This window comes from Spermophilus citellus (assembly GCF_964194105.1).
Source record: "Spermophilus citellus genome assembly, chromosome: 8".
NCBI lineage: Eukaryota > Metazoa > Chordata > Mammalia > Rodentia > Sciuridae > Spermophilus > Spermophilus citellus.
The window spans coordinates 53,811,450-53,883,538 of record NC_138189.1 but is presented as its reverse complement, the minus strand read 5'-3'; positions in this window follow the sequence as shown (position 1 = coordinate 53,883,538).

Here is a 72,089-nt window from a genome sequence, read left to right as displayed (position 1 = left end):
TAAACCAGGTTTGTAAGGACTGAGGGTTCAGTGGTTGCTTAGCATGCATGATGCTGTGGGTTTGCTCCCCAGCACCAACAAACAACCTCCTCCTCAGGGTTTTTATGAGTACAGTGCAGATTACAGGACTGTTTTTCATTCCTATACTTCTTCAGTATGCTTTTAAATGCCTGCTTAATTTTGTAATCAATTGATGTTTTATAAACTAAGGATGATTGAGTTTATTTTTTTAGCTGCACAGATGAAGACACAGAGGAACAGAGAAGATAAGTGTCTTGTCCAAGATTATCCATCTAGTAAAATTAACAGAGGTAAAAATGAGAAGGTCAAAGGTAGTCATATCTCTCAATCCAGATTTGTGTTTTTTTCTTTGCTTTATATGCTTAGAAATACCTCTTCTTCCTAGAGATAAGAGAGATATTTAATCATGGATTCTTCTAATTGTTTCTGGTGCTTATTTGTATATTGACATTTAAGACAATCTGGAATACATTTTGGTGAAAGAATTGAATGAGATGATTTTTTTCCCTCTAAGGGAAATTTTTTTTTCTTTTTTTCAGTACCAGTGATTCAGTCCAGAGCTTGCACATACTAGGCAAATGCTCTATCGCTAAACTACAGGCTCAGCTCTTTTCTATTTTTTTTTTTTAATTTTGAAACAGGGACTCCTTAAGTTGCTTAGAACCTTGCTAAATTGATGAAGCTGGCCTTAAACTTGAGATCCTCCTGCCTCAGCCTCCAAGTCTTGGGGATTCCAGACATGCAGTATTGAGTTGGCCTAGTGGAAGAACCTGATGAAATTATTAAACTACTTATCTGGAAAATCAAATATGATAGCAGGTGAGAAATATTTTAAAAGAAGAAAGGCATAACAACAGGGGCATTGTATTATTAGAAATTTAAAAATGATAATTACATAATAATTACACCAGTAATCACTATTTTAAGGGAAAAAATTCTGTCTAGTAGAAAGGAACCATTAAACTAATGTAGAAATCTTGATGATTCCTCAGAGGCTAAAATAATTGATGATAAAATAGTTAATAATTTAAAAATGAAAACTCGCAAAACAAAAATCTAAGCCAACATTTTTGTGAGAGTGAAATACACTTTTTAACATGGTTTAATTTCTACTACCAACACCTGTGTCATCATAGATCTTGTCTGCAGAAGCTCTTATGCTGACAAACACACTAATGGGCTTGGTTTTCATGGTGAAGCTCTTCATGCTCCACCTGGTCTCCTTTAATGTGCATCCAGAGGACAGATGTTCTCTTCCTTCTCATCCCTCCTATCTACTTTTGAATTGCTAGAGGTCTGGTCATCTAGTTTTTTACCTTCACATTTGAGTAACTAGAAACTTCTTCCTAGAATCAGAAATGTGTAAAAAAATGCTTTCCTCAAGGTGGAAAGCATTTGGTCTTGACATATAGGGGAAAAAATAGGTGGAGATAGTTGGAAAATAATAATTCTAGAACTGAAAAATTGTTAAAAGTGTTCCTTAAGGGATTTTCTTTCAATCTTCTATTATTCAACAAAAAACCATGAACATATGTATGATTTCCAGGATGAGGATGTTAGACATGGAAAAGAAAGACTGGCTATAAGCTCCAAGGTTTAGGAACTTATTTTCCAAACATTTGTTTCTAAATGACATTTACAGAAATAAGAGTAATATCCCCCTCAGGCAGACATTTAAAGTTATTGAAACAGCATCAGGACAAAAAAAAAAAAAAAAAAAAAAGCTTGGCAAAATACCAACTTTTTAAAATAGAAATCAATCAATTTTGGTTTTTTTGTTCTATTTTCCCAAGATTCTTAACATCTGATTTCTAAACTCTGCCAGGTGTAGTTAGGATTGAGCACATTTCATTGTCTCTGTTGAAAACTGAATATTACTTACATGGAGAATCATACCTGATTTGTAGTGCTTACTGGTTTAAGCTAACACTTTTTTTTTTCCCTAGATGAGGGTGTTAATATAGAAAAGTCAGTCTCACTGGTTTTCAAAATTTATAGAAACTTAAACTTTTAAAGAGCTAGTACATGAAGAAAGACATCTGTTTGCATTTTGTCTTTCCATATTCTATGATACCTTTCAACATAGTTTACACATAAAATTTTTCAACAGTAAAAATATAAGCACATATTGAAATAAAGAGTCTAAGAGGAAACCTGAACTAATTTTGAGACTAGGAAGCCAAACAAGATATATATTAATAAAACTTAGTTTATTTTTTTCCTTACTTTGACCACTGATTGTGTTTTATTTGAAGCATATACATTTATTTGTCTTCAGTCTTGTGTTAAAGAAGGCTATAGAAAGATTCCCTCATCAAATGTTTTAGTATTCTCTTCCAAGAAGGGTATATACAAGCTTTATAAAAATCAGACATTCCTTTTTACCTTGTAATAAATGTCCTTTTGCAATGTGATCATAGGCTTACCTAAGAAAAAGCATGATTTAGTATTTCAGTATTTCTGCTGCATAATTTACTGTGATGTACTTCTCTGGCTACAAGTTTCTGTTGCATAATATAAAGCAAACTTTTTTGTTTTTTTTTGGCAGTGGTGGGAATCAAACCCCAAACGTCACATATGCCAGACAAATGCTCTACCACTGAGCTATATCCCCAGACCTTAAAGCAAACTATTTTAAAATAACTTTTCAGGTGGAATAGCAATATGTATATACCTATAGTACAATAGTATTATTGTCATCCACAGTAGGCTTCTGTGAAGGTCAGGCCATTTTCCAGGGCTTTTGCCAAGGTAAGCTTCTATTCATCACTCGGCTTTTGTTATGTCCATAACAAAAGCTTATGTCTTCATAAGAATATGTGTCAAGACCATTTGGCAAATTTTCCATTAAAAATATTGCTATAATGTTTTTTTTTTTTCAAAAAAAGGTCAAGGCACAAATTATTAATTCATATCCCTTTCCAGGAGCAATAAAAATGTATCTTAAATTATTTCAAGATTCAAGTAAGGATATACACCAATAAATAAGTTGCAAGAGGACAAGCAAGAGAGAGTTTTCAGATGAAAAGGACTTGTGTTGCATTCAAGCACAACAGTGCATTCCTACACTCATCAGAACTTGGGAGGCTGAGGCAGGAGGATCATAAGTTTGAGGCAAGCCTTTATAATTTAACAAGACTTTGTCTCAAAAAATAAAGAAGACTGGGCATATAGCTCTGGGTAGAGTATCCCTGGGTTGATCCACAGTACCCTAAAAAGGAAAAAAAAAAACTTGGGTTGTTTGTTTTATTTTTTGGAAAAGAATTAACTACTTGCCTGGCTTCTCACTGTGGAAGATTGAAAAGAAATGGAGCTGAGTATGTAGCACATGCCTATAATCCTAGAGACTTGGGAGACTGAGGTGGATGGCAAATTCAAGGTGTCATCATTTTAGCAAGAGATACCAATTTTGAGACCCTGTCTCGAAATAAAAAATAAAAAATGCTGGGGATGTAACACAGCGGTAGGATGCTCCAGGTTCAATCCCCCCGTATCCAAAAAAAAAAAAAAAAAAGAGGAAATGGATCACATTCCATTTTTAGTAGATGAAAACTCTCCTGGCTCACCTGTTTAGAATCTTACTGTCCTTTTAAAATTTCACCTGGTTTTCTTCCCTTCTAATACTGGTGTCTAAGGCAGCAACTTAGCCCTTAGCTGCCAAGGTGAGCAGAATATAGTTTGCCAAAAGGGGTTGTCCTGACAGACTCATACACTAAGTCTATGTAAAGGCATGATTAGACAATGGTGATAAATAATAACCTAAAATTTTTCTTCTTACTTCTTTCAACTTTCTCATTTTTTGCATATTCTCTAAAATAATACAATTTTCATTGGAAAGATTAGAAAAAAAACTTTAGTCTGTAGAGAAAATAAAAATAGAAAGGAATTATTTCAAAGTATCATTGAATTGATATTTTATCCTTTTCCTTCCACTTTTTCTCCTCACCTCTTTTTCTTCATCATTTTTATTCTTTCTCTTGCTTCAAATAATTTCTAAGATGATTCAGGAACAAATGTATGCTACTCCAAAACACTCTAGTCCTGACTAAGAACATATATTTTCCTTTACAATAGAAAAGTAGATGGATCTGCATTTATACATAATTGCACATAAATGTTCAGAATACGTTCATTCCTTAGATTGTGTCATGGCACAAGATCCTAATGTTAGGCCCCCTACGATGGAAAATACTTACAGATGTTAGAGTAGGTAGCTAATAGACTTTAACAAAGGTGGTGAGAAAAAGCCAGGAGTGCTCAGAATAATATACACCAAGCCCTGAAAGAAAATGGGTGCCAACCAAGATTATTATATCTCAATAAAACTATCTTCAGAATTGAAGTTAAAATTAAAACTTCTACAATAACAGAAACTAAAACAAATAATAACCACTAAGCTTGCACTATAGAACACAGTGAAATATTTCATGTAGAAAAAATGAATACTAAATATCAGAGCACATGGATGAATCTCATTAGAAGAAGACTAGTCAAATAAAGGAGAATCAAGTCTGAATTAAGCATTTAGAAATAAATTAAACTGGAAGGAAAGAAAAATCTTCTCTCTATAATGACACTGAATGTAAATGGTCTAAACTCTCTAATCAAAAGACAGAGATTGGCAAGACCCAAATATATGTTGTTTATAAGCGACTCACCTTACAGGCAAAGATATTCACAGGCTGAAGGTGAAAGAATGGAAAAACATACCATGAAAATGGAGACTCAAAGCACCAGGTTTAGTTTTTCTCATGTCAAAGTAAACTTTAAGCCAAAATTAATCTAGAGACAAAGAATGCAATTGCATAATGGTTAAAGGAATCATCCAACAACAATATACAATAATTGTAAATATTTATGCCCCAAACTTTGATGCACTTACAAACATAAAACAAATCTTTCTTAATATGAAGAACCAAATAGACCACAATACAATCCACTGGGTGATATTAACACACATTTCTCACCATTAAAAACAGGTAATTCAGACATAAACTAAGTAAAGGCTCAACAGTACTAAAAAATACTATTAATCAAATAGCCCTAATAGACATTTATAGAATAGTTCATTCATCAAAAACCAAATTAATTTTTCTTCTCAATAGTACATGGAACTTTCTCTAAAATAAATCATATTTAGCAGGTGGCATCACTATACCAGACCTTAAACTGTTCTACAGAGCAAAAGTAAAAAAAAAAAAAAAAAAAAACAGCATAGTATTGGCACCAAACAGACGGGTAGACCAATGGTACAGAATACAGGACATAGAGACTAACCCACAAAATTACAGTTATCTTATATTAGACAAAGGCACCAAAAATATGCATTGGAGAAAAGATAGCCTCTTCAACAAATGGTGTTGGGAAAACTGGAAATCCATATGCAACAAAATGAAATTAGACCCCTATCCCTCACCATGCACAAAACTCAACTCAAAATGAATCAAGATCCTAGGAATAAAACCAGAGACCCTGCATCTAATAGAAGAAAAAGTAGGCTCTAATCTCCATCATGTGGGATTAGGCCCCAACTTCCTTAATAAGACTTCTGTGATGCAAGAATTAAAATCAAGAATCAATAAATGGGATGGACTCAAACTAAAAAGTTTCTTCTCAGCAAAAGAAATAATCTGTGAGGTGAATAGAGAGCCTACATTTTGGGAGCAAATCTTTACCTCTCACACATCAGATAGAGCACTAATCTCTAGGGTATATAAAGAACTCAAAAAGCTAAGCACCCAAAAAACAAATAACTCAATCAATAAATGGGCCAAGGATCTGAACATACACTTCTCAGAAGATGATATACAACCAATCAACAAATATATGAAAAAATGTTCATCATCACTAGCAATTAGAGAAATGCAAATCAAAACCACTCTAAGATTTCATCTCACCCCAGTCAAAATGGCAGCTACCATGCATACAAACAACAATAAGTATTGGCAAGATGTGGGGAAAAGGCACACTCATACATTGCGGTGGGACTGCATATTGGTGCAGCCAATATGGAAAGCAGAATGGAGATTCCTTTAAAAACTAGGAATGGAACCACCATTTGACCCAGCAATTCCACTCCTCATTCTATACCCAAAGAACTTAAAAACTGCGTAATACAGGGACACAGCCACATCAATGTTTGTAGCAGCATAATTCACAATAGCTAAACTGTGTAACCAACCTATATGACCTTCAGTAGATGAATGGATAAAAAAATGTGGCATATATACTCAATGGAATATTACTCAGCAATAAAAGAGAATAAAATCATGGCATTTGCAGGTAAATGGATGGAGTTAGAGAAGTTAATGCTAAGTGAAGTTAGCCAATCCCCCCAAACCAAATGCCGAATGTTTTCTCTGATATAAGGAGGCTAATTCATAGTGGGGTAGAGAGGGAGCTTGGGAGGAATAGATGAACTCTAGATAGGGCAGAGGGGTGGGAGGGTAAGGGAGAGGGTATGGTGTTAGAAATGATGGTGGAATGGGAATGGACATTATTATCCAAAGTACATGTATGAAGACACGAATTGGTGTGAATATATTTTGTATACAACCAGAGATATGAAAAATTGTGCTCTATATGTGTAATAAGAATTATAATGCATTCCTCTGCCATATATAAATTAAAAATTAATAAAAAATAAGATTGATAAACCCTTAGCAAATGAATCAAAACAATGAAAGAGAAGACCCAAATCAACAAAATTAGAGATGAAAAAGAAGATATAACCACACATACTTCTAAAATCCATAGGATCATTAGAAACTATTTTGATAATTTATGCTCCAATAAACTGTCAATATTTAGAAGATATTGAGAAATTTCTAGACACACAAACCTATCTAAATTGAGTCAAGAGGATATAGAAAACCTAAACAGACCAATATCAAGAAATGAGAATTAAGCAGCAATTAAAAGCCTTCCTTCAAAGAAAAGCCCAGGACAGGATGGATTCTCAGCTGAATCCTACCAGATTTTTAGCAAAGAACCAATGCCAATTCTCTTCAAATTATTATATGAAATATGAAGGGACACTGCTAAATTCATTCTGATACCAAAACCAGACAAAGACATATCAAAGAAAGAAAATTTGAGACCAATCTCCTTAATGAACATAGATGCAAAAGTCCTTGGGCTCAGTGCTTTTCTCTCATGCACAAGGTCCTGGATTCAATCCCCAGCACAATGACATACAAACAAAAAAAGTTCTTAATAAAATGTTGGCAAACCACTTTAAAAAACAGTTAAAGATGTTATTGCTTAATGATTAAGTAGTCATCCCATGGATGCAAGTTTTGTTCAACATATGCAAATCAATAAATGTAATTCACCACATAGAGTTGATCATCTCAATAGATGCAGAGAGAGCATTTGACAAAGTCCCAAACCCATTCATGTTAAAAATGCTGTAGAAACTAGGGATAGAAGGAATTTATCTCAAAACTGTAAAGACTATACATGACAAATCCATTGTCAACACCATATTGAATGGAGAAAAACAAAAGTATTTCTTCTAAAATCAGGAACAAGACAAGGATGTCCACTCTCACTATTCTTTTCAGTATAGTTCTTGAAAGTCTAGCCAGAGCAATCAGGCAAGAGAAGGAAATTAAAGGGATATAAAGAAAAAAATTAAGAAATCAAATTATCTCTGCTTACTGATGACACGATACTATATTTAGAAGACCCCCCAAAACACCTACACCAGAAGACTTCTAGAGCTGATAAACAAATTCAGCAGTATTAGGCTACAAGACCAGCATATATAAATCAATCACTTCCTTATACTCCAATAACAAATCTGCTGAGTAATAAATCAGAATAAGTATCCCATTCATAATAATCTCAGCAAAATAAAATAAAATACTCGGGAATAAATCTAAACAAGGAGGAGAAAGACTTCCACAAAGAAAATTATAGAAAACTGAAGAAAAATATTGGAGACAACCTTAGACGATGGAAAGACTTCCCATGTTCTTGGATAGCAGAATGAATATGGCCATATTACCAAAAGCAATATATAGGTTCAATGTAACCCCCATCAAAATACCGAATGGCATTCTTCGCAGAACTAGAAAAAAAAGGACCGAAAATTAATTTTGAGGAATAAAAGATCCAGAATAGCCAAAGAAGATTAAGAAGAGTGATACTGGAAGCATCACAATACCTGATCTCAAATTATACTACAGAGCTGTATTAACAAAAATAGCATGGTATTGGCATTCTAGACATGAAGACCAATGAAATAGAACAGAAGACTCAGAGACAAACCTAATTAGATATAGTCATCTGGTATTTGACAAAGGTGCGAAAAACATGAGAGAAAAGATGGGCTTTTTAAACAAATGGTGCTGGGAAAACTGGCTATTCAAATATAGAAGAAATAGGCTAGATTTCTATCTTTCACCCTGCATAAAATTCAATTCAAAGTGAATCAAAGACCAGAACCTTTGCAATTGCTAGAAGAAAACATAGGCTGAACACTCCAACATATTGATGTAGGTGCTGACTTCCTTAACAAGACCCTTAAAGCTCAACAAATAAAACCAAAATTCAAAAGTGGAACAGCATTTAATAAAAGCTTATGCATAGCAAAGGAAACAAGAATGTGAAGAGAGAACCTACAGAATGGTAGAAGATCCTTGCCTGTTTAGAGGAGATTAATATCCAGAATATATAAAGAATGCAAAAAAATTAACATCCCCAAATCAAAAACCTCAATCAATAAATGGGCAAAAGAACTAAACAGAAGCTTCTCAAAGGAAGAAATAAAATCACCAACAAATGCATGAAAAAAATGTTTACCATCTCTAGCAATTAGGGAAATGTAAATCAAAATTACATTGAGATTTCATCTCACTCCAGTTAGAATTATAATCATCAAGAATAAAAATTATAATAAATTATGGTGAGGATGTGGGGGGAAAGCTGTATTTAAACATTGTTTGTGAGATTGCAAATTAGTACAACCACTCTGGAAAGTGGAGATTCCCTGAAAGAAATGGAACCACCCCAGCTATCCCACTCTTTCTTTCTGAAAGAACTAAAATTAGCATAATATAGTGATACAGGACCATCAATGTTTACAAAAGTGCAATTCACAATAGCCAAGATATAGAACCAGATCTGGTGCCCATCAACAGACAAATGTATGTAGAAAATGTGATACACACACAATGGAGTTTTACTGAACCATAGAGAAAGAATGGAATTATGATATTTGTTGGTAAATGAATGAAAATGGAAAACATCATGCTAAGTGAAATAAGCCAGCTCAGAAGTTCAAGGACTGAATATTTTCTCTTTAATATGGAAGCTATATCAATATTAGTGGAAGAAGGGGAGATCCCATGAAAATATAAGGGAGATGAGTGGGGTAAAGGAAAGGAGTAGAGGGGGAAGGAGGAAGGATTGAAAAAGGGAAGAACTGAAGATTGAAATTGACTGAACTGCGCCATGTATATATATGAATATGCCACAGTGAATTTTACCTTTTTGTATATCTATAAAAATTTAAAAACTATAAATAAATAGAAGGACAATCAGTAGAGTACAAGAAGGGAAACAGGGGGAGGTAGAAGGGAAGGGAAAGAGGTAGTACTGGGGACTAAAGTAGAGTATATTAATATCATGCTTATGTGATTATATCAAAATGAACCTCAATATTATGTATAATACATATTTTCTACAACATGTAATATATAAATATATCCAATATACATATTATATATAATATTATATATAATATTATATTATGTGTAATGCACTAATAAAAACAGTAAAAATTAAAAATTGTGTTTATATACAGAAGAACAAAAATAAAGAAAGAGAAATGGAAGACTATGGGCCAGACACAGTGGTACAGGCATTTGAGACTGGAGGATTGTGAGTTCAAGCCCAGCCTGGGTAATTTGGAAAGATACCCTACCTCAATTAAAAAATAATAACAATAAAATAGCAACAGAATGGGTTGGGGATGTAGCTCAGTGGTAGAATGCTCCTAGGTTCAATGCCTAGTATTTCAGAAAAATAAAAAGAAGAATGGAAGGAGTATAATGAAAGGCTACTTGTAAAGTGGTATAAGAGTCCGCACCCAATTTTCACATGAGAATGTAGAAAAACTGATTGCCCCCATCTCCTTGGAAGCTTATACTTCAAACTTTAAAGTTTTAACTCCTAGATATTACATTTGATTTCTAAAGAAAACAAATAACCTCTAAGGGCTATTAAGTAAGATACTGAGTAAGCCCATATCAAAGATATCTTAGAGGCAACTCTCAGATTAACAATAGACAGAAGACAAAACAAATTTGAAGTAAGAATACTTCTGTCAGAAAGGCGACTGATCAGACACAAGGCAGAAGCAAGTGGAGTCTCAAAGTCTAAGAAGTGATCTCTAACAAACAAATACCATGCTGGGGAAGACATAGAGGTCAGGTCATCTTTGGTTTCCAGGTAACCTAGCAGGTAGATATCCATTGTGGAGGAAAATGTGTTAGGGACATTAGAATTGCATAACTAACATCTATGATCCCGCATGCTTACTAAGAAATATTCTGATAATTTGATTTTTCTCAGTAGATTTGCCTACCAAGAAAAAATGCTAGTCAACCTGAAAATTATGATCCATTTGGCTATATTGACAATATTTCTCATTATAAATTAACAGATATATTTTCTGGCTATATACCTTAGTAATATAAATATGTTTTGAAACTGCAAAGTATAAACATATTGAGAAAGGTCAACATATATTTTGTGTATTTGGTACAGATTTGGTAATTTGGTTTTAAGTGGGTATTCACAAATGTCAACATAAATAAATTAAAATATCACCTGGTGCAGCCAACTGATTCTTTTTTTTTATTCATGGGCTGAAAATATGCATTTTTATTTTTACTTTTCAAATTATTTTTCAAGACTAAATGATCATATACATATTGCACTGTTATTATGAGGGAGGAAGGAGAGAAAATTCAGTTTTAGTAACAGTATAATTTTTTTGGCCCTTTAGATATATGAATGATAACCCTAAAGAGAAAAAAAATGTCTGTCTGTGTCACAAAAATAGATTTGGTGTTGTGTGGGGAGACACTGGGTTTATAGCTCAGTTGGTTGAATGCTTGCCTAGCATGCACAAGGCCCTGGGTTCAATACCCAGCATCACCCCCTCCCCAAAAGAAAAAAAAGATTTAGATATGTTTAGTAGACCCTGCCTTGAGTCACAAGCTAGTAAATTTCAATGCTAAGATTTAATTCATATTCCTTCTGATTTCTTATGGGCACAATGTAGCCTTAAACTCTAAAAGAATATATAATCTGGTGTGCTACTAAAAATTTTAATCTGTCCTAAGGCATAACTGGCGTAACTGGTATTTGAATGAGCCAGATTAGGAAAGGCCAAGACTCAAGTGTGGCAGATATCCAGGGTTAATAGAAGGATGGGTTTTTGTGACTGGAATCAGGCCAGAGATGTGAGGATTCAAATGAGCTTAAAATATAGGAGATCATTCTTTGTAGGGTATTGGGGATAAAAGGTAACATATCAATTAAAAAGTAAACATTAATAAAAGGAGTGACCTAAGTGTAGTTCCCAAAGAATCTCTTCAGTGGCAGAAAAATCAATGATCACATTCAAACATAGGAGGCAATTTGTAGGAGGCCCAAGGATAGGAGCACCTATGCATCATATCTGAAATATGGCTAAAATTTAATTAAATATTTTAAATTATATTAAGCTCATAAAGAACTAGAAAACAAGACTATCAACTCCTCTGTTATTGTTATCTCTGAAAATGACTTTGCTTACTTGATAATTTGAGTATGTACAGAAATCAAGATTCAAAGAATTTTTTTTTCCTAGCCATTCTGCTTAGTTTTTTCATTGCAAGCAGTTGTGCTGATACAAAGTCAATTGTCAATCTTGTTATTATTTTCCTGTAAGCAATCTGCCTTTTCTCTGTAGTAGTATCAGGATTTTCCCTTTTATACTTGCTATTCTAAGATTGTACCATCTTGAATTTGTGTTTTTAGTAGTGTGTCATTCACTGGCTCTTTTTGATGTTTCATGTTTTTATGCAGTTAGGAAAATTCTAGGCTGTTACCTCCTGAAATATTTCTTCCACTACAGCCTCTCTAAACATTTAAGAATTTTATGCCTCGTGAAGTGATCTGATGACTGACCTTCAGGGTATGAGTGCTCCCCACCTTTCGTAAAATCTCTAGCCCCCTGCTATAAGCCTTATTTCTTGTAATAAGTGCCATATTCATCTTTCCTGTGTGAAGATGCACACTTACACTTGTCTGGCAGAAAGGAAGGAGAGAGAGAGATTCAGAGATGGGCCTACCTGGCTTCTCTCTTTGTGGTAGTCCAACTAATCATCCTGCCAGTGGCTTCTGGGTCCCCTATCTGCTTATGGATCTATCGCCTCAGGCATGGAGCATTTGTGATCTTGACCTTATCTCTTAGGTTGGCATTCCTCAACAGAATGACGGACTCTGACTTCTCATCTGCTCCTCTTGTTCAAAGACTAATAATTTTTTCCCCATAGTTACGTAAGTTGTTGTGCTTCTCCTTTTTGTGGAGTGGTGAGGGTGATGGTGGTGGTTGGTTTCTCATTGTAGATATTGTAGTATTCACGTTTACTCTTACAAACTGACCTCACTCATTCCCCTTGGCTCTGATCATTTTCTTCCAAAGCATATACACATTATTCACTCTGATAAGCATATAGATATACAGGCAGATTTAACTATAGTTTGAGGACATTCATTAAATGATAATGAAGAAACAATAAAAGCAATGTGGGAAGGTATAGTCATGAAATATTGTTAATACAATCAACAATCTGTAACATTTTTGGTCATGTCTATGGAACACTGATGAATGAAGTATCATTTACATTTTAAGTTATTTATGTATAACTTGATAATATTCTTTTGGTTCCTAGTGTTCATATTTTAGGGTTAGAAAAAAAAAATAAATTTCTTCAGCCAAAATAACAGTCCTGAGAGCAAAACCTTTTCTTCTTTTCAAAATATTATTTTTAAAGTTATTTATAGAATGAACTGGTCATTGAAACCATTTTTTTTAAAACTATAGGTACCTGACATGGAGAGTTTAACTGTGTTCACCTCTATTAACTTGCTCTTGCATTTTTGCAATCATATTTCTAAGTTCCCTTCAGTTTTAAAATATTAGTAGCAAATTAGAAATAGAATTTGTATATGTACATATTATGAGCTTTTGTATGTGTGTTTGACTGGGACAGATTTTGAAAAAAATAAGTAGTGTTCATATTGTTGTATAGCACCATTATAGCTAAAGCTCAAAATTCCAGTAAGCACTTTGCTATGGCTCCTTTCTTTCAATCTTTTGAAATAATGAACAATAAAAACTTTTATTATTTGATAAACTATCTTAAGTCTTTAAGTATATCTGAGCTTGAATAAAATGACTACTGATAAAGACAAGAAACATGTTATAGGTAAGACATTAAAAATTGAGAAAAATTTTGGTCATGTCTATGGAACACTGATGAATGAAGTATCATTTACATTTTGTTTTCAAAATGGAATAATAAAGAACATACAAAGAGAGTTCCCTTTGTGGTAGGGAAAGAATTATTGTTAAGTATAGGGATGAGAACTCCAGTGTGACTGTGTGGAGGGAGTGATGGGAAAGTAGTATGTGATAAGTTACGGAAAGGTTGGTAGAAATCAGATTCTCCCTGGACATAGAAGTTATAGTAAAGATGAAAATCTTTTCCTAAGGTCAACAGGAAATTTAAATATAACTCAAAAGGATATCTCTAAATCTGTAGTTTTAAAAAAATCATTCTGGGCATAAAAACAGGACAATGGAACAGAAAGGGAGCCTAGAAATAAACATATCTATGATTTTTGATGAAGGTGCTAGAATATTCATTGGGAAAGAAAAGGCTTTTTAATAAATAGTGCTGGGGAAATTAGATATTTACACCCAGAAGTATGATGTATCTTACAATGTATGTTGTATCTTACAATATGCAAAAATCAAGTCAAGAAGGATTAAAGTATTGAATGTAAGATTTAACACAATGAAACTATTAGAATAAAGTATAAGGGGAAAGGTTTATGACATTAAAATGGGCAAGGATTTTTGGATAAGACCCCAAATGCACAGAAAAAAAAAAGGAAAACTGACAAGTGAGAGTATATAAAACTAAAAACTTCTACACAGCAAAGGAAACAATCATCAGAGAAAGAGACAAACAAGAGAATGGGATAAGAATATCTGAAAACTATTCATCTGATAAGCTGTTAATATTCACAATATGTAAGGAGCTCAAACAATTCAACAGTAAGAAAACAAATAACCCAATTGAAAGACTTGCATGGACATTTCTCCAAAGAAGACACACAAATGGCCAACAGATATATAAAAAATGTTCAACATAGTAATCATTGTGGAATTGCCAACTAAAACCACAATGAGATTTCACCTCACTCCAGTTAAAATGGCTTTTCAAAAAGACAAAAGATAACCAAGGCTGGCCAGGACATAGAGTAAAGGGAAATCTTACACACTGTTGGTAGAAATGTAAATTAGTATTGTTAGGTAGGTGGCGGCGACTTGGTGGCGACTTAGTGGCAACTTAGAACAAAGCAGCCGGAGCCGAAAAAGAACATCAATCAGATGCCAGCGGAAACGCCTGTCAATCAGCCAGATCTCCTGACTAAAGCCTGTCAGTCAACAGGACCCCCCTGGCCAATCCTGGAGTTCAGCCAACTCCCCGACCAACTTCAAGGGGGCAAGGGACCCTAGAAACACCGTTTCCTGTCCCAAGCCCTTCCCTTCCTGCTGTAAGCCCCATAAAAGTCCAGTCCGGTCGAGCTTCCACGAGGTTTCTCCTCAGACCCTTCTCCTGGCCCCTCTGTGGGTCTGATGAGTTCTACCTGGGAGTGATATCTCAATAAAGCCTGTTCAGCGGCCCTTTTAAATCTGCCTCCTTTGGTCGCAGCCTGCCCAGCCTGATCTGACAAGTATAGCCATTATGTAAAATGCTATGACGTTTCCTCAAAAAATTAAAAATAGAGATAATCTGTAATTCAGAAATCCCATTATTAGGTTGATATATTTTGGATAAGTGTCCCCAGAAGGTTCATGTCTTAAAGGCTTGGTCCTCAGCCTATGGAGCTTTGGGAAGAAATGGGTCCTTTGAAAGGTGCCACCTAGTGGGAGAAAATTAGGTCATTGAGAAGTGACCTAATTTTCTAAGTGACCTCATATTTCTAAGTTCCCTTCAGTTTTAAAATATTGGTAGCAAACTAATACTGGAGTTCTACAACCCTCTTTAAGAGGTTTTTACCTAAGTCTTTGCTTCCTGGCTGCTATGAGATAGGCAGCTTCCTCTGTCACAAATTCGCAACATAGCCCACAATCTTCAAAATAAAGTTTCCTCTTTTTAAGGTTATTATCATGGGTATTTTGTTACAGCAATGGTAAGCTGATTAACACATGAGCATATGTTGAAAGGAAATGAAATCTGTATGTTAACATTTTTTTTAAAGAGAGAGAGAGAGAGAGAGAGAGAATTTTTAATATTTATATATATATATATATTTTTAGTTCTTGGCAGACACAACATCTTTGTATGTGGTGCTGAGGATCGAACCCGGGCCGCATGCATGCCAGGTGAGCACGCTACCGCTTGAGCCACATCCCCAGTCCTGAAATCTGTATGTTAAAGAGACATCTGCCAATATATTTCAGTGGCCAAGAAATATGCATGTGTGTGTGTTTGAATTATATGTATATGTATATATGACTGAATACTATTCAGCCATAATAAATGGATTCTTGTCATTTGTGGCAACATGGGTAGAAACGGAAATCATTGTGTTATGTGAAATAAGTCAGGCACAGAATAAAAAATATTGCATGATGTCACTCATGTGGAAAATAAAAAAGTTGGTGTCATATAAGTTAGTAGAATGGTGCTTACTAGAGGCTGGGGCGAGGGGAAAGAAGGAATGGGCAAAAGTTGTTAATGGGTACTAAGTTACAATTAGGTGAAATTAATTTTGGTGTTCCACAGTGGGGTCACTATAGACAACAATAATATACCATATATTTCAAAAGACCTAGAAGAAAATAATTTGAACATTCTTACCACAAAGAAATGATGAGCATTTAAGGATATGTGTTTATCCTGATTCAAACACTATATAATGTATACACATATTAAAACATCACATGGTATTCCAAAAATATTTATAATTATTTTGTGTCAATTAAAAAACTGAAAATAAAACACTTAAAAACAAGATTACTTTGTCTGCATTTGGGGGGATGAATGGGTTGTATGTTCACAAATGCACATAAAAAAGGAGGGGGATGTACAGTAAAATGTGTTCACTGTTGGCATAAAATAAATATCTGTGAAAGATTAGTTAACTTTATTTTGAGACTTTTCCCCTATATTTTTAAAAAATTGTCAACATGGACAAATATAATTTTTAATAAAATCCAATAAAACAGTATTTAAAACTCTAATGTAATAATAATAAGAAGAAAAGTTCAGATTAGGAAGGATACCTAATCTAGACTAAAGGATAATAGCTACCTAGAGAATGTGAAGATGTTTAGGGGCTGATGGATGAGAAGTTTAATCAGACTGAAAGAGAGGGAGTGGAATTTTTGAATCAAAGGAAGTCAATTTACAAAGACAGGTATGTAAAATAGAAGACAGCTCAGGGAACAAAGTATATACCATAACCAGAGGTGTGGTTATTTGGATAGTATGGGAGGGTATTTGGATAGTATGCTAATAAATTTAGAATTTATCTTGAAGTAACAAATAGTAATTGAAATATTTTTAGTAAAATAAAGACTATGAGATTGATATTTCAAAATGAACATTCCAGGAAGAGATGGGATAATGTACTGGATGAGAGCAAGACTTGAAGCAGAAAGACCAGTTGGGTGTTTGATTTATTTATACAGTAATAGTACCAAATGATTAGGATGTAACAACTATTGGGCAAGGTGTTGAAGGCACAGTGATGAACAAGAAAGAGGGCCACTGCTATTTTTTCAAAGTTTAAAATGTAGTACATTAATGAACTCTAACTTATTACTTTTCAATCAAATCTCTCCCCATTCCTCCTTACCCTCCACTCTCCCCAGTCTCTGGTAATCACCATTTTATTCTCAACATCTATGACATCAACTTTTTATATTCCACATGTAATGAGATCATGCAGTATCTGCCTTTCTATGCTTGGTCATTTCATGTAACATAATGATTTCTGGTTCCATTAATATTGACACAAAAAACAGGATTTTTTTTTAAAGATTATTTATTGGTGCAATATAATTATATACAATAATGGGTTTTCCCTATAGTTCAATAGTATTCCATAAAGGTGACTATAGAAAATAATAATGTATTGTAAGTTTGAAAAAAAACTAAAAGAAAATATTTAAAATATTTTTATAATAAAAAAGTTTTAAATGAGGAGAAAAATATGTTTAACTTGATTTAAATATTATATGATGTATACATATATTGAAAAATCACATGATAACTTATAACTATTTATAATTTTAATATTTTTATGTTATCAGTTAAATAATTTTCTAAAATATGTGAAAAAATATACAATGAACATATTTTATACACATGTTATTTATACATGTATACATAATATACATATATATTATACATGTGTTATCTTATTAGAATTTGAAAATATATATGAATAAGAAGACTGTCAACAAAATTAGAGATTATCTCAATCTCTAAGGAAAGTTAATACTTTATATGTATATACTTCTAGATTTTTTTACATGAACATAAATATATTGTACATTCATATAATTATTAAATAAACTATATTCTACTTAATTGTTTTATAATTTGCTTTCCTCTTAACAATGCATGGTAATCATTCCGTGTTCATAAATCAATTTGTTACTGTTATTTTTTTATGAGGGAATGATTTTTTTTTTGTATTTTTGGATTTGGGGGAAGACTATTTAAAACAATGTCAGAACGAATACCCTTATAGGCAAAATTTTGGGAACTCTCTTCTTTACTAGATTGAATTCCTGAAACTGGAAAAGAAAATTCACATTTTAATGCCTTTGATAATCATGATGAGTTCTTTTTTATACTCTTTTCCTCTAGTTTCCACAACTTGCTTCTTGAGGTCCTTTTTATGAGTTGAGAAACTCATACAGTCTTCTTCATTAATTCAGTGTGGTACACTGCAGTCACCTGGATATATTTAAATATCCTGATGCCTGTCTCCCACCGTCAGACATATAAATTTCATTGATATGTGGTACAATCTGGCATCAGGGGCTGGGGATGTGGCTTAAGCGGTAGCGTGCTCACCTGGCGTGCGTGCGGCCCAGGTTCGATCCTCAGCACCACATACAAAAAAAACCCCAAAGATGTTGTGTCCGCCGAAAACTAAAAAATAAATATTAAAAATTCTCTCCCTCTCTTAAAAAGAAAAAATCTGTCATCAGAATTTTTTAAAGTGCCTCAAATTAATCTCATGTGCAGCAAAAGGTGGGGACCATTGTACTTTTTAAAATGTCCTCTGTTTACTCAGGAAATTTAAGTTCCATCCTAGACCTGCATCTTATTTTTATTTCCACATTCTCTTCATATCCTACTTTTACCCTTTCCACTCTCATCTCAATGAATATACTGTAATAATTCCTATCTTGCACTCTGACCTCTTTTTTGTGAGCTCTAGTTCCACTATCTATAGAAAAATTAGCACTAAGACTATGCAGAGAACTAGCTCCCAAACTCAGGGAATCTCAAAATGAAATCAGTTTACCCAAGTGAGACCTATCTGACTTTCTACAAAGAGGTAACTAAATAAGCCCATGAGAAAGGGTGTTTTCCACCTTTCAGCTTGTTGTAATCCTCTTTTGCTTTTTTTTTCCCCGCCTATAAGACACATCTTTAATAATTCTTCCCACCTTTTCTATTGCCATTGTGTTATGGTTTAGATATGAGGCATCCCCCAAAAGTTCCTGTGTTAATGCAGGAATATGTGAAGTGAAATGATTCAATTATGAGAGCTGTAACCTAATCAATGGATTAACCCATTTGCTGGATTAATAATTTGAATGGATAGCTGGATGTTAACTGTAGGCAGGTAGGAAGGAAGAGGGTCACTGGAGGCATGCCTTGGGGATTACACATCTTGTCTCCCTGGCTCCTGCTATCTCTCTTTGTCCTATCGCCATAAAGTGAGAAGCTTTCCTTCACCATGCCCTCCTGCCATGATGCTCCAGCTCATTTTGGGCCTAGATCAACTGAGTTGACTGTCCATGTACTGACTAGTAAAACCATAACCAAAATAAACTTTTCCTCCTCTAATTTTTTTTTCAGGTATTTTGGCCCCAGTGATGAAAACCTAACATCAACTGCTATAGCATCTGCTATCATAGTCCCATTTCAGGAATACACATCTAAATATCTGTCTTGGGAGCACTATGCTGTCAAGGTAGTTTTTCTGAAGTCCCAAGTACATGAAAAAGGCTTCTAGAGAATCCCATAAAGGTGGGATAAAAAATTTCAACGTGTGAGAAAATGTGTGTGGTGGGGCACGCAAGGAGAAAGGTGGAGGTCCTTTCCAGCTGCTTAATGATCACCACTCTTAGCAAGGAACTCAGCTCATTGTTGAAGAATGCTGAAGTCCCATCCTGATTGATTTTTAGGCTGTGCAAGTCACTTTGAGGATGAACCCAAAGAACTCTGGAGGAACAAATCCAAAGATCTTAGTAGAAAAAAAAAAAACTAAAAAAGCAAAAACTATTCCATTTCTGTTATGAAATTTTGAATTATTAAAATAAATTGAATTCCTTACCCAGGCAACTCTGCCATATTGCAGCCAAATGAATACTAACAGATAAAAAAAAATAGAAATTTATAAATTACAGAAACTAAAATGTCAAAGCAAGTAAACTGAGATGAAGAAGTTGAGGGCGGGTAAGGATCCATTAGTTCATGATTGGGAAGGCACCATCCTTGACACCCAGTGAAGATGGAGGTATAAACCATCACCTCTTGTCTCTTAGATTTTAGAATATTGATCCACTAACCGACAGTAAAAGATCCGTCCAGCAGGGACCTTCCTGTGCTGTTAATTATTCAACAGCTCCATGATTGCCAGATATAAGGGAGCCATGCAAGAAATATCTGTTGAGTAAATAACTCTTCATGCTGAGGCCAAAGAACTTGTGTGTATAAAAGCCAGCTATCAGGACCTTCAAGTGTGTGGGTTACTTTCTAGAGTTTTTGCAAAATTAGAAACTTGAAGGATTCTTGCAAATGGGATGGGGCATCAAGGGGAAGCCAGAAGAATTAAGAATACTTTTTAAACATTGATGTGGGTGTATCACTGTAGTATGCTGGTTTTAAGTCCTTTGGGTGTAAACTAAGGAATGGAGTAGCTGGGTCAAATGGTGATTCCATTCCAAGTTTTCTGAGGAATCTCCATACTGTTTTCCATAATGGTTAAGCCAATTTGCAGTCCCACTGGCAATGGGTAAGTGTACCTTTTCCCCCCTCATCCTCACCAACATGTATTTTTGCTTGTATTCTTGGTAATTGCCATTCTGACTGAAGGGAGATGAAATCTTAGAGTAGTTTTGATTTGCATTTCTCTCATTGTTAAAGATGTTCAACATTTTTTCATATATTTGTTGATTGATTGTATTTCTTCTGTGAAGTGCCTCTTTAGTTCTTTTCCCCATTTATTGATTGGATTATTTGGGTTTTTTTTTGGTGTTAAGTTTTTTGAGTTTTGTATATATCCTGGAGATTAATGTTCTATCTGAGGTGCATGTAGTAAGATTTTCTCCCATTCTGTAGGCTCTCTCTTCACATTATTGATTGTTTCCTTTGCTAAGAAGAAGCTTTTTAGTTTGAATCCATCCTAGTTATCAATTCTGGATTTTACTTCTTGTGCATTAGGAGTCTTGTTAAGAAAGTAAGATCCTAGGCCAACATTGTGAAGATTTGGGCCAACTTTTTCTTCTGTTAGGCACAGGGTTCCTGTTCTAGTGCCTAAGTCTTTGATCAGCATGATACAGTGACATAGCCACATCAATGTTTGTAGCAGCTCAACTCACAATAGCTAAATTAAGGATCTAACCTAGGTGTTCTTCAACAGATGAATGGATAAAGAAAATGAGTTATATATACACAATGGAATATTAATCAGCCTTAAAGAAGAATTAAATTATGACATTTTCCAGTAAATGGAAGGAACTGGAGAATATCATGCTAAGCAAAAAAAGTAAATCTCCAAAACCCAAAGGCCAAATGTTTTCTCTAATATGCAGATATTAATTCACAATAAGTGGGGGGTGGGCACAGCTGTGGAAAAATAGAGTTACTTTAGATTATGTAGAAGGGAGTGAAGAGAGAGGAGGGGATATGGGGGTAGGAAAGATAGTAGAATGAATTAGACATTATTACCCTATTTACATATATGACTGCATGACTGGTATGGTTCTACATCATGTACAACGAGAAGAATGAGGAATTATATTCCATTTATGTATGAAGTGTCAAAGTGCATTCTACTATCATGTATAACTAAGTAGAACAAATTTTAAAAAGAACACTTTTTTAAAGCATCTCTGGCAGCTCTTGCCTAGCTGGACTAAAGAAATACTGAATTCCATCATAAATCACATTTCTCTATAAAACAGCAGGGAGGAAAGGCTGCCATCATCCTCCCCCTCAATACTTCAGCTCTTTCTTGTCATACAAATATACACAAAAGCCACTACATAGAGAGTTACAAAGAAAGGCATAGCTTCCAGACATGATAGAGATGGCATACTCTGTCTCTTTCTTTAATAAACAAAGGCTTAATGGGGCATGACTCACAAAACTTACAGTTTTAGTAATTAATCAATAGTCTCTCAAATTAAATCTGACTTAAAGCCAGCAAAGATTTTTAAATTAATTGAATTTTCAGGGAGGGTGGGGAAGCCCTAATCCTGGGAACACAGATTGCTAATTTTATAATACAATCCTCAGGCAAAAAATATCTTTATCTATAAGGAATAATTTGGATTGCAAAGGTGGTATAGTTACGTAAGGAGAATCTCCCCAGTACATCTCTCAGAGGCAGCCCTAAAAATTAAAAAACAAAAGAAATCTTTCCAGGGAGCAGAGCTTAAGGCACAGTTCATACATCAAGGATACTAAGGATATTAGCTCTACTCATCCCCCTCTTCCCCCCTCCCCCGTCCTGGGAATTGAACCCTGGGTCACTTTAACACTGACCTACTTCCCCAGCCCTTTTTATTTTGAGACAAGATCTCATTAAGTTTTCCATACTGACCCCACACCTGGGATCTTCCTACCTCTGCTTCTTGAATTGCTGGAATTTACAGGAATGAGCCACCATTCCCAGCTACTTTTTCTACTTTCAAGAAAGCAAGTCAATAGCATTTTATAGTACATGCTTCTAACAAGGTATTTTCTTTCTTAATGAGATGACTTATCATAGTTATTCTGCTTGTGGTATGCCTTTATTTACCCTTATGAATCCATTCTTCACCTTCCACCCTTCTCCCCTGCTCTGTATGGGAGGCTATGTGAACAACATTAATGGATTCTTATGACCTCTGACTTCCAGTGGGGTTTGTCCAATGAGAAGGCACAACAGTATATCAAAAGAGTCATAAGATCAGGGCATTTATCTTAGGGCTACCCTCCTATAAAGTTACTTCCTGTATCCATCAACTGAGGGTCATAGCTTATCTCAAGTCGGATGACTGTATGTGAGACTCCCCCCTTTTTTTTGGTAACTTCTGGCATAGGGGCAAGAGCTCAGGTGTTATAAAACCCTGGGTTCTTAAATTATAATTTGAAATTTCCCTACATCCACACCTTAGCAACTTCATAAATAACCCTCATTGAAATTTCCTATTGAGTTGTGCCATCTTCTTATGACCCTGATTGATTGATAGAGTAGTGAAACACATCATTTAATCCAGACTGTGGTACTTGAAAACTTCATATTAGAGTCTGACTCAGTTGCATTAAAGGAGACTGCACATCCTACAGAAATCTTGGAGAAGACCAACTGACCTCTTGACATTGTACAGACAAGGTTAATAGATATGCTTTTGTGTAATTTCCTGTTGGGGAGGAAGAGGGTGCTTATGGTTGCATGTAGATTATGATTGGTGGGCGCATTTTCAGAATGTACGAATTTCACCGGATATATGTTAAGCAGTTGAGGAGTAAATTGCACTGAATACCCACTGTGGTTCTATTTTACACCAATAATTTTTCTTTTAATTTTCTATTCATAAAACAATTTGTATTAGGACCCTTATCAATTGGGCATCATTGTCTCATCATAACAAAAGAATATATAATGGAATATAAGTTCACCTGCTTTTGCATGAAATTTAAAACAATACGTGTATTTAAGATGTTGACAAAATATTCACCATAAGAACAGACAATAATTGGAGAAGTCATACAGTCACAGTCAAATTTTGTAGAACACTCATACTTGAAATATTTATGGAGCAATCATGTTCTTTTTATCATGACATGATATTTTATATGGTATTTACTGAGGTGACTTAACACATACAAACTATTGACCTTTTTCACATTTACTATAAACATATTGGAAGTTCTCAATAACAGGTAGAAATGTTATAGCTGAAAGAGAAATTAATGTCTATTCTCTTTAGACAAATCTAATCTTAATCTGGTCATACAATATTCTTTTTGATAAGATTGCAACAAATCAAAGAATAATTAGTTAACAATTATCTTAAAAATCTGTAAGTGGATCTTTCTCAAAACCTGCCTTTTCCTACGACATCAGTAGTTTCTTTAGGAATCACTAGTTTGTGACCATTCTGAGTGATACATGAATATGCCAGGAAAATAATCACAGAACAATCTCTTGCTACTGAGCTTGACCTTTGCCTGGAGCTCAGTGAAGAGGAAATTTACATAGCATCCTACATGAGGTGGCAAAATTGTTATAGTTTTAGTTTATAATTAGGATTGAACAAGAAGAAAATACTATGTAAGACTTTCAATGGATTTGTAGGAATAAAGTGCTGTCTTGGTGTCAGATCCAGAACAAAGATAAAATAATTTTGAGCATCTAGTTTTTATCTTATAGTGATTATTCGTTGAAGTGGCAGTACTGCCTTCAGAAATAACATACTTATGCAATGTGTGATGATTCAGTCAATGATTGACTGCATATATGTCAATGGTCACTTAGACTATAATGGACTTGAAGGAGTTCTTGAGTAGTGACTTGTACTATCATGATATCATAGCCATAGTAACATTATAGTGCAATGCCTTACTCATATGTTTGTGGTGATGTTGGTATAATCAAATATATTGCACTGTCTGTTGAATAAAAGCAAGCTACATACAATTATGTACAAGATTGCACAGCAATAAACATAAGAGATATTGGAAAATAGAGGTACACAACTAAATACTACATAAACAATGAAAATTAGGCTGTAAAATTTAACTTCTGGATATGGAAAGATGTTCATGGTGTACTTTTTTTTTTCTTTTTTTGTACTACTGGAGATCATACCTAGGGCCTCACACATACTTGGTAAGTGCTGTACCACAGTGCTACATACTCAGTCCTTTGACACATCATTAAATAAAAGGAGTCAACTGTAATGTAAACTATAATGGTGTCAGGATAGTTTGGGCAATAAGCAAAAGAGCATTCAGCTCAAAATAAATTAAAGAAAGAGACATTTACTTTTATACTTATAATTAACAAGTTTCTAATCTAATTAATATTACGTAGAGGTAAGGCAGGCATAGGACTGATTATTTCAATGACCCAAGAATGTTATCAAAAAATCAGGTTCTTTATCTCTCTGCTGTTATACCAAATATCTGCTTTATCCTTACAGCTGGTTCCCAAAATAATTATAAGATTGATTCCCAGGGCAAATTGGTATAACTATTTGCTTTCTTATTTATGTGGATAATGGAGATAATTCTAACTTGATAGTTGACAAAGGGACTGTTCTTATATTTAGATCCTTCAGGCTCCCCATTAAGCTAAGATCAATTTCCAAAATCAGGGTATTACCATTCCATGAAGAACAGGATGGGATGCATTTGGGGAACCAAATATAATTTTAAAAAATATCTCTGCCTAATCTTTATCACCAGATACTCTAGAAAATTGAATGTATCAAATTACATTTCTTATAGTTTTGAAAAAATCTCTGTTTACCCATCCATTCATTCTCTATCCATCTCTTTACCTTTTTTATAGTCTAGAAAATTAATACAATATGGTAGCATCTAGACAATGAATTAAATTTCTTTTTAATTTTCTTTTGCTTACCTGTATTGAATATTATTCTGTACATAAGCATGAATTGCTTTTGACCTTTGGTATGGACATTTTAAAATAAATACAAAAATAAAGATAATAATATAATGAACTCTAACCCAGAATCAATAATTATCAACTTGTCGCAAACCTTATTTTATGAGTTGTTTTGTAATAGGGAAAAAAATTTATTTTAGCTCAAAGAAGTTAAGATCTAGTCTTATTCTTAAAGAAGTAGTTAACATTTTATCTTGTCTATAGAATATACCGTAAGCAAATCAGTAAAATTTAGTTAAAGAAAGCTAATATTCTTTCTCTCAGTTGCCCAAGACCCTTCTTGAATTTTACCTGATGTATATATTTCTTCAAGAGTTTGGTTTTGCTCAGTTTATTTCTCTTCCTACACTTCTCAAATATTTGTATTTGAGCACTCCTTACATGGGGTGGGGGGTAGATGAAGGTGAAGCAGATCACCTTAGAAGCTTGTATATAAGAAATGAAGATGTTTGCTGAAAACATAGACTTATTTTTTTTAATCTGTGAATTAAATTTTACTACATCCCCTTGCATTTAACAGAAATAGAATGTTTTGAATTACTCACCACTGAATAACTCTGACACAGTAGGAAGATTGTCCATGTTGGTCTTATGGCTTCCTGTCCTCTGAGGCACCCTGACAAATACCCCTGTGAACACAAGGTCCCCAGTTTAAGAAGCACAACCTAGACTTTTCTCCCCATGTAAGCCCCTACTCATACCCGTTGGCTTTGTTTTCTTGACTTTGAAACTCCATTCCCTTTGAGAACTGTGGCTAGAATTCAGTCCTCCTGTTTTTTCCACTCGACTTCCTCAGGTAATATTCCCTACTGTAGAAATATTCATCATTTTTCACCCATATAGAAATTTGTCCTGGCTACTAGGCTTAGTGGCCAGCAAGAAGATCTTGGATCCCTAAACTTTGAGTGTTAAGGTACTCATTCATTTAATAAATTATTATTGGCTGTCAACAATGCTTCTGACACTCACCTAAATCTTGAGGACACTGTGCTTAGAAAGAACACAATCCCTGGATTGTGTTTATAGTCTTTAAGGAGACTATATACTGTCATGATTGGCACAAATAAAATGTTAAGGGAATTTCAAAATGGAGTAGTAAATGCTACATTGGTTGAAAGTACTGTGTTCTTACTGGGGATTGAACCTAAAGACATTTTACCACTGAGTCCCATCCCCAACCACTTTTTAAAAATTTTGAGATAGAGTCTCACTAAATTGCTCGGATCCTTGCTAAGTTGCTGAGGCTGACTTTGAACTTGGCAATCATCCTGCCTCAGCCTCTCAAATTCCTGGGATTACAGTTTTGCACCACCACGACTGGCCGAAAGTACTATGTTCTATGAACCATAAAGCAGAGTCCCTTAAGAGGATCAAGGAAGTCTTCCAAGAATATGATGTGCATAATGAGAGGAGAGAGAGAAGGAAAGGATGGCAACTTCACACATTTGAATATAAAAACTTTCTCTTGCTTAACCATGAAGTTTGGTTTCTTAGAAGTGAAGGGATTGCCAAAATAGCACTTTGTATGGGAGGTGGTGGTGGTAGCATTTGTTCTGAAAGATGAAATGTGATATGAGACTCATTTCTCATTGAGTAATTCAGAAACAGACACACCCAACCATTGGTGAACTCCTCTAAGGTGGAGATAGAAGGCACATGGTTAATGACTGCTGAGTAATGCAGAGGAACGGGACAACAGACCAGGAAAGGCTAGTGCCACCTTCACCATGCTCTCTCTGAATGGATAGTCCTGCACTTTAGATCAAGTAAAAACAAAACAAACAAAAAACTGTTTCTTTGGTCTATATTTTTTCTTTTCCAACTTTCAAATATATATATATATATATATATATATATATTAGGTACAAAAATGGTAAGGTAGTCCCTCATTTGGAGCATTCTCCTTTAAATCTTTTCAGAGGATAAATAGTGTACCCATTCAATAACCTTTTTTTAATACTGCAAATTGAAATCAGGGGTGTTTTAAAAAAAAAGAAATCAGGGGTGTTTTACCACTGAGATTCCCCCCAAGTTGTTGTTGTTGTTGTTGTTGTTGTTATTATTATATTTTGAGATAGGATCTCACTAAATTACTCAGGCTGGCCTGACTGTGTGATCCTTTTGCCTTAACCTGAGATTATACGTGTACACACCTGCCCCTGGATAGGGCTCTATTTTTGATAATTTATATCTTATACATTCTGTTCACAGGACAGGTCTCATTATCACTTTTTTATTTCATTACAACCTTGTTTGGCCTAAACAAAACAAGAGGCACTAATAGGTACAGAATCATTATTATAGTAAAGTGGGTTTGGAGTATTGACGGGAAGTTATGACTCTCAGAAGTCAAAATAGCCTTGTTTGTGATCTTAAAGGAAAACCCAAAAGGCATTCACTTAGGTCCTGTTTTAAACCAGCACAACAACATATTTTACAGAAATATTTCTGGTAACCCTATGAATACTTTTGAGTGCCTCTGTGACAGTAGACATTGCACTAGATGCTATGAGGAAAAAAAAGATAAATAAAAGCAAAGTTATTTTCTTAATCACTATTAATCTTCCATTTTATTGCAATCAAAATCTTTTTATAACATCCAAACAGAGAGTCATATGTGTCACATACAACTTGTTAGAACTTGTTTAAATAACCATTACTAGGTTCTACACTTCAAGTTCAGTGAATTTAATGCCATACAGATTTAATTTGGACATATCTACAGTTAGAAAATAGCTTTAATGCTATATCATCTATTAAATCATTAACATTTTAAAAAATCTACTATTGATTTTCAGGATGAGGTATTACAGAAAACTTTGGGTACAAAAATTTTCAAAAGAAAGCAAGGGAGACATCTTTGAATTTTAGGTGGCAATTTGCATGTATTCTACTGCTGGTTAGTCTTATTCATTAGAAAAGGAGCTGTCTTTTAGGTCTTGAGTTGAGTGACTTACTAGAAATATCTCAAGACTGGAAGACTCCCAGCCTAAAATTAGAAATGCAGTGCTAAGATATGGTTGTTAACACCTAACCTATACTCTAGAGTTTGACTTGGCTCAAGTCCCAGCTTGTCTACCTATCAGTGTGTGACCTAGGTGAAGTTATATCAGTTCTTGTATCTCAGTTCCTTTATCTGAAAAATGGAGATAATAAAAGTGATTATGCCTACTCGATTCAATCAATCAATATATATGAAGTGCTTGGAAGAGGATGTGATAAAGGTAAATATTCCATGGGGACTTACTCTCCAATTACACCATTAATCTTGTACTGTAACCCAAAGAGATTATGTACAAAGAAATGATAAATAAATAATTCACTTATTTGTGGTGATGGGGATTGAACCCAGGACCTTGCACATGCCAGGCAAATGTTCCTCCATTGAGCTATACCTCCAGCTCTCAACAAGTATTTTCAAGTGCCTTTGTGTCAGAGGCTATCAAGATCATGGGGATAAAATCAAAGAAGAGAAGATATAGTTTTATGTTTGAGAGCATTTAAGTACAATGAAATAAACTGACAGTAGAAAAAAAGAAAGAAGTACATAAATAAATAATTTTAAATATCAATAAATATCTCAAAGAGAAATCAAGCAGGCTAAATCATGGAGAGTAATGATGGATCCAGATCCTCCTTGACTTAGGACGGGGTTACATTTCTATAAAACCATTTTAAGTTGGAAGTATCATAGTTTGAAAATGCATCTAGTAGAACCAACCCACTCAACATCACAATTTAGCAATTCAGTATGCCCCAGAGTATAGGTTGTTTATCCTTGTGATTGCCTGTTCGATTGGGAGTTGTGACTTGTCACAACTGCCCAGCACGTCAAGAGAATATTGTACCACAAATCATTAAGCCTAAGAAAAGATAAAAATTTAAAAGTCCAAGTATGGTTACTATTTAATGCATTTAACTTTCACACCATTCTAAAGTAGAAAAACTAGTAAGTCAATCCATTGTAAATAGAGAATTGTCTGAAATATTAGAACAGGTGGTTTTAAGACTGTCTTGAGGAAATACTATTTGAGTGTAGGCATAAATGAAGTGAGATAATGAATACCAGGAAAGAGTTCTAGGAGGTGAATAAAAGCTATGAGACCGAACTGGGTTCAGGAACAAATAGAAGAGCCATGGGGTACAATGAAGTGAGATCTATTATTTAGAGATGAGGTAGAAGTAGTCAAATAATTTGGGGTTAATAATAGATATACGAAAGGACCATAGTCTAGAGTTCGTTTCTGAGAAAGAATAAATTCCCCTTTTTACTGGATCCTGATGCTTTGTGACTCCTAGAGGGCTCAGAAAATTATCTCAGTGCTTGCAAATTTGGCTGCATCAAAGCATCTTGGAGGTAAAGAAAGGGGGCATGAGAGTTGTAAGTGAGGGGATGCTCCAGCGGGAGAGGGAGTTAAGGACATGGACTGGTATCAGGGCTCAAAGTGGATATGGTTGCTTTTTCCAGAATTGATCCTCTGTGAATGAGGTGGCTAGTGTAATGATGAACACTGTCCATAGTACTCTCAGTGGCTTCAGAGGCTGAGGCAGGAGGATCACAAATTCGAGGCCAGCCTCAGTAACTTAGTGAGACCTTAAGCAACTTAGTGAGACCCTGTCTCAAAATAAACAATAAAAAGGACTGGGGATGTAGTTAAATGGTAAAGCACCTCTTTGTTCAATCTACAGTACCCACCCCTCCAAAAAAGGAAACCAAGCATATCATTAGCAAGAGCTCTCAATAGCAGAGTCTGTTAGTTGACAAAACTGGACAGGGCAAGAGAAAGACACAGTTTACACACCCACATAGATACATATCTAATTATGTTAAGATCTCTGTCACCCTTGTCTCTCCTCTCTGAGCCCAAAGCTCAAGGAGTTAAGCAGTGGGGAAGGAGGAGGAATGTCTCAGAGCCAGAACTCATATCAACTTCTCTACCCTACGCAGCCAACATCACAATCTATTAGAGGAAAACAAGCTGATTGTATTAATGTCCAGCTTTGTATTCAAAGTTTTAAATTGGACAAGTGAATTTTCAATAACCAAAAAAAGTAGAAAGTTATGACATGTTCCAAGTTCCATTAAATACAAGAATGAGCTTTAACATGTCATGGTTGGAAGCCTTATTTAAAATGAAAAATAAACTATTTCCTGCACATGCTCCTGTTGAGATGTTGTGAACAAGAAACCAAGCGATGAAATATGAATTACATGCCATACCACATATACTAAGGAGTCAGACAGCACTAACCTAAAAGCAAAACTTCATGGGCTTTTACCTTATTTAAATGTAAAATTTCACCTAGGTCCTCTGTTTAGAGAAACTGCATTCTTTCATCTTCCTCTTTGCTTTAACAAAGTAATGTTGTCTTCTCTCAGTTTGAAATCTACAATATGAACTTACCTAGCCCTTGGAAGAATATAAACTCAGGTTATCTCCTATTATGTTTCTGGAAAGTTCTTCTGAGAAAAGCAATATTTTAAAAAATTTCATCAAAGAAACATTATGCCCTGTGAATTCTATTTGTGAACCAAGTTAGATGCTTGGAAATATACATATTTGACAATATAAATATGTCTTCTTTAAAAATCTGTATTAACTTCTTAGTTGTATTCTCAGGTCTCTTGAATTTGTTATAAAAATTATTATATTAAATTTTTACACATTTATTGGTAAAAATATCACTGACATATTGGAATGTATTGATTAGTGTGACCCTCATATAAGAAATGTCTTTTTCAGCTTAGTGACAGGAAAAATTTTCCTGTGTTCCTTTCTTTTCAATAATAAGAATTGTATAACTATCTTTGTTTCTTTTGTAATCCTTGCTGCCTGCAAGCTCAAAGCCAAATTTTTAGCTGTATCAGTGTCTCAAGATGTAGAACATATTTGCATTTATACTATTTATTGAATTTCATTTCTACTTTATCAATTTATTGTATACTTTGGAGGAGTTTGTAAAGAGAGATGCAATGCCCAGAAAAATTATCCCCAGCATTATGAAGACAGTTATAGCAGTTACAGAAATATCTTTTGGAAGAACTTAGAAAACAAATCCCATTTTATTTTATCTATCTATCTATCTATTTATTTTTGTGTGCTGGTGATTGAACCCAGAGCCTTGTTCTTGAGAGGTAAGCACTCTACTAACTGAGCTATATTCCCAGCCCCTACAAATCCCATTTTAACTATGAATACCCCAAAAAAGGTGGGGGGAGTCAATGACAGAGTAGTGACAAGCTGGCTCTCTAGCAGCAGGTTTTTTGTTTTTTGTTTTTGTTTTTTTCCCATTAGTTCTGAGGTTTGAATAGGACCTCACATATTCTAGATAACATTTTACCCCTGAGCTACATCCATGGCCCTTTTTATTTTTAATTTTTTGACAGGATCTCGCTAACTTGTCCAGGCTGGCCTCAAATTTGCTATCATCCTGCCTCAGCCTCCTGAGTAGCAGGGATATGGGCCTGTGCCACCACATATGATTGTCCAGCAAGTTTTACATGATCTCTTCCTGCTGAGATAGAGGTTAACTAATGGTATTTATACTCTTTGTTTTCTCAGCTTAAGCAAATGAAGATGGATGAGTACCATCAGAACTATACACAGTAGGAAAGGATGGATCCAAAAATGACAACAGCTGTGTTTACCCAGGCATCTGGTTCATTTTCTAGTTTAAAAATGTTGGCCAATCTACATTGTACCTTAGTATTATGAAGACATAACCTAGGTATAACTTTAAGGGCTTCCATTAAATTAATCAGATTATTGTAGACATCTACGTATTACCAAGCGTAAGAGAACTTGGTACAGGCTAGGGGATATTTAAACAATGATAAATATCATCCATGAGTAGCCACATTGGCACTATACTTCTGTAGCTTACAGCCATCAGATGTTCATTACTATAAATTGCTAAGTGTAGGCAGAACTATATAATAATTTGTTGGCAGATAAAAATGCTTGTGGTCAGTGGTTATTTTAATTGTTATGAAATGTAACATATCTATTGTGGGTTTCCAAGAGACATATCTACAAATATATTCTCAACTCTTTTTTCATTGTTGACGGAATGGCACAATCACAACTGAGTCATGCTCAGAGAGAAGGACAACTTTTTGAAAACATTTCCTTCATTCCATGGTTTAAGACAAAAGGATTGTGGAATGATTTCATAAAAATGAAAAAAAATTAATTAAAGACAAAATTTTACTCTTAAGGCCTTTGTTTCCCCTCTTAGACACCAATTATTTTGAAATGACTCACTTTGCTTTTGTATCTTATAACTCCAAGAATAACTATCAAGGACTACCTAAATATGTAAAATGTTCCACACAGTGAATAATTCAGAATCTAATGTTATATTTCTTCTTCTTTCCCTGACATTTTTCAATTTTCTACTAAAATGTAAGTTACCATGAAATCTGATGATGTACACTGTAATGACTACTTGAGTGGCCTGAACAGAGGCCATTAGAATAGGAAGGACAGATATACTATCGATTATCTTTTTATATCTTTAAATGGATATCCACTTACCCTCTGTTTACATACTTTTCATCTCTGGTTTTCTGAATTTCTTGAAGTTGTGACTTATACTCACAGGATATTAAAAAAATACAAACAAAAACCCTCTCATTTTCTGTATTTACATTACTAGGTAAACATAAACTTATACATAAAATAAAAGACCTTGGGGAAATACAGAGAATTTATTTGAATTGAGAATTTGCATTTTGTGAAAGGAGAAAAAGTAATGGGCTAGGATTGAAAGGGACAGAAGATCTTGTCCTAGAAGAAGGATACCACAAGTCTATGTTCAAAGTTATACTGAAGAAGAATCTGTTTTCCTTTGAAAGCAAGAACTTAAATCAATATTTTAATACAATATTAATATAAAATAAAAGATAGTATTATTAATCCATATTAACATTTTATTGGAAGAAATTTAATTTTTAAAGGCTGTGTAAGAACAACTTAATCTCAAAATCTAGAAGTTTTCACTGTTATTATATTTTTATTTTTGACTAAGTTGTATTGTCCAAGTGAATAAAACAAGAATCTGAATCTGATACTACTTTATTGAATAACTTCAAGTAAATAAATATGCATGCTGTTTACCAGTGTTAAGGGATCTATTGTCCTGAACATAAAGGGTCTATCTCTCCATCCCAAATTCAGTATGTCTAACATAGAAGTTTCTTGGGTTATACTGGTAAAGAGTGATTCCAGTTCTTGGCAGCATGCTTCCACACTATCAGGAATCCCAACTCTTGCACCTGTCCAGGTGAGCCATTTGTTAAATGGATGTAGAGTGGAATTAAAACAGTATTTATTTGTTTCTTTATGTTGATTTTTAGACCTCACCAAACACACACATGCTTCCCTCTTTCCTTTCTACACAAATATTTGAGAGTCCATATATACTAGTAACAGGGTTCTTATCTGTTAACAATTCACTATCTTTTCGAATTGAGAAACAAATAAAAATTCTAGTACAATGAGTAAATATTAGTATACCATGAGAACATAAAGCAGAAGAACCTAATATGGTTTTGGGGGATTAAAGAAGACAATTTAAAGATCATACTTAACATAAACACATAGACAGTTGTATACATGTATACACATGTATATAATATATATAAAATTTATATATATGCATACATACATATGTATAATTTCCAAAAATAAGATAGTAGTGAGTTAGCTGATATGCCTGTCTGCAGTATGATGAAAGAAAAACACTAACTTAGGGGTTAATATTTGTGAATAACTGACTTCTCTAGAAGAAGGATACCACATAATTTAAAGCTGTTAATGTGTTTCTAACCTCTAATGTGCTTTCAACAGCTGACTTATAGTTAATACCAAAGGAAAACTTTCATTACCTGCATGACAGAGTGGAGAACATGTCAGATTAGTTTAAAAGTTATTGGCATTAGTTCTAGTTTGGCAGTTCATTCACTATGTGGTTTTGACTAAGACATTTGATATAATTAAGCCTCAGTTTCTTTCCTGGAAACATGAGGATGCTGAGTAAAATTGTTTAAAAATTTTTTATCATCTGACTTTTCTAAATATTTAGGTCTATGCTAAAATTTAAACTATCTTAAGACAATAGTCTTTAAATTCTTGCTCCTAGAAAGTGTTTATAAATTATTCTTGTTCTTACTTCCTACAAAATTTTTTTGTGTTACTCATCACACAAACCATCTCTGCCACACTGGCCAAGACTTGTCAGACTGGTTCTGTTTGGATCATCAGTGACTTCTTTCTTCATCTCAATCTAGCTTACAAAGTCACTGATAGAAGCTGGATGCACACATTTGATTGTAGACTAGTCTCCGTGGGAGTCTCCTTGCTGGTCAGCAATGTATAGGTGAGTTCCCTTTTCTTCTTGTCTTAAGGTAGGAAAAATGGTGTAAACTATATCAAGGAAGGTATAGATCTCTAATTTATTATCTGTAACGTATATAAAATGTAAAATATTTTTGAGATTTTAGATAAGTCAAGAAATAGATGTCAATTCTCTCTTGATTAGTGTACCTGATCCTCTCATATCCTATCACAGTGTTTTCTGTTTACTCTCAGAAGGACTCTACAAAATGTAAAGGTATATGGTATTTGACAGTTGTCTTTCACTTTGTTCTAAGAAGAGTAGCATGTGCTTTAATTTGAACTTTATTTATCATACTGAGAAAATACTCTTATTTCAGAAGGAATGCATTAGAAAAATATAAATGTAAAGACATGAAAACCAAAATTATGCTAATTTCTCTAAGTAGTTCAAAATATAAAAATTAATTTTTTGAAATTTATAAGATGATTACATGACTAAATTATTATAGTCAGATTTTATAAATAAATCCAACAATGTGCTTGACTATAATTAACTTCTCTATTGTTTTCTCTCAGAGTTAGCAACAAGGTTTGAGTATACCAATTTGGGCTAAAAATATCTCATATTCAGATTCAATTTTATTTTTTCTGACATACAACTTTTGATTTACTTTGAGAAGAAAACCATTTGAAAAATATAAAACCTCCATTTGGAATCTGTTATCTTCATTAAATGGGGAAAATAGGGCCTGACATTGGGAGAGAGAATTTCAACATACTTTGTATGAGATGTTTAATTCTCTTTCATACCTGTCAATGAAGCAACTAAGAGCTATAGATATTACAAAAGTACTCAGATTTCTCAAGGCTTCCTGCTTTTTGCAATTATTTCTCCATATTCTATAATACTTTTGTATCCTACCTTCTTTCCTTCATTATCTTTAAAATTTTTATCATAGAAAACAGGAAAGCCTCTACCAAGCTCAACATACTAAACAGATCTAGGCCTTGTCTAAGTCAGCTTTGAGTAAGTCTGGATTTGATTCTAAATATTTAGAGAAGCCATAATAAAGGGGTATGGGAGTGAATTTTTCTAAGAGTAGTCTCTAATTTGAAATAAAGCATATGCTTACTTTTTAAAGTCCCTCTTCACAGTAGATAGAAGTTATCTCTCAAGGAAAAAAGACCAAAAACAGCTAACAAAACAAAAACCAAAAATGTCTTCCTGATCTGATGTTTTTGTAAGAAAAATAAAGCATGTCTGTTTGAGTGTGCCTACAAGAGATGAAGCATCTAGGGAATGAGCTAGAGTGAAAAGGGATCAAGTTTATTATACACATTTGTTGGACTAAATGTGCCAACAGGAATTCTCTGAAGAAAGAGGTATAATTGAAATGCAATTAGACATTTTCTATTTAAGGACTTTGGTTCATATCTGGAAAGCACATCAGAAAAAGGCAGGGAATTGTATTAAATAGCACAATCTTTCCTCTTAAGTAAAATTTTGATAGCCTCTTCCCCTATTTCACCTAAATGAGAATCATATTTTTAAGAATTTAAGGGTAAGAAAGAAAAACATTAGAGCAGGTAAACATTCATCTTATGTTGCTACCTTCCCCAAACACTTATTTTATGCTATTGTTTGGGCATGAAGCAATCAACACATGAACTTTGTAAACATATATGCATATGTGTATGTGCACACACACACACACAGTCACACACACACACACCAGAAGGCTAAAGAAAACTTTACTGGGAATAAGCTTATAGTGAAGAGGTTTATGAGAAAAAGAACATATTTACTGAAATACATTTCTTAAATATATTTACTTGTAATGGATGTGTATGCTAAGTATGTTCACCTATAACCCCAAAACAAGATGAAGATAAGCAGATCAAATGTACAGGGATAACATCTATTTAAGTAGATGAAGGTGAAATGAGGACTATTCAAATGAAACAAAATATACTTTCATTTTTCTTAAGAATTAGCAAAGGCTGGCTTAAGTACCCCCCACATTCAACACAACAAGTGCTTATTAAAAATAGTGATGCCCAGCTCCCATTCCAAAAATTCTAATTACTCTCTAGTTGTGGCATGGGAATCATATTTTAATAATTTGCCCTAGGTAATTCCTAGTTGACCTAAAGTTTGAGAAGAACAGGGATGGTGTAGATATAAAAAGGAAGAAACTTGTAATTTTGAAAGAAATTTAAAAAGAAATGAAATAGCTCAGTGGTTAAATGAGGCATCCCTTTGTTTTATTTCAATTGCCATAATTATATCTTAATGGGAGAAGCTCTCTCCCTAGTCAGCTTTCCCTCTGAGGGAGAAGAGCATTCATTTATGCAACATAGTGATGATTAAGGAGGTGAGGGTTATTGCAGAAGGCACAGAAACTGAAGGGAGGACACGGATATTATTTGAGTAGTTGAGTAAAAAAGGGAGGCTGATCTTATTTGTATTTTAAAATCTGTATGTTTACAGGAAAAACTTCAGTGTAAAATGAATGTGTCAGTATTACCCCCTGAACTAATCAGGGTGGTGCTGAAGGGACTCTCTGTTAACAGACGGACCCAGAGTTGCTTCCTGGTTTAGTTTCAAATATTGAACCCAAACTCATTTATCTTTCAACTAAGATCAGTGCTGATTCAGATAACAACTTTTAGTGAGTTCTCATGCATGGACTTCCATTGTGGATTTCGTGAAGTACTATTTCAGGCATGGTTAAGTACTATTTCAGGCATGGTTATTGTTATCACTCTTTATTAAAAGATGAAGCAACTGTGGCTCCAATTGTACAGGCTGAGTAACTGTTGGATTCAGAATGTGACCCAATCTTTGTGGTTTTAAAGTCTAGGCTCTTATCCCTGTAGCACATTGTCTACCATGTGCGGGAAACCAAAAGTAGGGCCTTTTGAAAATTTATACCAGAAGAGAGAAATGAACCATGTAAACACACACATGTGCATGGAGAAAATGTGAGTGCATAAGCAAAGAAGTAGATATAAAGACTAATATGTGATTGTTCACATATATGCTGGGGGGCAGGAGGGTGGGATATAAATTTGCTTCCTTTTATAGGTTTTTAAGAATGGTTTGACTGCCTTAGTTAATTTTCTTAAAACTTTGTTTTATTTATTAAATAAGATGGGACCAAATTCTTCCATTCTATCTAAAAGATGACTGAGAGTAAGCACTTTGATTAGTGTTTTCTAAAAAAGGATTGCAACATTGGCTATATTGTGAAAATTGAGTTCATCTTAGTGTAGCATTTCTTAGAATGAATTCATTGGTCAGTAGTGACTGTGACCAACAGACCTTTGTTATTCTTTCATTGTTATTTTCCTATAAAAATGTATTATTGCTTCAATGTACAGAGGAGATAAATAGACATTCTCAAGAAAAATAGCACAGTATATGCCTAAAAATCAGCTCTGAGATTTTTTTCCTCAGTAATTTTTGAAATTTTATTTGTTGGAGAGATGGAGGAGGTGAGTGATAAATAGGCAGTTATAAATAATAGTTCTAGACATTAGTATGATTGGTTTAAAATATAAAACAAGGTCCTAGTATAAGAAATAACAAAAAGGGATGATCAACATACAATATTAAAGAACTCACCCTTAGAAGGTAAAGTTTGAGCTCAGACTCAAACCTGAATGTCAAATGTTAAAAATAGATTATTAGGTCAAGAAATAAAAGCAGAAGTTTCCTGTCAGAGTAACGAAAGTGCTAAGGCAAGAATCTAAGTACAGAATAAGGCTAGTGAAGCAGGAGCTCAGTAAGCACTCTTAATGACAACAGGTTCGAGAAGGAGGTGGGTTGAGAAGTTGTGAGGCTGGTCATCTGAGACAGTTTGTGGAAAACTGAGTCCCTGACTTCATGACTCTATCAGGGTTAGAGTCTGGAGGAATTGTGTTAAGAAGTTATTGAAGCACACTCCCTTGGACCTACTCTTATTGAAGATACTAGATGAGAACTGTAAAGAAAGTTCTCACAGATTCTGGCATGATTTAATAGGTTTGAGATTTGTGGATGAGAGGATGAGAGGGATTTAAGAAGTGAAGAAGGAGGAACAGGCTGCAGAGAGAGCCAATACCTCATGCCAGAACCTGCAAGCCCAACCTTTTTACAGGTACATATGTGGATGGATGAGTGAGTGATTTCTGAGATTTTTTTTTTTTTAGAGTGGTAATTCTAAAATTAAAGCTAGTCTTAGAAGAATTCAAAGTACCATAAGGCATCATTAAATTCTATCTTGCAACCTTTCATCTGAAACTGTTAGATGATATCTCTTTTTTGAAGCTTCAAACACTAACACAGAAGGATTTAGCACTTTAAGTTGAAATGTGAGTCAGTGCAGGACCATGTAATAATAATAATTGCTATCTTTTGTTTCAAACATACTATGGGTCAACTACTGTCCTAGATCATCATGTGTGTTTAATCTTTATAACAACCTATAGGTATATTATTATACCCATTCAACAGATTAGGAAACTGAGGCTCAGCCAAATACCATTTTTGCTCGGGGATAATAAATGGCAGAACTAAGAATTAACCCAGGCCTATCTGACACATATATTCTTAATCACAATGCTGTACCAATCTCACAATCTCTCCTTTGTTTACATAGGTGGTTCTTATACTACTCTGGGTTAACTGTCTTATAGTGTTAAAAGATATCAAATTTATACTTTTTTTTTTTTGGTACTCAGGATTGAACCAAGGTGTGCTTTACCACTGAACTACATACCCAGTCCCTTTTACTTTTTATTTTGAGACAAGGTCTCATTAATTTCCTTAGGCCTTGCCGAGTTGCTGAGGCTGACCTCAAACTTGTGATCCTCCTTCTTGAGCACTGCCACACCCAGCTCAAATTTATGTTTTCAAAGAACAATATTATTTTTCAAAAAATAATCTTTGAAATTGACCTCTGAGGCTATTGGACAGGAAGAATTGCTATCTGCATTCTACAAGGAATGAAACACTCCAAGATCAGATAACTGACGTGTGACCACAGGAATGTGTTAGTCAATACTAGAGATAGAATATGTCCTCTTGGTGCACCTGTATACTGAGTTCTATATAGTCATGTAGAAGAATTAATCAGTAAAGATGACTATATGATACAAAAGGTTTACTACCTGATCCAAAAAGTATTGTTATTATTATTACTTATACCATTTGTATGTGTATAAAACATAGTCCTTTTTAATTGACAAAAATTAATTAATCATATAGAGTGTGTTGCTTTGAAATAGTTATACATTGTAGAATGGCTAAATTGAGTTAATTAAAATACGTATGCCTCACCTCACATAGATTTTTATGATGAGAACACTTAAAATTCACCCTTACAGCATTTAAAAAAACACCATATATTCTAATTAATTTCATCACCATGTTGCACAATAGATCTCTTGAATTTATTCCTTGGAGCTAACCGAAATTTTGCCTTTCAGAAATAGATTTGGCACCTTAAAAGCTTGTCAAGTCACATATGAAAAAATTAAGAGTACATATAGTAGGAATAAAAATATTCCTTGATATATATACAATTCTAACATGTGTTTTTTTCATTTGGTAGTTGTCAACAACCCCACCAGGCCAATAATTTTACTATTACCATGACAATAATATTACTATTTCCATACAAAGGAGGGAAGCAATTGTTTAGGAAGACTGAGTCTTCCCCAGGAGTGTGGTTGCTGGAGCTGAGGTTTGAGCACACATCTTCCAACTTCACCTCTTTGCTAGCTCTCTTTTCTGTCTCTATCATGTTATTACCCCTGGAATCACAGATGCTCCCTTGTTTAAGCCAAGCCAGTTGTCTTTGCCCTTCAATTCACTTAATCTTAACGTTTCAATGTCTCTAGTCAAGAAAATATCAAAAACAATAATGAATATATGTAAGATACTTCAAACCAGTCTTTCAAATTATATAGTACATTCAAGCCATTATCAAGCACTTGAGCATGTTACTGGGCTTGATAACAAAGCAAGGTTTGGGCTTCATAGAGTTCTAGATCCTTGACTTGAGTTGTCTACACCATGGCTGACAAGAGGCAGCTCCTGATTTAATACTCCATGTGTCCAAAGATTAGTGCTTTTCTATAGTTTCCTTTCCAGTCAAATTTGTCTTTGCACAGAGGACTAAAGAAGATTCCTGATGTCTGGAGTAGAATTGCTGTAGTGGAGCAGGACTGAGGCTGGGAGCCTGTTTTGCTCTGCCTTCTTATCTGCTCATATACATAAGATGCTTCTTGAGGATTTATTCTGTTGTTTTTCCCAGTACACTTTAAAGGCAAATTAATTTCTAATTAGGAAGAAGGAAATAATGAAAACAGCTAATACTTAAGTATTTGCTCTGTGCCTGGCAAGGTGACAATAATTATGCATTTAAATCTTGGAAGAATCTTCTGAATTGGGTTCTATTATAATCTCCTGATGTAGGGGGCGAAAATGTAGACTTGGGGAGGGTGAGTAACTTTCATAGAATCACCTAGCTAATGAGAGGCAGAGTCAGGACTAAGGCTAAGATGTTTGTCACTGAAGCCTAGGTCTTTATGTACTAAGTAAGAAAATGCAATTCATTTGCTTAAAGTCATAAAACTTGTTGCAGTGAAATTCTCAAATGGAACCTTGGTCTCCTCGTATATTACTATAAGATTTATTATTTGTATTTTTAAGTCACACTGTTATCAGAAGAAATTAAATACAAATATTTTATTATCTTCGTATACAGAAAATTTGCAAGAAAATTAGTAATCATGTATCTTGATGTCCTCTTTTTCCAAAGATAATTACATGAAAATGGTAATTTACTCTGATTGCAACTAATCTGTTTTGCATATTGTAATAGTGTCAGATTTAGTCTTGAGTGACAGGAAACCCAGAACAATAGTAGATTATACAAGATGGAATTTCATTCTGTTTAATGTATAACAAGCCTGGAGGTAATCAGGTATGAGCTAGCAGGCAAGTTCACAAAGAAATTAGGAATGTAGGCTCCCAGTGTCATGTTGTCCTACCAAAATTGCATGTGTCTTCCAAACTGTGACCTAATAAGGATGTCTGATCTCAACTAATGTATATGTGTTCTAGTTATAAAATATACTAGAAGATTCTAGCCATTTGAATAGAAACTCCATTGATCAGAACCTATTAATATGGTGACCCCTATGAACAAGGAATACTGTTCTGTTTTCCACGTAGTCATGTCCTTAACCAAATATCAAAGATTTAATTATTAAAAAAAATAAATATTTGAGATGAGCACATAAGACAGGTGAATGTATGGGTCTGAAGTTTAAACAAGTTAGCTGAGCTGTAGTTATAGATTTAGAAGTTGTGAGTTTATCAATTATGGACACTGGTAACAAAGTATTTGGTTCTTTTGAATAAAATAATACTTATCATTTTTATGGCATTATTTCCATATTTTTTACCTTATTCTAACATGAATCCTAGCATATTTTACTATATATATTATTGTTAAAATGCCAATATATTATAGTATGATTAATTTGGGGTGAGTATATAATGATCAACTTCACAAATTGGAGGGGAAAGAATGCTGGAACCTGTGTGATGTTGAACATTATCTAAGATTTCTCATCTGTTACAACTAAGGAAAGACACAGGTCACTGGACTTTCAGTTCAGAGCTACTCAACTCTCATAGGACATCTCTAGACAAAAGTCTTGAGGAAGATTTGGTAGGAAGACCCCTAATATTACAAAAGGGCTCTGAAAGCTGAAGCTCTCTATGAGCAGCCAAGAGTGTCCCTAGCTCACTCAACCATTTTCTTCTGATATTCCTCCATGACACATCTGCACACTGCCTGTTAATTCTTAGGCTTCTTCCCCATCTTCAGTTCTCTGCAGCCAGCTGCAGGGTCATCCTTTGTTTAGTTTGCTGTGGGAAACTCTTTCTTTTAAAGTTGCTTACTTAGATCATGCCAACTTATAATTGGAAAGAGTTTGAGGAAAGAAAAACAAATATGCTAGTGGAATTAAAACTTTATATTTTTGCACCCCATCTATCTATAATTATAAATTTCTGGGGGTCAGGCAAAGTGTCAACCTAAATACTAGTTTGGAGTAAACTATACTACACAATATCTGTCTGGGAACTTTAATAAAGACCCTGATGATAATAGCAAAGATCAAAGGCCTTCCTTAGTGCTTAGTTACCACCACTCTTCATATAATACACCTATCTAAGAAAATCTATCATATGCCGTCTTCACAACCTTCTTTTAAAGTGGTTGGAGGAAGGATAACATTGCTTGAGTTTTTTGGTTGGTTAAATAGAGGAATGGCTAAATTATGAATTTTGCACAACTTAACCCTTAGTATGCAATATGATTTTCTCTTACAATATTTAATAAGAATTTAACTTCTATACTAAACAATTCTATATTTATGTATTTTTTGTGTGTGTGTGTGTGTTACTAGGGAGACGGGGTTGAACTCAGGGAAACTCTACTACTGAGCTACATATCCAGTTCTTTTTATTTTATTTTGAAACAGGATCTTGCTAAGTAGCTCAGTTGGCCTCACACTTGCAAGCCTCCTGCCTTAGCCTTACCAGTCACTGGGATTTCTGTGCTGGGCTAAAAATACTTTATTTTCAAACATCCAGCTTTATGCTCACCATTTTAATAACCTTTAGATATTTTATAATGTGTTAATATCTTCTAGAATCATTTCCATAATAATTATGGAAATGTTAGATATTTTTAAAAATTATCATAGTACTTGGTATCCGAGTGATTTCACACAGACACCTTTCTTCACCCTGACATCAAATTGCTTTTACTGAATACTAATTAATGCCATTTATTGGAATTGAGGGACATTATAAAGCTAATTTTTATGTCTATATTAAGAATAGTAGAGACTATAGTTCACTGCATCACAATTTTTTTTAATGAGGACCCAAGAATTGTATTGTTGCTGAACAATTGCTCTGTTTAGTCTTATGGGGTCCATAAAGAATGTCCTCCAGCAGGATTTGCTTGCTTTTAGTTTATTTAGTTTTTGAACTGACTACTAGAAAGCTACAAATTTTTTGGCCTGATTTAAGAAGTAACTATATGCAAATTATGTTACCTACATAGTTTTAGTACTATTTCTATTTTATGTTTTACATATCTTCTTATATTCCCAATTTAATTAAAGAACACTCCCACTAAACACATGTGTACATATACCCATATGTATGTATATATAGATATAGATGTGTGGTATGCATATCTTTATAAGCCACCTTAAATCAGTCTGGTACAAGGAGAGGTATAAAAAAGAGCATCTATGATAAAACAATGAATTTTCCTCCGATTGTATTAGTGTCGTAAAATAAAAATGGAAGCAATTGTTTGGAAATTAATCTACTACCTTATTATAACTTCCTTAAAAGAATTATTCATAGTTATCATTACAGGGACTGCACATATTATAATTTAATACAAGGACTTGATGGAGACTAGATGTGTTCTATTTAATAGTGGCAGAACAGAAATATGTTACTTCAATTTTATAAGGAGTAAATTTATTGTATTTCTTCTTTTAAGAAACAGAAATAGGGCTGGGGATGTGGCTCAAGCGGTAGCGCGCTCGCCTGGCATGCGTGCGGCCCCGGTTCGATCCTCAGCACCACATACCAACAAAGATGTTGTGTCCGCCAAAAACTAAAAACATAAATAAATATTAAAATTCTCTCTCTCCCTGTTTAAAAAAAAATTAAAAAAAGAAACAGAAATAAAAACATATGATCCATAAACACATTCACAAAATCTTATTTTTTATTTTATCTTTTTGTTTGTTTTTTTGCTATTCCCTAGTGCCAAGAGAACCCAAGATTCGTACACATGCTAGGCAAAGCTGTACCACTGAGCTACACCCTTGGCCCCTCTACCTTGAATATTTTTATAGCTTTGTTATAGAAACATAAGAAAGAGTAAAGATCTCTTCAAGACATGCTAGTAGGAGTTCTCCCTAATATAAAATGCAGCTGAAGCATTTCTACAGAGAGGCTAAGCCTGCACAATTGTATGAACTAAGCCAGTACATAATAAATACTGAATAAATACTTATTAATTGGCATTTTATATCTTAAGCACTTATTAGGGAATTCACAGTGTCATAAGGCACTATGCTGTTACTATTTGTGGTATCTTGCTTTTGCTTTTGTTTTGGTACTGTAACACAGACATTCAATGACCACAAATAATATGTCTCCTGAAATTAATGTCTCCTTATTTGCATTTGCCACTTTCTATATTATGATAACTGTTTTACAGTAGATAGAATGCACAGTTGGGAAATCATGTATTTTAAATGCAGGTTAAATACAAATATTAACCACAAATCTTGATCAGGGCATGGAGTGTCTTATTGCAATTAGGCTTTACTTAAAGAACAATTATTCTTTATAATGTCTGTCTTATCTTCTCTTATGTGTAATCTTCCAAGTTCTTTTCTAGAACTAGGGAAGACTCCAAGTACTTTGAAAGAGATCAAATGCATGTTGTAGTATTGATTCTATTTGTGAGGAAACTTCAATTCAGTTCCTCTGTGAGCAATTTCTTGGGTATGTAGTGAGAGAACATACAAAGAAATAAGGCTCAGGCCCTGTCCCCAAGTAGCTTGAAATGCATATTTCAAAGTAATACTCAGGAGTGAATACATTGACCAGAGAAGAGGGGACTTTTCAGTTGGTCCTTAACTATGCATAAGACTTTTATGATGCAGGCAAAGAATAGACTCAGAGTGACTCCACATAGAAGACAGCAGGAGCAAAGACTAAGAGCTTACTGGAAAGGGGAAATGCTAGGCCAAGGGAGGCAACTTGGGTTTTAAATAGTCTATCTATTTAAAATAGTCTAACTATTTAGTTTTAAATAGTATCACTTCTAGAAAGACGGCTTACTATAATGGGGAATCAGTGACTGGGGAACCAGAAGAGAAGCTGGTCATCATCTAGCTATATGACAACTTTTAGAACTGCCAGAGCAAGTTCAGCATCAAAAAGGGACTGCAGAAAGACTATATTATATTTAGGTATGAGTAAGACTAGAACATGAAAGATCATGATAGCTTCCCAACACAATTAGCATTGACTTGCAATCTATCACTTAAGCCAGCCTGCGAGAAAATGCAGCCTTGGTACTTCTAAAGAAGAACAGTAATTTATGACAGGTGAAAATGATAGGAAATTTCAGTTTCAGTCTCCAGAAATGAAACTTTATTAGCACATATGAGGTTTATTTGCAATAGTACCCTTTCCTCCCTCCCTTGCCTTTTTGTTCTTGCTGCTTTTCTTTTTTAGCACTATTTTTAAAATTTGACACAGTAAGAAATGTCAGTGTAGTGGTGGACGGATTGGCTTCTGGCAATATGAAGCTGACAAAATGTACCTCTCCTCTAATTGCTACATTCACCAGACTTGCACTAACTACAACTTCTTTTTCTCCAAACTAAAAAATAAAATCATCATAAGAAAGCAACTTAATACCACTGAAAGTATTAGAATTCAACAATTTTATCTGAAGGTGAATTTAGGTGAGGAAGCGCAGTTGTTTCAGCAAGCACAAATAATGAAGGGACAAGTGTCTTGTTTATGTGCCATGGGAGACTAATTACACAAGTGCTTGTTGATATGTTCAACAGCTATTTTTTTCATTTTTCTAATTTTTGAGCACACTTTGTAATCATATCTAATTTGGAGCAATTTAGTACTGAATTGCTTTCTGAGGGGAAAAAAGTGATTAAGACACAGGATAAATTATGCCTCAATAATGGTAAATAGAAAAAAAGAAGTAGGGTGAATCTGTTTGAAAAGCAATGCCATAAGATTCAGAAAGAAAATGATAATGTTTCTAATGACAAACATCTTGGTAATATGTTAATTGTCATTATTACTAACAAAGTAATTATAATCATTCTTGATATTTGTACAATAATTTTTTAAAACTTGGAAGCTTGAAGTACTAAAATACTTCATTATTTTTTACCTTCACATAGCTTGTCAGGTTAAGAGGAGTTTGGAATTATAATCCTCAAATAACATAACAGATAGAATTGAGTCTGCTATTACAAGACTATATGATAAATAACTTGGTAGAAGGGCTCAGAAATACACTCTTTTAATTGTTTACTCAAAGTATTTTTTCTGGTTTCTCTGTTGTTTTTGTTCCATAATGTTCCTCTTGGCTCCTTCTAAACCTCTGAAGAGAGCATGTCACTTAAATCATTATGGGGGGTGGGGGTCAGGAAAGGACATAACAATGGTATCTTAGACTCAATAATGATGTGAACTTCATCAAAAAGCATGTATAATTGTCCTTGGTCATTTTTTTTCTTTTAAAGATATCTCTGTCTCTCTGTCTCTCTCTCTCTCTCTCTCATTTAATTCAAAAGTCATAATGTTTATTGTTAAAAAAAATCTACTAAAATGGGGGCTGGGGATGTGGCTCAAGCGGTAGCATGCTCGCCTGGCATGTGTGCAGCCCGGGTTTGATCCTCAGCACCACATACAGACAAAGATGTTGAGTCTGCCAAATACTAAAAAATAAATATTAAAATTTTCTCTCTCTCACTCTTTCTTAAAAAAAATCTACTAAAATGAAAAAATACATAATTAAAATCAAATTTTTTATTCCATATCTTACTGTTAATAATTTTATGTTTTCTTCTACATATTTTGCTGTATACACCTATATAGTTTTATTATTTATAAAGACTGGATGTAAAATAACATAAGTTCTGCCATATTTTTCATTAAATGTACCATTGTCCTTTTATGTTAACACATGCAGATTTACCCTCATCAATTTAATGACCACACTGTTTACCTTTCTGTCTTGATTAAAAGTTATTATGGAACAAATTAAACTTGCTTATACTATACAATTCTACATAACAATCATGTATTTTTAGTAATTTTATCATATTCCCTACAAGCATAAATTCACACTCCTCATCTGGCATGCACTGACATTAGTGGAGAAGCACTTCCCTCCCTCTAATCCCTCCAAAATTTTGCTTACGTCTGTTATATGCATCTCCTTTCTTCTGCAACAGATGAACAGCAAGCATTCAGAGAAGAAGAGACAGGAATCAGTTTGGGAGCTTCTTAAGCACAATTGTGCAGAAAAGAATAAACTCCTTATGGAGAAGTATTTTTATATTACAGTAATTGCCATTCTAGGAACAGGTGTTTGGAGCCCCACTCAAGGGAGAACTGGAGCTGGTAGAAGAGGGGAAGATGAAGTTTCCCTGGCTACAGCCCCATGGGACAATCACAGGAACAAGGGAGGTGATCAAGTAGAGTCCCTGGAGCCTACTGCTACCTCCCAGTGCCTTCAGCAGGGACAGAGTCCTACAGAGATGATGAACCATTAGCTTATGTGACAACGTTCACTATTCAATGTTCAGACACAGCCAGGATGTAATGACACCAGTATTATAATATCATCATTCCTGGTTTTATATCATCAGATAAAGAGTTTGATGATAAACCAACTATTATAACCCAAGAATCTTCTTGATATCGGTAAGCAAAAATTATCTCTTGTGAAATGCTTTGTAGTTTGCAAGAAGTTTACACATTCATGAGCTCATTTGAGGTCCCATTGTGTATGTGTGTTTCTTTGTTTTCTAATATTTTTAGTTATAGATGGACACAATACCTTTTTTTAATCTTTTTTTTAAAGAGAAAGTGAGAGAGGAGAGAGAGAGAGAGAGAGAGAGAGAGAGAGAGAATTTTTAATATTTATTTTTTGTAGTTCTCGGCGGACACAACATCTTTGTTTGTATGTGGTGCTGAGGATCGAACCCGGGTCGCATGCATGCCAGGCGAGCGCGCTACCGCTTGAGCCACATCCCCAACCCCTGGACACAATACCTTTACTTTATTCATTTATTTTATGTGGTGCTGAGGAATGAACTCAATGCCTCACATATGTGAGGCAAGAGCTCCACCACTGAGCCACAACCCCCAGCCCCACCATGTTTTAAACAGAACAGGTATCCTGCGCCTTATAGGTGGAGAAACCTAGCTCAGAACTTAAATGATCTATCCAAGTCACAGAGTTGGTAATGGAATGGCTGGACTTAACAGCTTTCTTTGTTCTGGTTCAACACCCAATACTCCTCCAGGAGAACAATATATTTCCCTTTAGTCCCCAGGAACCAGACAGGTAACAAACTTAAAAAAAAGAAAAAAGAAAAAAAAAAAGCACATGCAAAACACCTCAGGAAATTTTAAAATAACACTATTATAGCCAAACTCCTTAGTCAGCTCTGCTTTATTATTTTTTCTCTGCTGTTGAGTTTGCTTACTAACTATTATAATCCAAGGGAACAGCAACTTCATCATTCACAAAAACAAATAAACCAGGTTACTCAACATGTTTCAATAACATGTTTCAAAGGCAGAATAAATGGGAGAGGTGGAAGAAATATCATGCAGAAAGTATTTCCTGTAGTATCACTGAGGCTTGGAGATAAATATTAACTCAAAAACTCAGGAGGTTTTGAAGAGGGCAATCTCTTATGTGTATCCTCAGAGTTTGGATTTGGAATAAAACAGAAAATTATAAGGAGAATGGAATTAGAAACTCTATCTAGAACTTGTGTGATTTGAACTGCAATGTATCTCACAGGCTATTTGACATTCTAGAGTGCTAGAAATAGGCTTAAAAGATGTAATACCTATAGAATTTAGCTCCATAGCTTGTTCATAGCTAGTCCATAGCTAGCTTTACAAGTATTAGCTATCACATAACACTTTCTACAGGCCAAAAACTATCACAGACACCTCATATATACAGTACCTTCATCTAATTATTATCATAATCCTATGAAGTAGGTACTGTTACTATGGTCTTCATTTTATGGAAGAAGAAACTGAGGCACAGAGAAGTCAAATTACTTGCATAGGGCCAGGCTGTCAGAGCCAAGACTGGCTTCAGCATCTGGGACCAGGGTTTGTTCTAAACCCTACACTGCCACCTGAATGTCCTTTATTCCTCAGATACATCTGTTCTGCCTAAGGAGTGTATGTGGGCTTCCTTGTACCGTCTGTAATCCATCATTTACTTTCTTCCTCAGGCCACCCGTGACGAGGGCCAGGAAAGGACTGCGCGTGGAGCCCTGGGTTGTTGGCCTCATCACCTTTTTATCCTTGATTGTCCTAGCAGTGTGCATTGGACTCACTGTTCATTATGTGAGATACAGTAAGTATGAGCTGCCCTAGAATCATGTGATTTACCCCAAGCATTTCCTCATGTACCTTCCTGTTTTGTTTTGCCTGGGGCTTGTTCATTCATTGCTGTGACTCGTTTGCATAACCCAGACACATCTTTACCTGCTTCTTTGTCTTTCACTTCAATCCACAAGCCAAGGAGGGGTTTTCTTTCTCTCTTTGATATAGCAATACTTCCTGATGGGACTAGCATGCTAGTTTTCATATTAATTAATAAGTGATAATCAAGTCTTAAAGAGAAAAACCACAGGTTAGCTCAATTCACTGTCTTGTTTGAGGAAAGTAACTTAATTTAACTGAAGTCTTGACATCCCTATAAATTAATTACACAATAAAGATTATAGAGAAGTAGGCTCTATTCTGTACTAACAAATTGGAAAGATCCCCATAGTTGTGTGATGTTGAATAAGTGCCTATTTCTTTTATTTAAAATCTTATCCTCAGCTATAGTGTGATTAAAGAAGACAGGATATGCTGAGGTTAATTTTAAGAGGTTCACTCTGCGGTTATCAGATATCTCACTGCCAGATGAACTGCTAGTTGCTATGTTATTAGAAAGGTCTCCAGGGTACTGTAGAACAATTCTTCCAGGGTCTAACAACCCTTCTGAAGTTTCCTTCTATCCTGTCTTGGGTTTTAATTAGTTGACTCAACTATGACCTCTTAGTTTAATATCTCCCTCTGTGATTAGATTATTCTTTGATATTCAAGGCCTTGAAATCATGAAAGTTAATCACTTGATTCTAATTTAATTGGGAATTTGTTAAAGGTGGTTTCCTATAAAGAAATAGAATGATACGTAATCTGGTCATCTTCCTCCATACCCACACATGTCCAACCTCATCTTCCAAAGCGAAGTAAACCAATTCTGGGCAGTTAAAAAAAATATTTAAAACTGTGTGTGTGCGTGTGTGTGTGTGTGTGTTAGAATTTGCCCACATGCAAGTCTTTAAATTAAGGGTATTTTCATTTGAGAACAGAGATTTCTCTGGTAAATGATTTTAATAAAAATGTATTACTGATTACAATTCTTTAGTTCTGTTATGAATTTATCAAGTCCCATTATGTCGTGAGGATTGTGACTTCTTCCCATGGATGCCTAAGACTATGACTTATTCACTTTTATATTTCCAGAACTTCACAGAATTCCAGCACCTATTAGTTACTGTATAACTAATTTGAATATTGAGTGGTGAAAATTAATGAATCATATCTATGAATTTTTTTTTTTGGATTCTCTGACTTCACATGAAGTTCCTAGTAATTCCAGGTGCCTGATCACTTTCATGAGAGAAAATGTTATTTGCTACTTCTCCTTTGCCTGTTCCCAAGCCAAGTTTTATAATATTGTATGTCTTATTCATATACATACTGTGAAGAACTGGCACTATTCTTATAGTTACCAATTCCTGAATTCCATTGTTGAGATGAGCGGTTTGGAAATATGGAACACACAGCTTCCACAGCCCACACGGTACACCTGAATAAACAATGATTATTATGAGGTGTGTAACTGCCGTTTTTGTGCCCTGCCCTCTTGGCAGATATAAACTAACATCAAAGAAAATATAAGTGACCAAATAAAAAACATCTGTTGCAGAAATAGATATTGATAAAGGTAATCAGATTAGGAAAAGTATCATTTAAACCTTACTTCACAAAGTTCAGGATATCTTAGATTTGTGTGTGTGGTCTGTGTCTAGGGCCTTAGGGTTTCCATTTCTGCACCTTTTTGATTTTTTTTTTTTTTTGGTGTGTGTGTCTGTGTGTGGTGCTGGGGATTGAACCCACGAATTTGTGCTTGTGAGAGCTATATCCCCAGCCCTACCTTTGTAATTTGAATGTCAGATGGTGAATCTGTTAATGAGTGATATCCCTGCAAATTATTGAATCACAAACCTGTTAGAAAATTATCAACAAACTCAACATTTGTCCAGATTTTTCTTACTTGTCTGTTAATATTCCAGATCATACTTTTCAATATCTAGATATACCATATAATTCTGAAAACTGTAAATATGTTTTAAAACTTACTGGCCTGTTTACAGAGCAAAGTAAAATATTTGTTATAGATAAGTTGTTCATGTGGCTGTGACTGAAGCATACAAAATTACTGATATTTGCTATGCAAATGACAATTTCAAAGGATTTAACCAAACAATTCAAAGAATCCAGGTCTAAGGATATAGATTAGGTCTAAGGATAAGGTTATTAGCTTCTGCTCTGGAACCTTACTATTTAATGTGTAATTAAGTCCTAGCTGCATTGGCATCACCTGGGAGCATGCTAAAAAATATAAAATCTGTGTCCAATGTTAGACCTAATGTGCCAGAATCTTCATTTTTATCAGGATCCCCAGGTGGTCCTTTTTTATATTATAGTTTGAGAAGCAACATTCTAGAACAATGAATGTAGTTACACAGAAAGTTATAGCTAACCATGAGACAGAAGTAAAAAATGCAAATATGATAAAACATATTATTTTCATTAAATTATAAACTTTACTTGAAATGTATATGTATATTGCCAGGGACCTGCCTGCATTTCATGTCACACTGGCCATTCAAAGTTATTCAGGGAGAGGGAAGAGAGGAAGGATAAGGAAGGGCAAAAAACTCCCTCCTTCCTCATGTAGGTTGCTGGTGCTCAGGAGACCTTGAACTTGGATATTTCCAACCTCCCACCCTCATCCTTACATCTCCATCTATTCCCCAGGCCTTGACAGAGTCTGACGAACAACTTCCTTCTCAGACCCCCCAAAACCTTTGGATGGGCAAGATCTGGGATTCTTTTGAAATTTACCAAATTTACCAATAGTTTTTTTTGAATGAAATTTACAATTAAAAACCCATAGTTTCCATGAAAGACAATGTTTTGTTTTGTTTTTTCCCCTTTCAGGAAGCAGTATTGCAAAAGAAGTCTGTGCTTTAGGAGCTAAGTCTCAGCTTGAAATTCAATTGTCTTCTCTGGCTATGTCACATCGGGGTTGGGCAAATTATTTATATTTCTCAGACCGGAACCCTCTAAGTGTTGATAATTCTGCTTCCTCATGTTGGGTGTTATTGTAAATTAAATGTGATATATGAAGATGCCTGAGCCACTGGTATTCATTTGTTTGTGTGCTCTTCCTCTGGGGTTTAAATAAAGAGGAAAAGAATGGGAAAGAACCTAGAAGAAGAGAGAGACTGAAAATGGATGAGGCACAGTCTCTTATAATGAGCATACACAACTGTCTTGCTCATTACCATATTCCTGATGTTTAGCACAGTGTCTCTCACAGAAAAGCAGTTGGCATATATATTCATCAAACGAGTGGATGAGTTACTGAAGGCTCTGTGCTTGCTTCACGTTTAGGAGGGTAGAGAAAAAGCTATACTGCATTAACCCTTCAGTAGGTCAAAAGTGTGGGCTGCTTAAATTGGATACAAAAATGGAGACAGTAGCTAAGATGACAAGACACCTGCAGGTGGTGGAGAAAATAAATGGAGGGACAAGGGTCCCAGGTGAAACTAAATATTGTCTTCGGAATGTTATGAAAGTTGGCAGTTCTAGCTCCCTAAAGTGAATCCCTAGCACTTTAATTCCTATCCTCATTTTGCTTTTTAGCTAAATATAAATTTTCTCACACAGCGTCCAGAATTGATGTGTAGTTTACTGAATTGTTGGGGGGGGTGCGGGGGGATAGTCTACTTTTGGAATATAGAAAGGCATTCAATCTTGGGAAGCTTCTGAATCTATGCTTGTTTGTGTGCTCAGGTGGCCTATTCAGGAATGGAGAATACATGAGTAATCAGTCCATAAGTCCAATGTGGTATTGCTACAATGTTCCAGGAACACCAGGTGTTCCTTACAGCTTTTGCACTCTAACTCATATGATGACAAATGTTCTCATCTTCTGAGATAAGCCCGGGGCAAGATGATGAAGAGGATGACCTGGGTTAGAGCATTCCTCCCTGTCTTAGTCTTTCTAGCAACCACCAAATGGGATAATAATGGTGTTTAACACACATCTGATAAAAATTATGATGGATTTCTGTCTCTTTCTTTGTAGATCAAAGGAAGACCTACAATTACTATAGCATATTGCCATTCACCAGTGACAAACTGTATAATGAGTTTGGAAGAGAAGCTTCTAAAAATTTCACAGAAATGAGTCAAAGAATTGAATCAATGGTAAGCAATTTTTTCCCCTCTACTTTTAGGACCTTTGCTGTCACTCTTTATTGTACATTTTAGTATCCTACCTTCTAACATATCCATTCAATTGATTATTGCATACCTTTCAAAATGGTAAGAGGCATATCTAAGGCATACGACAGAAAACCTCAGAAGAGTATGTCTTCAAAGGCTGAACCAAGTGAACATCAGCCATTCATGTGTCCTTCCTACTCACCATTCCTTAATCAGCGTAATATTCTCCTTCAGCAGAGTCCAGAAACTCTGGGACAGTGAAGGTGATTCAAATGCTTTGTTGCACCCTAGATTTCCTAAAGAATCTTTTCAAAAGATTGCCAAGATTGAAACTATTTGGCTGCATACATGAATAGCATTTTAGCTTTTAAAACTACCTAACTTTGAACTTGCTTTTGGTATACAAATTTACAGGAAATTCACAAATCAGCCAAATCTCTGTCTGTAAGGTATCAATGTTATTCTGAGGGCTTAATCAAATATTTAAGAAACTAGAAAATTTTTGCAGAATGGGCTAAAAGAACAAGGGCTTGAGTAATGAATTCTCATCACTATCAGATAACTTAAAGAATAATTTGGATTTTTCTTGATAGTCTGTGAGGTATGATGTGATGGAAAAATATCCTGAATTAGGAATTGGGACATCTAATTCTAATACCATCTGCGAAGTGTCATTTGGCATATCACTTTAGCTTTCTAGATAAACTTCCTTATATGAAAATTACAGTGTTAAATTACATAATTTCCAAATTGTCTTCCATTTCCAATATCCTGAATAAGAACAGAATGGAAGTGATCTATATTAGTCTGTTTTCTTTGCTATAATGAAATACCCAAGACAAGTTACTTCATAAAGAAAAGAGACTTATTTTGGTTCATAATTCTGGAGGTGTAAAGTCCAGCTTTCTTGCTGATGGAGTCCTAAGGTAGTCCAGGGTAACACATAGCAAGAGACAGGGAACATGCATGTGTATGTGAGTTTTCAGTGCCCCCCCTTGAAGTACTGGGGATTGAAGCTGGGGGTGGGGGGTACTCTGCCACTGGACTATATTCCCAGCCCTTTTTATTTTTTATTTCGAGACAGCATCTTACTAAATTGCCCAGGCTGCTCTTGAACTTTTGATCCTCCTATATCAGCCTTCCTGTGTATCTGGGATTACAGGCATACCTCACCTTTTCTCTCTTCTTCTGTAGTCACCAGGATTCCATCATGGGGCTCCACTAAAATGACTTTATCTAATCCTAATTGCCTCCCAAATGTCCACTGCTAAATATCAGAGTGAGCTTGAATTTCCACTCCTGTAATGCTTCACAATGGGGATTAAATTTCAAATCAGGAAGACACTCAAGTCATATCCAGATCATAGCTGGACCACACACTCTTCCTATCCCCAGAAATATAGCAGACTGGAAGCCAGAGCATTTGGATACCTTGCTGAGAAGGGGGTCAATCCTGGTTACATTCGCAAACGGTCAATTAGAGGAATGTATAAAGTTCTTCTCTAAGGCCAATTACGGATATAAAGTCAAGAAGTCAAGAAAAGATGTAACTATTTCCCTGTTCTCTGTGCCATTTGCCAAAATCCAGATCCAAATTGATATGTAAATCTAAAGGAATATAGGCAGGACTCTAATATCTTCAAAACTAATAATAGCTTTGAAATTACTTGATAAATATATGTAAAGTAAATAAATGTTCACAGAACTTATTTGTACTGATTTGTCTCATAACTGTAGAAACTGTCCTACTTAGGATTCTATGAAATATAAGAAAGAATAAAAAGGCTCATTGCTCTATCAATTAATCACCAGCTTGGAGCATCTGTATGTAGTAAATATTCACACAATGGAAACAAGAAACACTTGAAGTATTTACCTACATATAGTCCAAATTTAAAAAAAATTAAAGTTAAGTGTGGTGACATGAGCCTGTAATCCCCAGTGCCTTGGAAGGTTGAGATGGGAACATCACAAATTCAAGGACACCTCAGTAAGTAAGCAAGAAACTGTCTCAAAATAAATATTTTTTGGAAATGTAAAAAGGGCTAGGTATTTAGCTCAGTGGTAGAGTACCTGCTGAGCATGTGCAAGGCTCTGGGTTCAACCTCCAGAACTGCGATTAAAAAAAAAAAAATCTCTAGAAATCTTATTTGTTTGTAGTTAGTAAGAAACATCGCCACAATAAATTCTTTCATCTTATTAGAATAAGCTTCTCAGACCACAGATGTGTGTGTGTTATACATTCTAGTTAACATGGGCCTTTTTAAGAGCACTTCAAATGCTTGAGCTGGTCACACATTATGCCAGGATACTTGGCAACTTTTTCACTAGGTTGAAAAAGTTGACAGAATTATTTCATTTCCTTTGTAGACCTACAGCAGTTCTTATATCAGAGTATAAATACTTTTACTTTTCATGAAAAAAAATGTCCATTTTCTCTGATGTCTTTCTGAGTACTACAGCAGATGTCACTTGTGACCTCACTGGTTCCCCACCTCCTATCATTCTCAAAGCAGAGTTCAGTTGAAATCTCTGGGATGAATACCAAGAAAGGTTCCTCAAGTTCAGCTCATTGCGAAATGTCAGTCACTGTCTTTCATTTTACATTTTTTTAATGTTCCCTAGAGCTTTGAATTAAGTTGTGGAATTTTAAAAAAATTATACTTGCTAACACATTTTAAATATTTTTTTGAACAGGTGAAAAATGCATTTTATCAATCTCCATTAAGGGGAGAACTTATCAAGTCTCACATTATCAAGTTCAGGTATGCTGACTTCTGAATTTAATTTAAAGCTGAAACTGTTAGCCGGGTCTGCAATAAATATGTTTTAAAGTATTAGTAGTATGATGTAATTGCATTTAGCAAACACTTTTTGGCACCTATTCTGTGTGAGTCATGGTTTATAATGCCCCTTACTCATTCTCTGTATCTAAAAGCTAGCATTTGCAAAATGTTTACAAAGGGACAGAGTTGTCATCCATGCCTCTGCTCCAGACTTGTTTTTTTGGAAACTATCACTAGCACAATTGGGAACCTAACACACATGCTTTGGTTTAACAGTAGTGCTCTATGTGAACGGTGTGGTAAATAAGATTTGTCTTCAGCTCTTGATTCTCTTCCTTATCAATTTTATTTATTTTTGTGTGTTTTACCTCTGTATGCTTCAAGTAGTTAGCTAATCTACTATCAATAAAGTTCAGAACATAACATTTTAAACAATGTATTGCTATATGAGGATTTTAAATAATATATTCTCTCAATACAAATTATTTTTAATTTTCAAAAAATAGAATAAGAACTATTTGCAGGGCTGGGGTTGTGGCTCAGTGGTAAAACACTTGCCTAGCACGTGCAAGGACCTGGTTTGATCCTCAGCACTACATGAAAATAAATAAATAAAATAAAGGTATTGTGTCCAACTACAACTAAAAAATTAATATTAAAAAAGAGAACTATTTGCAGTATTATGCCAACAACAAAACTCTAAGAGTTACTTACTAGCTCACATCTCTCAGGTACTACTTTGACAACTTCTTCCTGAAAATCCTCTACTTTCTGGTGTTCAGACAAAATCTGTTGTTGGACCTGCCTCTACTTCTCTGATCCTTAAATTTTTATGGACTCAAAGAAACCTCATTCACCCACATGGCTTCATATACTGTTAGAATCCAAGTTTCTATCTCCATTCTGAACCACTTTCTCACTATCTATAACTACATGCCTGTGCATGCACATTCAGTTTTAGAGATGTTGAGTTAAGATTCAAAAGCAACATATGAGCCTGAAAAATAGTCTGACCTGGGGGAGGAAAGGAATCTAAGCCAAAAATATACATTTTCTTATTATAAACTCAAAATATTGGAAATCATATGTGTAAATTTGTTAAAGAAAATAGGAATGATAAAGAAAACTTTAAATATACGATATTTGTGGGAATGGAAGAAAAATAGGAACTTTGGAAATAGAAAAGGACCAGGAAAAAAGAAAAATTCTGAAAGAGGCTCCACTGGTACTAAAGATAAAAAGCTTCAAGACGAGAATGGTGGACTTCAACAGATACTCCTAAGACAAATTATACATGCTGAAAAGAATCTGCTGGAGGTGTCTATTAGGAAGATGTTAGTGTTCCAATAGAAAAACAGTTCAGTAGAAATGAGGGCAAGAAGCAGGCTTTTAAAAGTGTGCTGTGATAAAACAGGTGAGAGATAAACTGAATAATAGGCAGGAAAGATTTTGTTTGTTTGTTTTTCTTATCACCCAGCCAGAACAGTATTTGTTTAAGAAAAAGAAACAATAGGGTTGGTGAGGCAGAAAGGGCTTATGAACCTTACGTTCTTTCAGACTACAAAAGTAATATGAAATTATATAAAATCCCAAACAGCACAGTATTTTAATAGAAAATGACAGGCTCCTGTCCAACTAATCCACTCCCAGAAATAACACATGTTCAACAATTTATTGCCAACATCATTCCAATGACTGTATATAAATCTTTTTATTCTTTAACTGACCATATAATATTTCACTACAAGTGTAGGACAGTGTTTATTTAGCCAATGCCCTATTTATGGACATTTGATACTTATTTTTGTTTTAAAAACAAGATTATAATGAACATATTTATACTTATAGTCTTGCACATGTAATAGTATATTTGAATATTAAACTTCCAAATGCTGTCATTTTAATATATTCAAAAATATATTAAACAAAAATGACTTCTAGAATAGGATTCTCATTTATACTTATATTCCCTTTTGCAGTTTATGAAAGTAAGAGTTGATGCAGTGTGTAGTGAGGAGTAAGATTCTTTGGAAACTGTGAAAAGGACAGGTCAGGTGGCTGGCAGAATGATCAAGAGGTGGTCACTTGTACAAGCAGCATCAAGGTGAATTAGTTAATACACTCTTAAAAATGCGGTCACATGAAGCCATACAGCATGGTGAAGCTTTCCAGAAGACTTAGGATTTAGAGTTGTGTAGGAGAGCCTGAGTTTGCTTAGGAGAGGTGGACAGATTTAAGTCACAGGAATTAAATCTGAAAGCCAACAATACAGCTGATTTCATATTTACCACACATTCTATTTGGTAATTTTGAATGGTCGATGAGAAACATGTCTTTTTATGTTAATAGATATATATTTAACTAGACCCTTTGGTCGTAAGGGATACCATGAGCATACTACCTTACCATCAGGGTGGCTGAAATGGGTTCTATACAAAATAAACAACAAGAATATAGAAAGAAATGTTTATGGACTGCATTTGTGTGTGTATGTGTGTGTGTATGTGTGTGTGTGTGTGTTTCAATGAATGTTGAGAAAAGCAGGTTGTGATAGTATCATAAATCAATCACTCTCTGTTTCCCTCCCTCCCTGCGTCCCTCTCTTCCTTCTGTTATTTTCTTCCTTTCTTTATATTTTTGGTCCATAGTCAAGAGTCAGATGGAGTTTTGGCCCATATGCTGCTGATTTTTAGATTTCCCTCTACTGAGGATCCTGAAACCATAAATAATATTATTGAAAATATTCTACATGAAAAGCTGCAAAATGTTGCAGGACCCCCTAATGTCGACCCTGAATCAGTTGAAATTAAAAGTAAGTTGATTTCTATTATTTTGTTTATTTGTTACATAGAACAATTCCATGTTAGACTTGAGCACTCATTTTTAGTTTTTTTTTTTTTTAAGATGTCCTAAAAAACATGGTAGGGTCTTGCTACCAACAGGATTTTGATTTGAAACTAAATTAGAACTTAACATATTTTAATATTTTAAAAGCATGTTAAATGTATGTTTCCATGAAAGCTGGTCCTTAAATCTTATGCAGTTTCTTCTATATTGGGCCTTATACTTTGGTTATAGAGTCTGATTATAAATAGTGGCTTTGTATATCCCTTTTCTTTTTTCCTCTTTTATCCATTTTATGTTCTGGAGTAGTGTTTGGAAAGGTTCATGCCATCCATATATTTTCTTTCAAATGTTATTAATATACCATCTTATAGCATCTTTCCTTAGACACTAACAATGAAAAATTATAACTCCATGCTTAATTTTGTTATATCTTACAATTAAGACTTTGAAATCTACTGTGCATTTTATGTTGATCAAACATTTTAATTTAGACTTCATATTTCAGTAACTCACTGGTCACATGTGGTTTGTGGATATAGTAATGAACATGGTAGCACTTGAGACTAGAGAATATGGAACAAGTAGAGAGAATGAATATAGAGTGCTAACATAAAAGCTGATAGATTTAAGTCACCGTAGTAGCTTAGGAAGGAGGCACAGCTGTAGTAGGATGAGCTACATAATTTGTGTGTTCCAGTGCAAAATAAAAATGCCAGGCCTTTTTTCAAAAAGCAAAAAAAAAAGTGCTGTTAATATAATAAAATATAAGATTTTTCTTATAGCTATGGCCTCTCTCTTTACTTTTTATAGTATTTTTTACTTACTAATAATTAATATTATTCTAAATGAAAAAAATAAATTTTTAAATTGCAAGTATGAATTTTACCCTTCATCTTTATATAATGTAATGTCAATTTTATTTTTTGGTAGAGGGGATTGAACCCAGGGGTAACTTTACCACTGACCTACATCCCAAGTCCTTTTAAATTTTTATTTTGAGACAAAGTCTTGCTAAGTTGCTGAGGTTCTCAGTAAGTTTCCACGGCTGGCTTTGAATTTGCTTCCTTAGCCTCTAAAGAGGCTGGAGTTACAGGTGTGCACCACTGAGCCCTGTGCAATGTTGATTTTAAATGTAATTGTAAGCACATTTAACATGTATGTAGATTCATCAGAATTATGCAGCTTTATTTCATATTTGTAGAGCCCAAAACAACAATGTATTTATAAACATAATATTTGGAAAAACTTGTGTCTATACTGAACAATTACTGACTGTTTTGTTATTATTCCCTGAATAGCACAGTATAACAATTATTTATGTAGTTTTTATATTAGGTATTGTAAATACCCTAGAGAAGATTTAAAGTATATAAGAGGGTGTGTGTGTATTTTATATAAGAGACTTGAGCATCAGTGAATTTTGATACCTGCAGGGGTGACTTGGAACTAATTCCTTATAGATATAGAAGGAACTACATTTCATGATTCATTCATGCAAGTATAATCAGCCTTCCATATCTACAGATTCATATCCATAGATTTAAACAACATTAATATGTTTGGAAATGCTTGGAATATCCTTTTAGGCTCCTGTTACTTTTGTGTGTGAGTCAATGGCTTTTGTGAAATTAATGATGTGAATAGAAAGGAAAATAAAATAAAATCTGGAGTTCCTCTTCTCTTCAGTCCTTCCTCATCCATTAGCAAGCTGAAGGCAGGTTCCCAAGACTGTCAGTGTCCCAGTTCTTAGTGATATTCATGACACACTTATCTTGTATATAACTGGTTTGAGTCTTGCTGAACCCCCACCCATCATGGCCCCACCAGAGTTCTGATTTCATAGGGCATTGTGAGTAATATATGCAAATGGAGTGGCAAGAATCCATGGACACACAAATTGTGTGTATCTCCTCTGCTCACAATATGCTCCGTTATCCTGTTTGACTTCACTTTCAAAACACAGTTGCAGGAAAAATTATTAAGAATTCCAGGTCAACAACAGCAAAGCATTAAACCAAGAACCAAGCTGAGGGCGGGATACAGTGCAGCAGCACAAGTCACGCATCTGTGAGACCTGCCTCGTCAGCAGTAGTAATATACAAAGCCAGACAGAGATTTCCCTCAGAGGAGCTTGGGATGGAGAAGAACAGGTTATCTGAATGAGATCAGAGATGGTTCCCTTAATAATAACTGAGGCTAAATGGTCAATCCTTTCTTATATTCATCATTTTCTCCACATATAACTAAATGGAGAAAGTCAGAGAGAAGGATTTCTAGAATACAAATTTCCAAAAAACCAATAATAACCAAGACTAAAAGAAAAATGAATAGGTTAATATATTTGCATTTAGAATATCCTATCCTGACATGTTTACAGAGAATAGTTTTGGTTATTGGAAATCTATTAAGTTAGGAAATGTGAAATTTAGAGTATCATGTATTTGTTGTGATGTAGGACAGATGAGGCAGGACACCAAGGGATAGAAGGAATCAGGTTCATTGGCTGAGGTCAGGCTCAAAAAGGGAGCTTTCTGCCTTCATCAAATTATCCCTCTGAACCCCAAGTTCAGAAAGTGTTAGAACTTTATACCCAGTGTTTAAGGAGAGGGACTCAGAGGCTCACAATCTGTACAAGTATACATAAAAGCAGCCTTTTCACTGTTCTGGGCATCCAATGCAGGCCAAAGACACTCTCTGTGAAAATCAGTGTCTGGGAAAGGGAGTGTCCTCCTTCCCCACTCTTCCCACCAGCTGGCTCTGCAGGACCTGACCATAGTCCTTTGAGAGACAAAAGCCTCTGTAAAGGCTCCAGACCCAAGCTGCAGGCCTTGAGTCCCTTATGGAACTCTGGCTCTACAAACACACACTCCAACTGAAAACTCTGTTGTAGAAATTCTTGCTGATAGTCTAAGAACAATTATGCTAAACAGAATTTTTTGAGGGTTTCTGGAGAAGCTTAGTTATGGCAGGGTTCTTCTGGGTGGGAGACTCTGGCCTGCTTCAGTTGGTTGGGTTAGCATTTGCATAGGGTTAGGTCCTGACAGCTGAGAGGTCAACAAGGTATGAAGTCATTGGCTTGAATTGAATGACAATTTGAGGGCAGACTATCTTTGTAAAACTTCTGAAGAAAGAGACTTAGAAAAGGATAACGTTCTTAAATGTGATTGTGGGTAATTCATGGAGATGCCACTTGGATATATTATATAAGCGGACTATGCTTTTGAGTTTAGTAAAATAATTTGAAATAATGGTTAGTAAAACTGTTATTTCATTCAGGGACTCAATACTATGGTTTAGATTTGTATTTTCCAAACAGGGGCTGTGAACTACCTGGATCTTATCTTCTGGCACAAAAATTCATGTTTTTGGACTTCACCACAAAACTACTAAAACAGAATTACTGGGAAGAAAAACAGGAATCTATGTTATAAATATGCTCCCTATGTGATTGTTATCCAAAATAAAGTTTAAAACACACTGCTTGTCTCTCTTCTAATATCCAAAGCAAAAAAAAAAAAAATACTAGCTGTGCTCCTTTCATTATCACCCAGAGACACTATCTATAATGAAATTTATCAGCCTTTTAGTATTTGAAATGCTCAGAGGAACAGTGCAGTTCTGATGTGTTAACCTTTTTTTATTCACCATTTTTGTGTATTTCAGAAATTAACAAGACAGAAACAGACCACTATCTGAACAATTGTAAGTTTAATATAAAAATAGTACATATAAATTTAAATTATTTAATATATAAATAATATAAATACATATAGCTATATAACTAGTTCGGAATGTTTGATCACATCACTGAATGTCAAAAATTAACATTCTTTATCCTTTACTCTCACTTTGTGTTGCTATTGTAGGGACAGAATAAAGTTTGACTGATTTGAGCACAGCCCAGACTGCTTTACCTTACCTCTCAGGGGCACAAAAGAATAGCAAAATTGGGATCACTCTGGAGAGGATTTACAGGTGCCTGTGGCCATGTATAGTGGAAGTGAGTTCTGCAACTATTAAGGAAGAGGCAAAAAATGTTCGCTTATCAATATTCTATTTGCAGAGATCTATAATTTCCTCTCACAAAAATTTTCTAAAGATTATATAAAAGTGATCTGTATATTGGCATTTTTCAGCTAGAAACAGAGACTGATCACCACTCTACCCTGAATAAAATTTCTTTGATATTATTAATTTTATAATATGGAAATTGCAGGCAATTTACAGGGTTGAGGTTTATTTTGATTAAATTACAGATAGCCCAGACAATATCTTTACCCATATTTAAAAAATGCTGACTCTAATTCTAATCCTTCCCTTCCCTATAGAAGAGAACCCCACCATAATTCAGAGCATATATTTACTAGTTACAAAATTAGCATGTACTATGTTTTTCTTCAAAAAATGAAAGGAAATGTGCTACTCACTAGCTCAGAATGTTGCTTAATTTCTAAAGTTAAATAAACATGGAGCCAAAATATAATTTTCTCATCTAGGTGGAATATATATTCTTGCAATCAATGTATATTAGTAGCCTACTATGTGCTGATACTGTTAAACATAGGGATACAAAATGGATGAGATAAAACGTCTGCCTAAAGCAGCTCATACTCTAATGGGTGTAGATAGATGCCTGAGCCTGATGCACGAGTACATAATTCTAAAATAACAGTGTTCAACAATTTTGTTGCCCTAGATATCATGCCTCATTGTGAAATTTTTACCCATATTTTGAAAATGCTGACTCATTCTATACAAGTTCATCTTTATATATGTTCCTTGGAGTCACTGCTGCCCCCACCCCCCAACCTCCAAATATGCAGAGTGCTGCTGACATCTATGATGTATAGGCCAAGGATCCTACTAAACATTCTGTGATGCACAGGACAGACACCCACAACAAATAATTATATGGTTCAAAATGTCAATGGTTGAGAAACCCTGTAATAAACAATGTTGAGGAATAAAATATATAAAAACATAAGTACATGCATACACACATATAAACACATGATAAGCACACACAGTGTGTCATTGTTGTTTTTGTTATTTTTAATTAAGGAAGCATCAAAGAAGTTATAACTAATCCAGTTTGGAGACATGGAAATTAATAATTATCTTAGGAGAGATTATGGCTAATTTAAATCTTACAAGATGAATAGGAGTTTATTAGAGTTTACAGAAAGATAAGAACATCAGAAAATATTTGATACCATCAGAACACTAAGTACAAGAATTTGGGATGTAGTAATACAATTTGATGCTTAGAACAACTCTAATTAGTTCATTATCTCCTTTTGGCAGGCTGTGGGACACGAAGGAATAAATCTTCAACAGAAAGTCTCAGGATTGTTGGTGGGACAGAGGTAGAGGAGGGAGAATGGCCGTGGCAAGCCAGCCTTCAGTGGGATGGGACCCATCGCTGTGGAGCGACTTTAATCAATAGTACATGGCTTGTGAGTGCTGCTCACTGCTTTCGAATGTAAGTCCTGAACATTGAAAATGATTGGGGTGAACAAAGGACATTGGGTTTTGCACTTTTTATCTGTGAAATAGCTCATGAATTTTGAGAGAGGTGAGTTTAGTATAAATTAAAAGAAAACATGTTCATCACAAAATGCTGTAAGAATATCACAAAATTTAGTTAAAGTTTTTATGGTCTGTAAATTATTGTAGGTAAATTATCCATCAATAAATATATGATAGTTGGTCAAAGAAAGCAAGAACTTTAAAATTATCTATGTACTTTGAACTTGAAGTTAAAGTATAAAAGCTGAGTACTCAACTGAGTAACTTGGTTAGAGATGGAGCTGAGAAGATTGTAGATTTAACCCCAGTGGAAAAATTCCATGGAGAAAGAAAGATAATTAGGATTGTTCAATTTGAAAGTAGCAAACTAGACAATTGAACACATTAAGTAGCTATATTACAAGGAATGGAAGACTTTTCAACCAGTGTCAAAATGTTTATAGTATATATAATAGCAATGTTTATAGTATATATAATAGTAATGTTTCATTAAATTATAGTGTGGCCTTCATGGTTTTCAAAGAAACCTGTATGTTTGTGGGCAGAGGACAGGAGGCATAGGAATACATTTAGTTCTGTACAAGATTTCTCTTCAGATGTTCTTTGGAGTCATGAAGGCCCCGAAACATCAAGAGGCCCAAGGATCTGAAGTGGGTGACTTGTTATATAACCTAGGAAATGTGCCATGTTGGTTTCCACATTATCTGACCCCTCAGTCTTATTCTCACATTGGAAAAAGTTTATTTCTGTAGACAGAAGCTATTATTTTAAAAAGCAAGACTGGTATTGAAACTTGCTGGTTAAATTATTAGATTGGTAGTATAGTAAACTGAAGTCTCTTATTTCTTTCTTTCTCCCTAGGTATAAAGACCCATCCAGATGGACTGCTTCATTTGGAGTAACAATACAACCTCCAAAAATGAAAAAAGGCCTCCGGAGAATAATTGTCCATGAAAAATACAAATACCCGTCACATGAATATGATATTTCACTGGCAGAGCTTTCTAGCCCTGTTCCCTACACAAATGCAGTACATAGAATTTGTCTCCCTGATGCAACCCATGAGTTCCACCCAGGGGATGAGATGTTTGTGACAGGATTTGGAGTACTGCAAACTGATGGTGGGCATCTGAACTGAAGCTTAATTATGATTAACCTAATTTGGCTTTCAAAGGCATTTAAAGAGCAGCGTTTTTATGCCAAAAATAGGTTCATCACTCATACAAACCTGGACTGAGCCAGACTCTGGCATTTCCAAGATGCATAAATCCTTTCTGCCTTAGGTTACTATTAATTGCCTCACTACTGCTACAGTAATGATGCCAGTAAGGTGTCTGAAAGAGCAAGTATATCTCCTAGCCCCTGAGTGTTTTACTAGAGAATTAACCACTTAAGAGATTTAAGATCATAAATATACCCAATTGTGAAGATCAGAGAATCATAAAGACACAATATTCCCCAAATGAAAATTTTTTTTCTAATCATAACAATGGAGTGGTACCTAAATTTTCATTTAGACTAGTTTGGAAAAAATTCTGTTCCCAAATATTAGTGCATCTAAAACATATATATCCTAAGATTCCATATTACCATCTTATCTAATAATTATGAAAAATTTTCTTTAGGTTTATAAAATCATTGTATATCTACAAATGTTTTTCCCTTTAGGGTACACTCAAAATCATCTTCGGCAAGTACAGGTCAATCTCATAGACTCAAAAATCTGCAATAAACCTCAGGTTTACAATGGTGTCATAACTTCTACAATGTTATGTGCGGGCTCCTTAAAAGGAAAAAGAGATGCATGTCAGGTAAGTAGTTTTACCTATTAGTATGCCGCATAATTATTTGTTCACCTTTTTTGGAATAGCCATGGATTTTCAGGAAGTTGCAAAGATATTGCAGAGGAGTCACATGCCTTCTTCACCCAGCTTTCCCCAATGGTTACATCTCACCTAACTAGAGTACAGTATAAAACTAAGGAAATCGACACTAGAACAAAGGGTGTGTCTATGTCTGTGGCATCGTGGCACATGTAGAGATTTGTCTAACAGTTAAGACAGGATCTATTTTATCAGCATAAAGATCCACCTTAAGAATAACTCTGCCTCCCCTAACATCTGGCAATTTTTAATTTGTCCCGTATCTCTAAAAATTTGTAATTTCCAAGAATGTTATGTAAATAAAATCATACGGTTACTTTTTCTGGATTTCCATTTTGATTTGTCTATTAATAATTTTGACTATCTGGAAAATTTTTAGTGGTTCTTCTAAATTATGTGTTTACATTTGTAGCTTATCACAGTGTACTACTATTGACATCTAATTAGTTTAGTGGAGTATAGAATAGAAAACATATTTTCCCCTTAAATCTCTTTACCTTTCTCTAATTATAACATTAAATATTATTATGTATAAACATTAAAATTTCCTCTCTGTGTTGAGAAACACATCAGAGAATATTTTGCTTCAATTGCTAAAATATGAAAAACTCAAGAGGAGAAGGAAAGTCTACTCATAGTTTTTGTTTTTTCCTCTTCCCTGACTTGCTAAGAGTCCTGGCTTTTTAATTTTGTTTTTTTGTTTGTTTGTTTGTTTTTGGTACTGGGGATCAAACAAAAGGGCTCCTTACCACTGAGCTACATCCCAGACTTTTTTAATTTTTGAGAAAAGGTCTCACTGAATTGCCAAGGCTGACCTCAAACTTGCAATCTTACTGTTTTTCAGCCTCTGGGAAAAAAAATAGTCGCCCCTATTTTCTTTTTAATCACTCTGTTAGAAGCTCCCTTTAGCCATTATTTTAGTATAGGTCTGCTGTGACCAATTCTCTTAGATTTTCTTTCTTTCCAAGTCTTCATTTCCCCATCATTTCTTAAGCACAATTTTTCCAGATACAGAATTTGGGATCAAATAATGAAAGATTTATTTGAAAATGCACTCAGTCTTAATTACTTGTGGATTCCATATTTGCAAATGCACCTACTCACTAAAATGTTTTAACCCAAACTCAATACATAAGTCACTTTTATGATCATTCATGAGTATGAATAGAGTAGTAAATATTTGAATACCCAATAAGTGTGCTTCCACCGAAGTCAACAAAGGTGGAAACTGTGCCTTTTTGTTTCATCTTTCATTCTGTAAAGAAGTATCCTTTTCATGGTCTGTTCAGTGCTACATTTTTTGTATTTGCGCTTTTTTCTGGTGATTTTGCTGTTTAAAGTTTAGTACTAAAATGTAGTATATGAAGATTCTAATGTACCATGTACAGAAAATATAGATTTTAGGTAAGTTCTGTGTAGTCATGACTTATAATACTATTGACTGTGCATTCAGTGTTAATGAATCAGCATTATATATGAATAAGGTATCTTAAAACAAAATGCATACAAAACATGGTTATGTATTGATCAGTGGACAAACATGTGACTATAAGTTCCTGGAAAACTAACTCTATATTTCCTCTATTAGCAATGATCAATAGTCAATAATCCATAGGCTGTGATGACTTGATAGAATACAAGTACTATGAATAATGAGAATTACCTGTATTTTATTGTCTTTTTTATCTGTATAGAATATTGTTTAGATATTATTCTACACCTGCTTTTCTCTTAATGATCTCTATCCTATTTGCTTCTAATTTTATTAGAACTACTACTGAAAATATCTTGTATTTCACAGTTATGATCATCATTTAATTTTCTCAGTCTCCATTTATAGTAACTTCCTAAAAATTTTAGAATATATGCGTATCCTTTCAGTTTTCTATAATTTTTATTATGAAAATTTTAAATGTACACACAAAAGTCAAAATAACAAGTTAATAAACCCTATGTACCCATCACTCATGGTCAAATTATTTCATCCATACCTACTCTAAAACAATCCTCTCACCTCCCCAAAATCCTAAATCTATTTTGAAGTAAATCACAGATATCACACAATTCCATCTAAAATGTCTTCTAGTCTAAAATGTCATTTTGATAATGTGTTAAAATTGAATGTCCTTTCCAAAATTTTGCTAAGTAAAAAAGAAGAACCAAAGTTAGCCTTGTGATTATAATATCTTACTTTCCTATGGCTGAAGAAAACAACATTCTATTTTTTTCTTTCATTTTTACGTCTAGTATTCACAATTTTTCCCACTTGCCTGGTTCTGAATATTTATATAACTCAAAAATCATCAATATCTTTACTTGGGTCTGCTCTTCCTCATCTTAGTGGTGTTTGGCTACCCTTCTTTATTAAGGCATGATCCTTTAGGATCCATGATCCTGAAATATGCCGATTTCTTTCTTCTCCTATAACTATTCGTCTTTGGTTCCCTCTTTTGGTCCATCTTTATTCCCTCTCTGTAAGCCTAACTATCCTTCAAGATTCAGGTCTCAGATTAAAATATATTTTTAAATGTTTTCCTTATTTGCACCCAAAGAAGTCATCTTTTCTTTGAACTCAGTGGCCCCATTAGTGATTTCCAAATCCACATCGTCAGCATTTAACTGTTGTCCAAATTTAGTCTCACATTTCCACCTAGTTCGAAGCCATTTCCATTTACATGTTTTAAGTTGTTAGTATTAGGTGAAAATTTGTATGTGTGCCAGCTCAAATTCAAGAGGCATCATACAACCAATTTTTCATTTTTAAGTTTCTCACTTTTTCATTATGGGTCACTAGTCTTAGTGTCTTCTTTTGCTCTTTCATGCTTAAGTTCTAGAATATTTTTCCACTTTATAATATAGTTTATTTCTTTCACCTCTCTTCCTTCTATTAATAATCTATTCTATTTCTTCATTATTTCACATCTCATCTCAATACTACAATTACCTCCTAGTTTAACATTTTTTTAAAAAGTATTGTAATAGTTTTATTGCAGGGTGAGACTGTATCTGGCTATCTTTAAAATCAATGTTAATGGAATTATGATGTTCTGACAATAAAAGTACTTATTGTGAGTGTACAATCAGATCAGTTTTGATAAATGTACACTTGTGTAACCAACTTTACAAGTGAGATATAGAATATTCACAACATTCTCAAAAGTTCTTCAGTACAACACTGACCCTGACAGTGGTTGACTTCTTTATAAGTTTTTGTTATAATATGTACCTTGCTTAATATACTCCCTATTCTGTTTCTTACTTAACTTTTTACTAAAAAATGACAGAATTTATAGGACAGATAAAGTTTATGAGAAAAAAAGGACTAGAGATAGATCCTTCAAAGACTTTGCATTTTTGTAACTGGAGAATTAAAAAAAAAACTAATAATTGATACCTTGAAAAGTAACTTGGACATTGTTGACAGACAGAATGACTAGGGGCTGATGGTTGAGCAGAGATGTTAAAAATATACAGAAACAATTCAGTGGAAATACTGGCTCACTGGTCCTGAGGCACTGAATATGGAACTGTAGCCCTGAGCACAGCAGGCTACTAGGACACAAGAACCACACTGATCTGGAGTGTATCTCTTTGGGTAAGGTACACTGGGTACACGGACTCTATATTTTCTTAAAAGAGAGCTCCTAAGGCTTATGTCTGTGTCTTAGCCAAGCTGAGAACTTTTTCCTTTTCTTCTGAACATTTTACTATTACTTTGATTATTCTAGCTCCTCTAAGGAGAAAACATAAACAATCACAACTTTCATCTTATCTGAATATAACTCTTCTATTCCCTAGTCACATGTCAGCTAACTAGTGTTTATAGAACAGACTCTCTATTTCTGTGATACAAGCAGAACTCTACCTTATTCATCAGCTTGTAATATTTTTAAATACATAGCTCCCTTCTTTAAAATTACTCCATTTTCAGACCCCTTTATTCCTTTATTTAATTAATTAATTTATTTTTTGGTACCGGGGATTGAACTCAGGGGCACTTGACCACTGAGCCACATCCCCAGCCCTATTTTGTATTTTATTTAGAGACAGGGTCTCACCAAGTTGCTTAGCACCTCGCTTTTGCTGACACTGGTTTTAAAATCATGATCTCTCTGCCTCAGCCTCCTGAGCCACATGGATTACAGTCATGTGCCACCACACCGGCTTATTTCTATTTCTTAAATTGATTTTGTCTCTGGCGTATTGTATTTCTTCCTCCCAATCTTTTCTGCCTGTATAAAGGTTTCAGTTTCAATTATTAAAATTATTTATGTATTTATTGAAACCAGGGACTGAACCCAGGGAGGCTTAACCACTGAGCCACATCCACAACCCTTTTTTTTTATTTTGAGAAAGAATCTCCCCAAATTGTTTAGGGCCTTGTTAAGTTGCTGAGGTTGATTTTGAGCTCAAGATCCTCCTGAGGGCTGAGGATGTGGCTCAAGCGGTAGCGCGCTCGCCTGGCATGCTTGTGGCCCGGGTTCGATCCTCAGCACCACATACAAACAAAGATGTTGTGTCGGCCAATAACTAAAAAATAAATATTAAAAAAATTCTCTCTCTCTCTCTCCCCTCTCTCACTCTCTCTTTAAAAATATATATATATATATAACAACAACAACAAAAAAGATCCTCCTGAGCCACTAGAATTACAGGCATGCGCCACTGTGCCTTGCTAAAATTATGTATTTTTAAGTGGCTTTATGTGGTACATCTTAATTTCCAGAAGCATATTCCAGGATCCTTGAAGGCAAAGACC